The sequence below is a fragment of the Lactuca serriola genome, chromosome 1, assembly GCF_051521515.1.
Source record: "Lactuca serriola cultivar US96UC23 chromosome 1, Lser_US96UC23_V15, whole genome shotgun sequence".
NCBI lineage: Eukaryota > Viridiplantae > Streptophyta > Magnoliopsida > Asterales > Asteraceae > Lactuca > Lactuca serriola.
The window spans coordinates 252,006,815-252,078,903 of NC_136408.1; positions in this window are offsets into that span (position 1 = coordinate 252,006,815).

Below are 72,089 nucleotides of genomic sequence, written 5' to 3' on the forward strand. Positions count from 1 at the left end.
GGCTAGACAGTTCCTGCATTTCAGCAGGAGCCAACCGATATGGTGATTTAGTGAGGGGAGTTGCTCCTGGAACAAGGTCGATTCGGAACTCAACCTGTCTCTCTGGGGGTACTCCTGGAAGATCTTCGGGAAACACGTCCGGAAATTCACACGCTACTGGAATGTCTTGGATGTTAGTTTCTTCTTTGGTCTTGTCCACTATGTGAGCCAAGAACGCCAAATTGTTCTTTCGCAAGTGTTTTTGTGCTTTGATGCACGAGATGAGACGAAGATTCGTACTGGGTTTGTCTCCGTAAATTACTAGGGTTTCGTGATTTGGGAGACGAAGGCGAACAGCCTTCTCGTGGCACATAATCTCAGCATGGTGGGGGCTTAACCAATCCATGCCGATAATCACATCAAAACTCCTAATTGATACTGGCATCAGATCTATTCGTAAGACGTGTTGATTTAGGGTTAGGGTACATCCGATGTAGATCTCCCTAGTGGATTCGGTTTTCCCATTGGCCATTTCCACCGTATAGGTTTCATTTAGCTTCTGGGGTTGTTGTTTTAGTAAATGTTTAAACTTCTCACTTACGAAACTTCGCTCCGCTCCGGTATCAAATAAGATGGATGCATAAGTGTGGTTTAGGAGGAACGTACCGGTCACAACTGCGGGGTCCTGAACTGCATCACTCTGACCCATAGTCAGCATTCTTCCTGCTCCTCTGTTTCCTGAGTTGTTGTTGTTAGGGCAATCTCGACGGAAATGTCCCGTCCTTCCACACCCAAAACAGGTGTGGCTAGGCCCTGCATTGTTGCTGCCGGTATTGGTGTTGTTGTTATTGCGGTGGTTGTTGTTGTTGTTCTGGTTGTTTCCCTGACTCTGGTTCTGAGAAGGATAAGTCCTGCAGAACCTTGCATTGTGTCCCCTTCGGTTGCAACTGGTGCAATGGAACTCCTTACATTCTCCATGGTGATGGAAACTGCACTTATTACACTTGGGAGCATTACCGGAATAGGGTCTTGAAGCATTTGTAGCAGCTGAGGCTGGAGCATGTGGTGAGGCTGGAATCGGCGCAGTAACAGCGTTAACTGCCACTGTTTGCTGCTTTTTAGAGGTCTCGGGGCCCTGACGCCCCTTTCTCTTGTTGTTCCATCCTTTCTTACCATCACTCTCCTTTTTCTTCTCAGTCTCCACTGGCTTCTCGCCCTTTTTGTGGTTATGATCATATAGCCTCTTTGCCAATCTCTTTGCACTGTCAAACGTTTCAGGGTTTGCAGCTATCACATTCCCTTGAATGGGGGATGTCAGTCCCCAGATGAATCGTTCGATCTTCTTTCCTTCTGATGTGATCATACCCGGGCACAACAGAGATAGTTCGCTGAATCTCGATAGGTAAGCATCGATGTTACCATTCTGCACCGTGAGATTCCATAGTTCCTGTTCCATCTTCTGTATTTCGCCTCGGGGGCAGTACTCAGCCGTCAACATCTCTTTCATTTCTGCCCAGGGAATAGAGTTGGCAACAGGGAGTGTCATAGCTTCTACGTGACCATTCCACCAAGTGAGTGCTTGGTCCACAAAAGTGCAGGCCGCGAACTTCACCTTCATCTGCTCGGGGCACTCGCATATCTCGAATACCGATTCTACCTTCTCGATCCATCGCTTTAGGGCGATCACTCCTCCAGTGCCGTTGAAAGTTCGGGGTTTAGCATTCGCAAAATCCTTGTAGGTGCACGTTTTAGTGGTTCCTTGGTTCGTCCCATTGTTCGAACTTCCGGATCCTTGCCCGTTACCTCCTCCGTTGTTCCCCTGGTGAAGTTGTGCCATAGCTGCTGTGACCGCAGCAGACACGGCTGCCTGGAAAGCAGTGGAGTCAACTTCGGGCGGGGTTGGTTCCGGATTTCCGCGAGTAGCTGGGCGAGGCATCTTCTTGTCACGGAACGGAAAGATGTTGAGTGTACGTGGTTTCTGTGAGGTTGCGACCCTACTAACTAGGTGTATGGCACGAACTTAAGTACTTCTATCATTTAGCATACAATCATAGATTCGCAACACATAGCAAAACACGTAAGAGTTCCCTAATATCATCCTATGCCTCTCCCACTATTGCAGACTAAACAGACGTTCTCTTTTTGGTGCTAGAAGGATATAGTTTTAGGTTCCCTGGCTATCCCGATCTCATCAAGACGTGTGTTAGTTTTACCTTGGAGAGAATGTAGTTGATCAGGCTACATTCACTCCTTGGTATCACTAAGAACAGTCCCGAATTAACCGAGATACCAGTGTTATTGTGTTTGATTCAGTGTTAGGTCCTTATTCCTAATGCAAGCAAGTGTGTTTTATTTACTTGTTTTGTTCAGAGTTAAGTTAGTCCGTCTTTTTGGTTTATAGTTGCATATCAATGTCTGGCTCGACATGCTAGTTCACTATAAACAAAGCTCTGATACCAACCTGTCACACCCCCGAACCAGACGGCGGAAACGTCCGGGGGCTGTCGTGACTCAATTGAATACCATAACATTGAATATATATGAAACATAACAACATTCGTCACCATTCATTAACATAGTACAACCAGTAGTGTTTACATGTCATACATTGTTTAAACATTACATTCCCAAAAATTAATTTGTTCCATTCATACAAAATAAACTGCAACTGTCACTGAATATGATTTCCCTTGATTCACTGGTTCCCTGAGAATACAAGTATTTTGAAAAACGTCAACATATGAAATGTTGGTGAGTTCATAAGTAGTGTTTGAAATCGAATGTTTGTATTGTTTGAAAAACCACCAGAAAATCCGATATTTTCTGAAAAGAAAAGCTTTTGAAAACGTTTGTGAAGATCCATAGGTATGCTTGTTTGTTTCTATACTTGTAAAAAAAATGTTCATTGAAGATGTATGCATTTCAATTCTGTATGTATTGAAAACCCTAGGAAAACCCGATGTTCTCTTAGTTCCTTGAATTACATGAAGTTACATTGAAACCATTGCATAGCGTATAGTGTCAGTCCCAGGCGACGTTGGAAGGTTCTCGAGCAGGATTATTTACTACAAACCCGCGTTACGCAAACGCCCAGTTTATAGTTATACTAACGATTCCCGAAGGCGTCGTCAGTACTAATCGCGTTATCCAATCGCCCTGACTAGGTGTAGTCCCACATCCGAAGAGAAAAGAGGTCACGAAGACCCCGGTAACTCCATTAACCGGTTGGGGATAAAAATGTACGAGGGGTCCCCGACCCGCCTCGCATGAAATGTAGACTTTACTAGCAATACCAAAGTACCCTTGGGGACCGGTGGTATACAAGCCATTGAAAGTCTATTTACGTTGTGTCGGATCGGTAAAACCCAACACTCCGTAAAAAAGTGTCTTCGGGCCTTAAGATCAGGTCATTGGGCTAGCTAGGCTCAACGAACAAGATTTTACACTTGTGGGGCCCAAAGATGGTGCGTAGACGTCTGTGCACACTCGTATGTATGTGTATAACCAAACGTTACTTGCAGGAATTGTCACAACCGAAAATTTTGGGCCATGTAATCTATACATTCAAGTTAATGTGAATCAAAAACTTCAATCAAATACAACATGCTAGTACTACAAATAGTCATCAAACAATTGGAAACCCTAGAAGTCCTTGTTAAGTCCATTTTGGATTAGGACTCCCCTATTGGATCCAAATGGACCCATAAGCTTCCAATTAGACTATCATGGGCTTAGAACCCTAATTGGACTCTAAGTGGACCCACATTTATTTATTTCAACATTTTAGGTCGTGTTGGACCTAGAATGAAATGAATTAAAAGCCTTGATACATGAATAACCTAAACTAGTCCAATAAAAATATAAAAATCCTACTACACTCCTTTAGACTTAAAACACACCCTAATTAACACTAATATTGGGCTTAGGAGCAAAAAGCCCAAAAATCTTTTTTTCCTTCCCATTCTCGGCCCAAGGCCCAAAACCCAAGAAGGAGTTGACTTTCAAGTGACACCTCATCTTTACCCATAGGATATCCATGCATCATTCTCATTTCTCCATGCATTTCACTTCAAAGATCACTTCCATTCTTCCCTCTCCCTCCCCATTCTTGTTTTGGCCAAGAGCATCACCACACACACACAAAACACTCACAAACTCTCTCTAAAATTCACTCAAGACTTCTTCCTCTTCCCTCTCCAAAATCTCGAGTTCTAGGAAGCTTTCAAGAGGAAATCTCCACAATATTCTTCATCTAAGGTAAGATTATGCATAGATCTATGGTTTAAATTCTTTTGTTATCAAAATCCTTCCCTAATCTATACAAAAATCGTGATCTTACACCCTAGAATCATCTCAAAACTCAAGATCTTCATCAAAGGGAGCCAAGGCCAAAAACACTTCATTTTCCTTCCATTTTTCCTTGCAAAACCGAACCAACACCTCAACGTGAGCTTCATACCCCCTATTTTCTGTTTTTATGAGTTTTGTGGGGGGGGGGGGGGGGAATACAAGTGAAAGTGTAGATCTATATGTGTTTGTATGCCTTGTATGATTTCCATGCTTATATGTATGCTTTTATGTGTTTATATGTTGGATCTAGCCTTAAAACCCATCAAAACCGAGATATACCTTGTGTTAAATGATTTTAGCTTCAAATATATTTCTAAACACAAAGTGCTTCAAGAAAAATGGCTAAGTGGTTTAGTAATAATTTTCTTTGGGTTAAAAACACAAATTTTGGGCCAAAAATGTGAAAAATACAAAATTAAGGGCCCAAATTGACATTTCACAGATTCTGATGGATCAAATGTGCCAAAACAGTTTCCATAAAACTATTTCTGGAATTATATTCAATTAGAGGATTAAAAACATAAATTTCAAGCTTATTGGGCTAAAAATGAAAATTTCGGCCCAAGGAGGCCCATTATGCGAATTTTTCTGTTTTGGAGGGCCAAAACTGTGAATTTCTGTAAAACAGTGGACTATAAGTGTCCCAAATCCTTTTCAAAGGTTTAAAATGCTTTTTAAATTTAAAAAGGACCAAAGTTGCAAAAATTTTCCAATTTGGGCCAAAATTGTCAAAATTGCGAAAAGAAAGGCTAAAACCGAGAAAAACTGCATTTTCAGGGGCTTAAACTGTTTTCTATGAAAAATATGCTGGAAAATATTAATTTCAATACTTTTTGGTGTTAAAATGTCAAGAAAAATAGTTTAAGGACCAAACCGGGAAATATTACATAAAAAGGGTTGAAAATGTAAATTTTTTTACAAATAATGAGGGGCTGAAAACAGAAATATTTCAAGGCTAATTCAATATGTACAACTTGATCAAATAATGACACCGCGACTATCGACGAAATACAACTCATTACAATACCAAAAGTCGTTGTTAAACGAATTGGCTCGGTCTCGAGCCAATGGAAATCTACAACTACTAACTCTTCGATACATACAAATAACGATTGGTAATACATATACATACGAGTGTGCACAGACGTCTACGCACCATCTTCGGGCCCCAAAAGTGTAAAATCTTGCTTGTTGGGCCTAGCTAGCCCAATGACCTGATCTTAAGGCCCGAAGACACATATTTTCTACGGAGTGTTGAGTTTTACCGACTTGGCACAACGTAGAGTGACTTTCAATGGCTTGTACCACTGGTCCCCAAGGGTCCATGGTATTGCTAGAAGAGTCTGCATATTTTACGAGGCGGGTCGGGGACCCCTCGCACGCATATTTTCCCCAACCGGTTAATGGAGTCACCGGGGTCTTCGTGACCTCTTTCTCTTCGGATGTGGGACTACACTTAGTCCGGGCGATTGGATAACGTGATTAGTACGGACGACGCCTTCGGGTTCGTTAGTATAACTATAAACTGGGCGTTTGTGTAATGCGGGTTTGTAGTAAATAATCATTGCTCGAGAACCTTCCAACGTCGCCTGGGACTGACACTGCTATTTTCGTAATGGTTTCAACGCAACTTAATGGATTCCAAAAGAACTAGGGGAACATCGGGTTTCCCTAGGGTTTTTATTACATACAGATTTGAAACGCATACATCTTCAATGAACATTTTTTTAAAAAGTATAGAAACAAACAAGCATACCTATGGATCTTCACAAACGTTTTCGAAAGCTTTTCTTTTCAGAAAATATCGGATTTTCTGGTGGTTTTTCAAGTAATACAAACATTCGATTTCAAACACTACTTATGAACTCACCAACATTTCATATGTTGACGTTTTTCAAAATACTTGTATTCTCAGGGAACCAGTGAATCAAGGAAAATCATACTCAGTGACGGTTGCAGTTTATTTTTGTATGAATTGAACAAATTAATTTTTGGGGAATGTAATGTTAAAACAATGTATGATATGTAAACACTACTGGTTGTAATATGAAATGAATGGTGACGAATGTTGTTATGTTTCATATATATTCAATGTTATGGTATGCAATTGAGTCACGACAGCCCCCGGACGTTTCCGCCGTCTGGTTCGGGGGTGTGACAGGTTGGTATCAGAGCTTTGTTTATAGTGAACTAGCATGTCGAGCCATACATTGATGTGCAACTATAAACCAAAAAGAAGGACTAACATAACTCTGAACAAAACAAATAAATAAAATACACTTGCCTGCATTAGGAGTAAGGACCTAACGCTGAATCAAACACAATAAAGCTGGTATCTCGGTTCATTCGAGACTGTTCTTAGTGATGCCAAGGGGCGAATGTAGCCTGATCAACTACATTCTCTCCAAGGTAAAACTAACACACGTCTTGATGAGATCGGAATAGCCAGGGAACCTAAAACTATACCCTTTATCACCCAAAAAGAGAATGTTTGCTTAGTCTGTACAATAGTCATAGTACCCTAGGAATAATGTAGCATAATTACGTACTCGCGCAGACAGCATGGCTGGTTTTCATCACCCTGGAGACCCCTACTTCCCTAATCAGGGAAACAACGGGTGGCTGGAGGAGGAGGAGGAGCCTGAGGAGGAGCAGCCGGGTATCCAGTTTCATCAGGCCTTAGTAGCTCACGGGATGCTGGTGGATGAGCCGGGAGAGCATCCAGGAGAAGCACACGACGTCGAACCCGACGAATATATAGACACCGACTACGAATTTGGAGAGGTCGACGATGACGACGAGGAGGGTCAGGTCGGGGGCCAGGACCCCATCCCACCATGCGAGGACGAGGCACAACCAGATCACCCCGCTCCACCAGTGAACCCCCCAAGGGAGAACCGTTCCCTCGAAGCTGAGATCGCCGCACTGCGACAACAGCTGTATGTTATGGAAGCTCGGGCAGTGAGAGCAGAGCACGAGAGGGATGAAGTTATAGGAGACATGGCAGAGATGGCGCAGCTACTAGCGCAACATTTCGGCATATGACTTCGGCACCACCTCCTGACGCAGCTCATCGTGGTTAGGGATAGACCTATCGTAGTAGGATATTAGTAACTATGTTATGTACTCCGGCTCTATGTTTAAGTGACTACACTACTCATGGAGCCGTTATGCTGTCGGATTAGTGTTACTTATGTATGCTCCTACGAGCAAATTTTCTTGTACTAAACACGGATAATATTAATAAACTTTTGTGTGTTTTGCTATGATATTCTCAGTTGTTATGTGTTGAGGTGTTATGATTGTATGCTTGATGATAGTAATGCTTAGGTTCGTACCCTACACCTAGTTAGTAGGATCATAACCTCACCGAAACCACGTACACTCAACATCTTTCCGTTTCATGACAGAAAGATGCCTCGCCCAGCTACTCGCGGAAATCCCGAACCAACCCCGCCGGAAGTTGACTCCACTGCTTTCCAGGCAGCCGTGTCTGCTGCGGTCACGGCAGCTATGGCACAACTTCACCGAGGAAACAACGGAGGAGGCAATGGTCAAGGCTCCGGAAGTTCGAACAACGGGACGAACCAAGGGCTCACTAAAACGTGCACCTACAAGGATTTTGCGAACGCTAAACCCCGAACTTTCAACGGCACTGGGGGAGTGATCGCCCTAAAGCGATGGATCGAGAAGGTAGAGTCGGTGTTTGAGATATGCGAGTGCCCCGAGCAGATGAAGGTGAAGTTCGCGGCCTGCACTTTCGTGGACCAAGCACTCACTTGGTGGAATGGCCACATAGAAGCTATGACACTCCCTGTTGCCAACTCTATACCCTGGACGGAAATGAAAGAGATGTTGACGGCTGAGTACTGCCCCCGAGGTGAAATACAGAAGATGGAGCAGGAGCTTTGGAATCTCACGGTGCAGAATGGGAACATCGATGCTTACATATCGAGATTCAGCGAACTATCCCTGTTGTGCCCGGGTATGATCACATCAGAGGGAAAGAAGATTGAACGATTCATTTGGGGACTGACATCCCCCATTCAAGGGAACGTGATAGCTGCTAACCCTGAAACGTTTGACAGCGCGAAGAGATTGGCAAAGAGGCTATATGATCATAACCACAAAAAGGGCGAAAAACCAGTGGAGACCGAGAAGAAGAAGGAAGGGGATGGTAAGAAGGGATGGAACCAGAAAAGAAAGGGGCGTCAGGGCCCCGAGACCTCAAAAAGGCAACAAACAGTGGCAGTTAATGCTGTTACTGCGCCGGTTCCAGTCACCTCACATGCTCCAGCCTCAGCTGCTTCAAATGCTTCCAGGCCCTATTCTGGTAGCGCTCCCAAGTGCAATAAGTGCAGTTTCCATCATCATGGAGAATGTAAGGAGTTCCATTGCACCAGTTGCAACCGAAGGGGACACACTGCAAAGTTCTGCAGGACTTATCCTTCTCAGAACCAGAGTCAGGGAAACAACCAGAACAACAACAACAACCACCGCAACATCAACAACACCAATGCCGGCGGCAACAACGCAGGGCCTAGCCACACCTGTTTCGGGTGTGGAAGGACGGGACATTTCCGTCGAGATTTCCCTAACAACAACAACAACTCAGGAAACAGAGGAACAGGAAGAATGCTGACTATGGGTCAGAGTGATGCAGTTCAAGATCCCGCTGTTGTGACCGGTACGTTTCTCCTAAACCACACTTATGCATGCATCTTATTTGATACCGGAGCGGAGCGAAGTTTCGTAAGCGAGAAGTTTAAACATTTACTAAAACAACAACCCCAGAAGCTAAATGAAACCTATACGGTGGAAATGGCCAATGGGAAAACCGAATCCACTAGGGAGATCTACATCGGATGTACCCTAACCCTTAACCAGCACGTCTTTCGAATAGACCTAATGCCAGTATCAATTAGGAGTTTCGATGTGATTATCGGCATGGATTGGTTAAGCCCCCACCATGCTGAGATTATGTGCCACGAGAAGGCCGTTCGCCTTCGTCTCCCAAATCACGAAACCCTAGTAATTTACGGAGACAAACCCAGTACGAATCTCCGCCTCATTTCGTGCATCAAAGCGCAAAAACACTTGCGAAAGAACAGTTTGGCGTTCTTGGCCCACATAGTGGACAAGACCAAAGAAGAAACTAACATCCAAGACATTCCGGTAGCGTGTGAATTTCCGGACGTGTTTCCCGAAGATCTTCCAGGAGTACCCCCAGAGAGACAGGTTGAATTCCGAATCGACCTCGTTCCAGGAGCAACTCCCCTCGCTAAATCACCATATCGGTTGGCACCTGCTGAAATGCAGGAATTATCCAGCCAACTCAGTGAGCTTCTGGACAAGGGATTTATCCGACCTAGCTACTCGCCATGGGGAGCTCCGGTGCTCTTTGTCAAAAGAAGGACGGATCTTTCAGAATGTGCATCGATTACAGAGAGTTAAACAAACTCACTGTCAAAAACCGCTACCCACTCCCACGAATCGATGATCTATTCGACCAGCTCCAAGGAGCTAGCTATTTCTCTAAAATAGACTTACGGTCCGGATACCACCAACTCAAAGTCCGAGAAGAGGATATTCCAAAAACCGCTTTTCGAACCCGCTATGGACATTATGAATTCGTTGTAATGCCCTTCGGTCTAACAAATGCACCTGCCGCATTTATGGACCTAATGAATCGAATCTGTCGACCGTTCCTGGACAACTTCGTCATTGTGTTTATCGATGACATCCTCGTCTATTCTCGAAGCAAGGAGGAGCATGGCCGTCATCTCCGACAAATTTTAGAGACTCTGCGCACGGAAAAGCTTTACGCCAAACTCTCCAAGTGCGAGTTCTGGCTTCGGAGTGTGAATTTCTTAGGCCACGTAGTTATCCAAGATGGAATTCATGTGGATCCCTCTAAGGTCAAAGCTGTGGAAGGATGGGCAACTCCGACTACGCCCACAGAAATTCGTCAGTTCTTAGGCCTAGCAGGGTACTATAGGAGATTCATCCAAAACTTCTCTAAGATCGCCAAGCCGCTTACCTTGCTTACGCAAAAGGGCGTGCCATTCAAGTGGACAGACCGACAAGAGATTGCGTTTCGAACCTTGAAGCAAGCTCTTTGCAGCGCTCCTGTACTATCTCTACCTGAAGGAACGGAAGATTTTGTAGTTTACTGTGACGCGTCAAATCAAGGCTTAGGTTGCGTTCTCATGCAACGTGGAAGAGTGATAGCATATGCGTCCCGTCAACTAAAGACGCACGAAGTAAATTACACGACCCATGACCTAGAACTGGGAGCCGTGGTCTTCGCCCTAAAAATTTGGAGGCACTACCTGTACGGTACTAAGTGCACCATCTTCACAGACCACAAGAGCCTCCAGCACATCTTGAATCAGAAGGAGCTGAACATGAGACAACGAAGATGGGTGTAGTTGTTAAACGACTACGAATGCGAGATCAAGTACCATCCAGGCAAGGCCAACGTGGTGGCTGACGCATTAAGTCGGAAGGAATACACAAATCGCCGTACGAAAACGCACTCGATAACCATTCAGTCTCATCTGACCACTCAAATTGCATCAGTCCAGGCAGAGGCTATGAAAGCGGAAAATAGAACTAGCGAGGCATTGCGCGGAATGGAGAAGAACCTGGAAGTCAAAGAGAATGGGGTATACTACTTCATGAACCGTATCTAGGTTCCAAAAATCGGAGGATTCAGAGAGACCGTTATGCAGGAAGCCCACAAGACACGATACTCCATTCATCCTGGTTCGGACAAGATGTATTTGGATATTAAGCAGCACTATTGGTGGCCTAACATGAAGGCGGAAATCGCAACTTATGTTAGTAAGTGCCTTACGTGTGCCAAAGTAAAAGTGGAATACCAGAAACCTTCCGGATTGTTACAGCAACCGGCAATCCCTGAGTGGAAATGGGAGGGGATTTCTATGGACTTCGTGACCAAGCTACCCAAGACGTCGGAAGGATTGGACACCATATGGGTAATAATCGACCGACTGACGAAATCTGCCCATTTCCTGCCAATCAAAGAGTCCTACAAGATGGAGAGGCTGACGCGTTTGTACCTACGAGAGATTGTAAGACTTCATGGAGTGCCAAAATCTATCATCTCGGATAGGGACAGTAGGTTCACGTCACGCTTTTGGTAGTCGCTCCACAAGGCCATAGGAACTCATCTTGATATGAGCACCGCGTATCACCCACAAACGGACGGTCAAAGTGAACGAACCATTCAGACGCTTGAAGACATGCTTCGTGCATGCGTGATAGACTTCGGAAAGTCTTGGGATACCCACCTACCGTTGATCGAGTTTTCATATAACAATAGTTATCATTCGAGCATTAAGGTGGCCCCTTCCGAAGCACTGTACGGGCGTAAATGTAGATCACCGTTATGTTGGGCTGAAGTAGGTGACACCCAGCTAGCAAGAACACATACGTCGGATAGGGCAATGACAGGACCGGAGATCATTCGCGAGACCACATAAAAGATTGTCCAGATCAAAGCTCGATTACAAGCATCGCGTGACCGGCAAAAGAGCTACGCTGATAAACGGCGAAAGCCCTTAGAATTCCAGGTCGGTGGTCGAGTATTGTTGAAGGTCTCACCCTGGAAAGGAGTTATACGTTTCGGAAAACGAGGAAAGCTAAACCCGCGATACATTGGACCTTTCGAAATCGTCGCCCGAATAGGTCCAGTAGCATACAGACTACAACTACCCACGGAGCTAAACGGTGTACACCCCGTGTTTCATGTTTCTAATCTGAAAAAGTGCCTATCAGATGAAACTCTCGTCATTCCTCTTGACGAAATCGAAATCAATGAGAATCTCCTGTTCGTCGAAGAACCAATCGAAATCATGGACAGGGAGGTGAAGCGTACTAAACAAAGTCGCATCCCGATCGTGAAGGTACGGTGGAACGCAAAGCGTGGGCCAGAATTCACGTGGGAACGCGAAGATCAAATGAAGCAGAAGTACCCTCACCTATTCTAGCAATTCTCAAATCTAGCTTTCAAACAGAATTTCGGGACGAAATTCCCTCTAACGGGGGGATGATGTCACAACTGAAAATTTTGGGCCATGTAATCTATACATTCAAGTTAATGTGAATCAAAAACTTCAATCAAATACAACATGCTAGTACTACAAATAGTCATCAAACAATTGGAAACCCTAGAAGTCCTTGTTAAGTCCATTTTGGATTAGGACTCCCCTATTGGATCCAAATGGACCGATAAGCTTCCAATTAGACTATCATGGGCTTAGAACCCTAATTGGACTCTAAGTGGACCCACATTTATTTATTTCAACATTTTAGGTCGTGTTGGACCTAGAATGAAATGAATTAAAAGCCTTGATACATGAATAACCTAAACTAGTCCAATAAAAATATAAAAATCCTACTACACTCCTTTAGACTTAAAACACACCCTAATTAACACTAATATTGGGCTTAGGAGCAAAAAGCCCAAAAATCTTTTTTTCCTTCCCATTCTCGGCCCAAGGCCCAAAACCCAAGAAGGAGTTGACTTTCAAGTGACACCTCATCTTTACCCATAGGATATCCATGCATCATTCTCATTTCTCCATGCATTTCACTTCAAAGATCACTTCCATTCTTCCCTCTCCCTCCCCATTCTTGTTTTGGCCGAGAGCATCACCACACACACACAAAACACTCACAAACTCTCTCTAAAATTCACTCAAGACTTCTTCCTCTTCCCTCTCCAAAATCTCGAGTTCTAGGAAGCTTTCAAGAGGAAATCTCCACAATATTCTTCATCTAAGGTAAGATTATGCATAGATCTATGGTTTAAATTCTTTTGTTATCAAAATCCTTCCCTAATCTATACAAAAATCGTGATCTTACACCCTAGAATCATCTCAAAACTCAAGATCTTCATCAAAGGGAGCCAAGGCCAAAAACACTTCATTTTCCTTCCATTTTTCCTTGCAAAACCGAACCAACACCTCAAGGTGAGCTTCATACCCCCTATTTTCTGTTTTTATGAGTTTTGTGGGGGGGGGGGGAATACAAGTGAAAGTGTAGATCTATATGTGTTTGTATGCCTTGTATGATTTCCATGCTTATATGTATGCTTTTATGTGTTTATATGTTGGATCTAGCCTTAAAACCCATCAAAACCGAGATATACCTTGTGTTAAATGATTTTAGCTTCAAATATATTTCTAAACACAAAGTGCTTCAAGAAAAATGGCTAAGTGGTTTAGTAATAATTTTCTTTGGGTTAAAAACACAAATTTTGGGCCAAAAATGTGAAAAATACAAAATTAAGGGCCCAAATTGACATTTCACAGATTCTGATGGATCAAATGTGCCAAAACAGTTTCCATAAAACTATTTCTGGAATTATATTCAATTAGAGGATTAAAAACATAAATTTCAAGCTTATTGGGCTAAAAATGAAAATTTCGGCCCAAGGAGGCCCATTATGCGAATTTTTCAGTTTTGGAGGGCCAAAACTGTGAATTTCTGTAAAACAGTGGACTATAAGTGTCCCAAATCCTTTTCAAAGGTTTAAAATGCTTTTTAAATTTAAAAAGGACCAAAGTTGCAAAAATTTTCCAATTTGGGCCAAAATTGTCAAAATTGCGAAAAGAAAGGCTAAAACCGAGAAAAACTGCATTTTCAGGGGCTTAAACTGTTTTCTATGAAAAATATGCTGGAAAATATTAATTTCAATACTTTTTGGTGTTAAAATGTCAAGAAAAATAGTTTAAGGACCAAACCGGGAAATATTACATAAAAAGGGTTGAAAATGTAAATTTTTTTACAAATAATGAGGGGCTGAAAACAGAAATATTTCAAGGCTAATTCAATATGTACAACTTGATCAAATAATGACACCGCGACTATCGACGAAATACAACTCATTACAATACCAAAAGTCGTTGTTAAACGAATTGGCTCGGTCTCGAGCCAATGGAAATCTACAACTACTAACTCTTCGATACATACAAATAACGATTGGTAATACATATACATACGAGTGTGCACAGACGTCTACGCACCATCTTCGGGCCCCAAAAGTGTAAAATCTTGCTTGTTGGGCCTAGCTAGCCCAATGACCTGATCTTAAGGCCCGAAGACACATATTTTCTACGGAGTGTTGAGTTTTACCGACTTGGCACAACGTAGAGTGACTTTCAATGGCTTGTACCACTGGTCCCCAAGGGTCCATGGTATTGCTAGAAGAGTCTGCATATTTTACGAGGCGGGTCGGGGACCCCTCGCACGCATATTTTCCCCAACCGGTTAATGGAGTCACCGGGTTCTTCGTGACCTCTTTCTCTTCGGATGTGGGACTACACTTAGTCCGGGCGATTGGATAACGTGATTAGTACGGACGACGCCTTCGGGTTCGTTAGTATAACTATAAACTGGGCGTTTGTGTAATGCGGGTTTGTAGTAAATAATCATTGCTCGAGAACCTTCCAACGTCGCCTGGGACTGACACTGCTATTTTCGTAATGGTTTCAACGCAACTTAATGGATTCCAAAAGAACTAGGGGAACATCGGGTTTCCCTAGGGTTTTTATTACATACAGATTTGAAACGCATACATCTTCAATGAACATTTTTTTAAAAAGTATAGAAACAAACAAGCATACCTATGGATCTTCACAAACGTTTTCGAAAGCTTTTCTTTTCAGAAAATATCGGATTTTCTGGTGGTTTTTCAAGCAATACAAACATTCGATTTCAAACACTACTTATGAACTCATCAACATTTCATATGTTGACGTTTTTCAAAATACTTGTATTCTCAGGGAACCAGTGAATCAAGGAAAATCATACTCAGTGACGGTTGCAGTTTATTTTTGTATGAATTGAACAAATTAATTTTTGGGGAATGTAATGTTAAAACAATGTATGATATGTAAACACTACTGGTTGTAATATGAAATGAATGGTGACGAATGTTGTTATGTTTCATATATATTCAATGTTATGGTATGCAATTGAGTCACGACAGCCCCCGGACGTTTCCGCCGTCTGGTTCGGGGGTGTGACAGGAATCGTAGTGTCGTAGTGTTAGTAGTTGTAGGTTTCTATTGGCTCGAGACCGAGCCAATTCGTTTAACAACGACTTTTGGTATTGTAATGTATTGTATTTCGTCGATAGCCGCGGTGCCATTATTTGATCAAATTGTATATATTGAATTAGCCTTGAAATATTTCTGTTTTCAGCCCCTCATTGTTTGTAAAATTTACATTTTCAACCCTTTTATTAAATACTTCCCGGTTTGGTCCTTAAATTTATTTTCTTGACATTTTAACACCAAAAATTATTGAAATTATTATTTTTCAGCATATTTTTCATAGAAAACAGTTTAAGTCCCTGAAAATGCAGTTTTCTCGGTTTTAATCCCTTCTTTTCGCAACTTTGACAATTTTGGCCCAATTTTGAAATTTTTTGCAACTTTGGTCCTTTTTAATGTAAAAAGCATTTTAAACCTTTGAAAAGGGTTTGGAACACTTATAGTCCACTGTTTTACAGAAAATCACAGTTTTAGCCCTCCAAAACAGAAAAATTCGCATAATGGGCCTCATTGGGCCGAAATTTTCATTTTTAGCCCATTAAGCTTGAAATTCATGTTTTTATTCCTCTAATTAAGTGTATTTCCAGAAATTGATTTATGGAAACTGTTTTGGCACACTTCATCCATCAGAATCTGTGAAATGTCAATTTGGGCCCTTAATTTTGTATTTTTCACATTTTTGGCCCAAAATTTGTGTTTTTAACCCAAAGAAAATTATTACTAAACCACTTAGCCATTTTTCTTGAAACACTTTGTATGTAGAAATATATTTGAAGCTAAAATCATAAAACATAAGTCATATCTCGGTTTTGAGGGGTTTTATGGCTAGATCCAACACTAAAACACATAAAAGCATACATATAAGCATGGAAATCATACAAGGCATACAAACACATATAGATCTACACTTTCACTTGTATCCCCCCCCCCCCCCCCACAAAACTCATAAAAACAGAAAATAGGGGGTATGAAGCTCACCTTAGGGGGTAGTTTCGGTTCTTGAAGAAAGATTGGAAGAAATGAAGTGATTTTTGGCCTTTGCACTCCTTGATGAACTTTTCGAGATTATGGGGTTTCTAGAGTGCAAGATCATGATTTTTGCATGGATTAGGAAAGGATTTTGATAACAAAAGAATTTAAATCATAGATCTATGCATAATCTTACCTTAGATGATGATTAACTTGCAAGATCCTCTTGAAAGCTTCCTAAAACTCGAGATTTTTGGAGAGGGAAGAAGAGAGTGTTCTTGAGTGAATCTAGAGAGAGTTGAGATATTTTTGGGGTGTGTATGTGTATGGCCGAGAGTGAGAGAGAGAAGGGAAGAAGAGGTGATATTTGAGGTGATGTGCATGGAGAAATGAGATTAATGCATGGATATCCTATGGGTAAAGATGAGGTGTCATTTGAAAGTCAACTCTTTCTTGGATTTGGGCCTTGGGCCGAGAATGTGAAGGGAGAAAGGAAAAATTTGGGCTTTTGCCCCTAAGCCCACTATTAGAGTTAATCTTGGGTATGTTTTAAGCTTAAAAGAATGTTGTAGGATTTTTATATTTTTATTGGACTAGTTTAGGTTATTCATGGCTCAAAGCTTTCAATTCATTTCATTCTAGGCCCAATATGGCCCAAAATGTTAAAATAAATAAGTGTGGGTCCAATTAGAGCCCAATTAGGGTTCTAAGCCCATGATAGTCTAATTGGAAGCTTATTGGTCCATTTGGATCCAATAAGGAAGTTCTAGTCCAAGGTGTACCTAAATAAAAACTTTTAGGGTTTCCAATTGTTTGATGACTATTTGTAGTACTTGTATGATGTATTTGATTGAAGTTTTTGATTCACCTAACTTGAATGTATAGATAACATGACACAAAATTTCCAGTTGTGACATCATCCCCCCGTTAGAGGGAATTTCGTCCCGAAATTCTGTTTGAAAGTTAGATTTGAGAATGCTAGAATAGGTGAGGGTACTTCTGCTTCATTTGATCTTCGCGTTCCCACGTGAATTCGGGCCCACGCTTCTCGTTCCACCGTACCTTCACGATCGGGATGCGACTCTGCTTAGTACGCTTCACCTCCCTGTCCATGATTTCGATTGGTTCTTCGACGAACAGGAGATTCTCATTGATTTCGATTTCGTCAAGAGGGATGACAAGGGTTTCATCTGATAGGCACTTTTTTAGATTAGAGACATGAAACACGGGGTGTACACCGTTTAGCTCCGTGGGTAGTTGTAGTCTGTAGGCTACCGGGCCTATTCGGGCGACAATTTCGAAAGGTCCAATGTATCGCGGGTTCAGCTTTCCCCGTTTTCCGAAACGTATAACCCCTTTCCAGGGTGAGACCTTCAACAATACTCGATCACCGACCTGGAATTCTAAGGGCTTTCGCCGTTTATCAGCGTAGCTCTTTTGCCGGTCACGCGATGCTTGTAATCGAGCTTTGATCTGGACAATCTTTTCTGTGGTCTCGCGAATGATTTTCGGTCCTGTTATTGCCCTATCCGACGTATGCGTTCTTGCTAGCTGGGTGTCACCTACTTCAGCCCAACATAACGGTGATCTACATTTACGCCCGTACAGTGCTTCGAAAGGGGCCACCTTGATGCTCGAATGATAACTATTGTTATATGAGAATTCGATCAACGGTAGGTGGGTATCCCAAGACTTTCCGAAGTCTATCACACAAGCACGAAGCATGTCTTCAAGCGTTTGAATGGTTCGCTCACTTTGACCGTCCGTTTGTGGGTGATACGCGGTGCTCATATCGAGATGAGTTCCCATTGCCTTGTGGAGTGATTGCCAAAACCGCGACGTGAATCTACTGTCCCTATCCGAGATGATAGATTTTGGCACTCCATGGAGTCTTACGATTTCTCGTAGGTACAAACGCGTCAGTCTCTCCATCTTGTAGGATTCTTTGATTGGCAGGAAATGGGCAGATTTCGTCAGTCGATCTATTATTACCCATATGGTGTCCAATCCGTCCGACGTCTTGGGCAGTTTGGTCACGAAGTCCATAGAAATCCCTTCCCATTTCCACTCAGGGATTGTCGGTTGCTGTAACAATCCGGAAGGTTTCTGGTACTCCACTTTTACTTTGGCGCACGTAAGGCACTTACCAACATAGGTTGCGATTTCCGCCTTCATGTTAGGCCACCAGTAGTGTTGCTTAATGTCCAAATACATCTTGTCCGAACCGGGATGAATGGAGTATCATGTCTCGTGGGCTTCCTTCATAACGATCTCCCTAAATCCTCCGATTTTTGGGACGCAAATACGGTTCATGAAGTAGTATACCCCATTCTCATTGACTTCCAGGTTCTTCTCCATTCCGCGTAATGCCTCGCTAGTTCTATTTTCCGCTTTCATAGCCTCTGCCTGGACTGATGCAATTTGAGTGGCCAGATGAGACTGAATGGTTATCGAGTGCGTTTTCGTACGACAATTAGAGTACTCCTTCCGACTTAATGCATCGGCTACCACATTGGCCTTGCCTGGATGGTACTTGATCTCGCATTCATAGTCGTTTAGCAATTCCACCCATCTTCGTTGTCTCATGTTCAGCTCCTTCTGATTCAAGATGTGCTGGAGGCTCTTGTGGTCCGTGAAGATGGTGCACTTTGTACCGTACAGGTAGTGCCTCCAAATTTTTAGAGCGAAGACCACGGCTCCCAGTTCTAGGTCATGGGTCGTGTAATTTACTTCGTGCGTCTTTAGTTGGTGGGACGCATATGCTATCACTCTTCCACGTTGCATGAGAACGCAACCTAGGCCTTGATTCGACGCGTCACAGTAGACTACAAAATCTTCTGTTCCTTCAGGTAGTGATAGCACAGGAGCGCTACATAGGGCTTGCTTCAAGGTTCGAAACGCAATCTCTTGTCGGTCTGTCCACTTGAATGGCACGCTCTTTTGCGTAAGCAAGGTAAGTGGCTTGGCGATTTTAGAGAAGTTTTGGATGAATCTCCTATAGTAGCCTGCTAGGCCTAAAAACTGACGAATTTCTGTGGGCGTAGTCGGAGTTGCCCATCCTTCCACAGCTTTGACCTTAGAGGGATCCACATGAATTCCATCTTGGCTAACTACGTGACCTAGAAAATTCACGCTCCGAAGCCAGAACTCACACTTGGAGAGTTTGGCGTAAAGCTTTTCCGATCGCAGAGTGTCTAGAATTTGTCGTAGATGCTGGCCGTGCTCCTCCTTGCTTCGTGAATAAACGAGAATGTCATCTATAAACACAATGACGAAGTTGTCAAGGAACGGTCGACAGATTCGATTCATTAGGTCCATGAATGCGGCGGGTGCATTTGTTAGACCGAAGGGCATTACGACGAATTCATAATGTCCGTAGCGGGTTCGAAAAGCGGTTTTAGGAATATCTTCTTCTCGGACTTTGAGTTGGTGGTATCCGGATCGTAGATCTATTTTAGAAAAATAGCTAGCTCCTTGGAGCTGGTCGAATAGATCATCGATTCGCGGGAGTGGGTAGCGGTTTTTAACAGTGAGTTTATTCAACTCTCTGTAATCGATGCACATTCTGAAAGATCCGTCCTTCTTTTTGACAAAGAGCACTGGGGCTCCCCACGACGAGTAGCTAGGTCGGATAAATCCCTTGTCCAGAAGCTCACTTAGTTGGCTAGACAGTTCCTGCATTTCAGCAGGAGCCAACCGATATGGTGATTTAGCGAGGGGAGTTGCTCCTGGAACAAGGTCGATTCGGAACTCAACCTGTCTCTCTGGGGGTACTCCTGGAAGATCTTCGGGAAACACGTCCGGAAATTCACACGCTACTGGAATGTCTTGGATGTTAGTTTCTTCTTTGGTCTTGTCCACTATGTGAGCCAAGAACGCCAAATTGTTCTTTCGCAAGTGTATTTGTGCTTTGATGCACGAGATGAGACGAAGATTCGTACTGGGTTTGTCTCCGTAAATTACTAGGGTTTCGTGATTTGGGAGACGAAGGCGAACGGCCTTCTCGTGGCACATAATCTCAGCATGGTGGGGGTTTAACGAATCCATGCCGATAATCACATCAAAACTCCTAATTGATACTGGCATCAGATCTATTCGTAAGACGTGTTGATTTAGGGTTAGGGTACATCCGATGTAGATCTCCCTAGTGGATTCGGTTTTCCCATTGGCCATTTCCACCGTATAGGTTTCATTTAGCTTCTGGGGTTGTTGTTTTAGTAAATGTTTAAACTTCTCACTTACGAAACTTCGCTCCGCTCCGGTATCAAATAAGATGCATGCATAAGTGTGGTTTAGGAGGAACGTACCGGTCACAACTGCGGGGTCCTGAACTGCATCACTCTGACCCATAAGTTAATAATATTTATATATATGTATAAGAGCAAGTCCTCTTACCATTAGTAGGTCTCATTCACGAAGCCGGTCTATAAGAGGGGTATAAGGTTACTGCCTATAAAGTGGCAGTTTAATGGGTGTCCACTCTCACCCACTGCTTCCTTGATCGGTGGAGGGTCGTTAGCCGAACGGGTAGGGCAAGGACTAGAATTTGATGGGTTTTGGCCATATGAACATTCCTATGTGCACATGCAAACCCTAATGCTTGGATCTAGGTTTCTCTAATTAAACATGCATTGAATCCAAGACTTCTAATGGCTATTTGAGTATAAGAAGAATACAAAATCAGAGTTAGAAGCTTACCTTGAAACACTTGTTTGATCTTCTTGTTCTTGGAGCTTTAGAGTCACAAATGTCACTCCTCTAATGGCTTACAAACACCAACTAGCAAGAGGATGATTTGAGAGAGAGGAGAGGGATTAGAAATCGGCCAGGGTTTCTTTGCTTTAGCAGAGGTGCCGATTTCCCTTGCCCTAGGGGTCTATTTATACTTGTAAGGCTCCTAGGGTTTCACCCTTAAACCCTAGTTGGATAATCTTTCCTTAAAGCAATCCAAATCCTTTCCATGATAACTCCTTGGACGATTTGTGGCTTATCCCAAGCCCTAGAAATCGTCCAACCCTATCCAAGAAGGATTTACAGCCCAAAGTGTAACTATCAAACAATTGACAATTTATACCCGCTTATTTAATTAATCTCTTTAAGTCACCAAATTAATTCTATTTAATTTATGACTTATATTAATCAAATAACAATATTATTATTCATTATATTATTCTCATAATATATCAATAATATTTATTCTCTCATAATAAATCATCCTGTCAAGTTGCTATGGTGAAGGCAACCCAAAAGGACCATGCAAAATCGGGTCAAATACTTGCCTAATATAGTTGCAGCCTTAGACACTATTCCAACAGTCTCCCACTTGGATAAGTCTAGTAACTATATGCACAAGTACAATTCGATTTGCAATCGTAGCTCTCAAAGACGCTGTCAAACTCTGATCTAGTCAATCTTGTCCTTTAGATAAGGGATCGTACAGTCCCTTCGTAAGCGGATCTGCTGGGTTATCTTCCGATGATATCCTCTTCACTACGAGTTGTCCTTCTTCTACACGATGTCTAATAAAGTGATATTTTCTGTCGATGTGTCGAGTTCTACCACGATCCCTTGGTTCCTTGGTCAAGGCAACCGCTCCTTCATTATCACAGAAAATCTCCATGGGCTCCTTTATGGCAAGTACAACTCCAAGATCACCAATGAAGTTCTTCAACCATATCGCCTCCTTCGACGCGTCGCTCGCTGCAATGTACTATGATTCGCACGTTGAATCAGCTACGGTTTCCTGCTTGGAACTTTTCTAAGTCACTGCTCCTCCATTCAGGGTAAAGACCCAACCCGACTACGAACGGTAATTGTCCCTGTCGGTCTGAAAGCTGGCGTCACTATACCCTCGCACCTTCAAGTCATCACTCCATCTGAGGACTAAGAACCATTCCTTCGTCCTCCGAAGGTACTTAAGGATATTCTTAACCGCAACCCAATGAGCTCTGCCAGGATTCCCTTGATATCTACTAACCATGCTCAAGGCAAACGCTACATCAGGGCGACTACAAGTCATAGCATACATGATTGAGTCAACTGGGGAAGCGTATGGTACTCGGCTCATTTCTTCTATTTCAGCTTCGGTACTCAGACTTTGAGTCTTACTCAACTTGGCATTACTTTGTATCGGTAATTCTCCCTTCTTTGAGTTTTCCATACTAAAATGTTTTAGTACCTTCTCTAAGTAAGTGTTCTGACTAAGTCCTATTAGTCTCTTACTTCTCTCTCTTACTATCCTTATTCCCAAAATATAGGAAGCCTCTCCGAGGTCCTTCATAGCGAAGCACTTCCCGAGCCAAGACTTAACCTCCTGCAGAGTCGGGATGTCATTTCCTATGAGTAGTATGTCATCGACATACAAAACGTGAAAGCTAACTATGCTCCCACTAGCTTTCACATATACACACGATTCATCTTTGCTTCGTACAAATCCAAACTCTTTGACTTTCTCATCGAAGTAAAGATTCCATCTACGAGATTCTTGCTTAAGTCCATAAATAGACTTCTCAAGCTTACACACTCTATTCAGATGCTTCGGATCCACAAACCCCTCTGGCTGAGCCATGTAAACATCCTCAGCCAACTTTCCGTTAAGGATAGCGGTGTTGACATCCATTTGCCAAATCTCATAATCATAAAATGTGGCAATAGCTAGCATCACTCTAATAGATTTTATCTTCGCAACTGGTGAGAAGGTCTCGTCATAGTCAACTCCGGGAGTTTGAGTAAAGCCCTTCGCGACCAATCGCGCTTTATATGTGTGTACGTTTCCATCCACATCGGTCTTCTTCTTGAAGATCCATTTGCACCCAACGGTCTTACGTCCGGGCACATTATCAACCAAATTCCAAACTTGGTTATCATACATGGATTGGATCTCGCTATCCATTGCCTCTTTCCATTTTGCAGACTCCGGGCCTGCCATGGCTTCCTTATAGATATTAGGTTCATCAAGGTTTATTAGTGTACCATCACTAATATACGTGTCCCCTTCGGTAGTAATATGAAAACCATAAAACTGGGGTTGAACTCTAACTCTTTCGGAACGTCTAAGAGGTAAGGATTCGTCAATCGGTTCAACCGGAGTTTCCTCCTTGGGTTGAGTGCCAGCGGTAGAGGTTCCTTCATTTATCGACTCTTGAATCTCTTCAAGCTCAATTTGCCTCCCACTGTCTCCTTGGCTTATGAGTTCTCGATCTCGGAAAACTCCTCTCCTCGCGACGAAGACAACATTGTCCTTCGGTCTATAGAAGAGATATCCAAACGATTTCTGCGGGTAGCCGATGAAAATACATCGCTCACTATGAGGTTCGAGCTTGTCGTGAGTATCTCCTCTTACGAAAGCCTCGCAACCCCAAACCTTGATATGTGCCAACGAGGGAGCTTTCCATGTCCATATCTCGTGAGGTGTTTTGGCAACCTTCTTAGTAGGGACTCGGTTAAGGATATGGGCGGCAGTCTCTAAGGCATACCCCCAAAAAGAGATAGGTAGTGAAGCACGAATCATCATAGAGCGAACCATGTCCAACAAGGTTCGATTACGCCTTTCGGCCACACCATTCAATTGTGGTGTCCTAGGTGGCGTCAATTGTGAAACTATTCCACACTCCTTGAGATAATCATGGAATTCAAGACATAGGTACTCTCCTCCTCGATCAAATCGAAGCATCTTGATTTTCCTGCCCAATTGATTCTCCACTTCATTCTTGAACTCTTTGAACTTTTCAAAAGTTTCTGACTTTTGCTTGATTAATTAGATATGCCCATATCTACTATAGTCATCGGTAAAAGTCACATAGAAGCGGTTCCCATCCTTCGTGGTTGATCTAAACGGTCCACATGCATCGGTATGTATTAGGTCCAATAGACCCTCACCCCTTTCACATGTACTTGTGAAGGGTGAATTAGTCATCTTTCCAAGTAAACAAGATTCGCATGTGTCATCTTCCCTAAGGTCGAATGACTCCAACACTCCATCCTTTTGGAGTTGGGCTATGCGTTTCTTGTTGACATGTCCAAGACGATAATGCCACAAGGATGCTCTATCCATACTATTGGAAGAATCCATGCATAAAACATCATTTCCTAAGTTATCTACAATCATAACGGTTTCATAAATTCCATTACATGGTATAGCTTCAAAATAAAAGACACCATTTAGATAAGCCAAAATAGAACCATTCTCATTATTAAAAGAAAATCTAAAACCTTGTCTAAACAAACCATGAAATGAAATCATGTTTCTAGCCATTTCTGGCGAATAGCAACAATTGTTCAAATCTAAAGATAAACCATTCCTAAGCACTAAAGAATACACTCCAATCTTGGTCACAGGCGACGATCTTTTGTTCCCCATGATTAGATTTATTCTTCCATGCTCCACATCTCTATTTCTTCTTAGTCCCTACACATTAGAACAAATGTGGTAACCACAGCCGGTATCAAGAACCCAAGAAATATCATGAGATGAATCGTTAGATTTAATTGTGTATATACCTACGAAAGATGGCTTGATCTTTCCTTCCTTGATGGCTTGCAGGTACTCTGGGCAGCTTCTCTTCCAATGTCCTATCTTGTGGCAGTGGTGGCACTCTGCCTCCTTTGGGTTAGGGCAGGGTTTAGCAGGATCAACTTTGGTCCCACTAGAAGAGGCACCATCTCGGAGCTTAACCTTGCGATGGTTCTTAGAAAAAGCCTTCCTCTTCTTTCCCCTTCCTTGTCCAATAGCCAACACAGGAGCAGCGGGTGGATTGGGAGTTGGTGCAACAGACTTATCCTTGAAGTTGCTCTCAACAACCCTCAAGAGGCCTTGGAGTTTGCTTAGGGTGACCTCTTCTTTGTTCATGTGATAGGTCATCCTAAATTGATTGTAACTTGGAGGCAAAGAGTGAAGCACCATGTCGATCGCCAAGTCTTCCCCAAAGTCAACATTCAACTTGCGAAGACGGTAGACATACCTTTGCATCTTTTTCAGGTGCACGGTAAGAGACTCTCCATGACCCATTTTAGCGGAAATCATGTTAGTGAAAATCTCATAACGCTCTTGTCTCGCATTTTGGTGATATCTCTCCAATAAGTCTTGGTGCATCTCGTACGAGTACATGTCCTCATAGGATTTTTGGAATTCAGAGTTCATAGTGGCTATCATGATGCAATGAACCTTCGTTGCATCACGCTCGTGAGTTTCAAAAGCGGTCATTTCAGCCGGAGTAGCGATTTCTGGGTTGATTTTCTCAAGCTTCTCATCGAGGACATAGCGAGCAATAGTGCGAATGTATCTTATCCATTCACTAATGTTCGTCCCATCGAAGGTGACCTTTTGACAAAGGCTCATCAATGTGAATGAACTAGCAGCAGCGTTGTTTGCGTTCGACATCTACAAATAGAAAGGACAAAGATAGATTAGAATATGAATCCTTAATTATCACCCAATAAGAAAAATTAGGGCTAGGATCCAACAACAATATTTACATATTAGAAAAGGGATGTCGTAATCTAACATGCAAACAATTTGAAGGTAAGTGAATGACGATTCACTAATTCTCCAACACAAAACATAACTTTAAGTTCTAAATGTATTTGAGAATTCTTAGGTTTAGATGAGATTCATTGAAACTTTTCAATGACATGTTTAAATCTCGATATGCCCCTCTTGTTTGTGACTGGGATACCGAGGATCACAAAGCGGGTGTGAATTACCATGCAAATTCACATGGTGCCTTCATTGTAACGATCACCTATTCGATGTGCCGGTAAACCACACACGCTCCATCGAACTATGATAAACGATGAATCACCCTTTGCCACCTTCGCTTAGAACCAATTAGTGTTCCGGTAAACCACACACGCTCCACTAACTTCTTAGCAAGGTGTAGAGTGTAATTTCATGGGATTGCATCAATTCACTTTTCCTAAAGTAACTAAGATTGGGAAATTTTTGAAAAACATGTAGTTACTTTGTATTTCATATTATACTTTTAATGAGAGGATGAGGTTGCCCTATCCTACCCGTTCGGCTAACGACCCTCCACCGATCAAGCAAGCGGTAGGTGTGAGTGTACACCCATTAAGTGCCATTTTATAGGCCGCAACCTTATACCCACCTTATAGATCGGCTTCGTGAATGAGGCCTACTAACGGTAAGACTAGCATTTTAGTTATACATATATATATATATATATATATATATATATATATATATATATATATATATATGTATGTATATATATATATATATATATATATATATATATATATATATATATATATATATATATATATATTAATCTTGTAATATTATATTACTATAGGGTTGTATTTTAAACTTGTAAAATTCTAGTGTTTGAAATTTAAATTGTCTAAATTAAACTTTTAATCACAAAACATAAATTTCAAAACTTGAGGGCAAGTTTTAAACATTTAAAAAACATGGAGGATCAAATAACAAATAATTTTAGTTAACGATTAATTCCATAATTATCCATATTTGATTTATTTAAAGATTTCTTGCAAAATAATTTACCAATTTAATCAAAATAATTAATTAATTATCACATAAGGAAATTAAATATTTTATTAATCGATAAATATATTTAATTAGGTCAAGATTATAGTCATATATATCAAAAAATCGGATTAGGGTTGATCTAATATGATAAAGGCAAGTTTCCATAAGATAAATATCAAAAAATCCCGAATTTGGCCCTTCCTGACGCTCGGACTCGCCGCGTGCCCAACTGGACTCGCCGAGTCAGGCCAACTCGCCGAGTCCATGACTCAGAAACACAAAATTCGAATTTTGCAAGAAAGAAACAAACAATCATGCATCAATTGAATAGAAACCAATCTAGGCTCTGATACCACTGATGGGTTTTGGCCATATGAACATTCCTATGTGCACATGCAAACCCTAATGCTTGGATCTAGGTTTCTCTAATTAAACATGCATTGAATCCAAGACTTCTAATGGCTATTTGATGCAGCGCAAAAAAACAACACAAAGATAACCAAGAATGAACCTGTTGATTCTAAAAGAATAGCCAGGACAATCTCTTCAAAACCACGTTGATTCTACGAATACCATGGGATTGGCTTCAAAATCTGGGTTAACATACAGAATTTGGGAGAAAATCGAAAGTTCATAAAATTGATGATTGACCATCCAAATTACATCAAAAACAGTTAAATAAGAAGCAGAAATTAAAATGAAACCCTAAAAGTCCATGGGCCAAATACAAACCCAAAAACAAAACCCAAAAATTAAGGAAAAATAACAAAAATTGCTCATAACTCCATTTAGAAAGCGATTTATGGACTCAAAAGTGGGTAAGTCCCCTTCGGGGACTTATCTACACGTGCTCCTTGCTCCAAGCTTCGATTTGACTGGTCGTAGGCCCAAAACGGAGATTCGTAGCCAAAGTTATGGCCATTTTCGTGAAGCCCCTTTAGTCACACGATCGTGGGCCTCTAGGAACGCAAGGGCCCGATCCTCCACACTAGGGCCCGCATCATCCCCTCCCGGGTAGACAAAATTCGACCTCGAATGTGCACCATGGTCATCATCAGAAGAATCCCCATAATAAGGAAGCAAATGCTTTACATTGAATACATCGGAACAACGAATGTGGCTTGGCAACTGTAGACGGTAAGCATTGGAATTAATCTTCTCCACAATCTCCACTGGTCCAATCTTCTTAGCTGATAGCTTGTTGTACTCACCAACCGAAAAACGATCTTTAGTCAAAACAGCCCAAACAAAATCACCTACTTCAAAATCAACTTGTCTGCGTTTTTTATCTGCATCTTGCTTGTACTTGGAGTTAGCTCGGACCAAGTTGTCATGAACAACCCTATGAACATCATGTAGTCCTCCAACAAAATCCTGCACTTTCTTTGGAACTACCCTAGAAACAGGCAGTGACATCAAATCTAGTGGTCCCCGTGGCTGAACAGAATAGACCACCTGGAATGGACTATATCCAGTACTTCGGTTGATAGCATGATTATGAGCAAACTCAGCTTGACAAAGCTTCTGATCCTAGGTCTTCACATGATCACCCACTAAACACCGCAAAATATTACCAAGGGATCGATTGACAACCTCTGTTTGGCCATCCGTTTGAGGATGATATGCACTACTAAAATTGAGCTGAGTGTTCACCATTTTCCATAGGCTACGCCAAAAATGACTCAAAAACCTAGTGTCTCGATCTGATACAATAGAAGACGGTAATCCATGCAAACGGTAGACGTCTCGAAAGAATAACTGGGCTACATTAACTGCATCTGTCGTCTTTTTGCATGGAATAAAGTGCACCATCTTAGAAAAACGATCAACAACCACAAATATTGAATCATTTCCCCGTTGAGTATGTGGTAAACCCAACACAAAATCCATACTGATGTCTACCCAAGGTTGTGATGGAACAGGCAAAGGCATATAGAGTCCTGCATTGGTAGATGTGCCCTTTGACACCTGACAGATTCGACACCGTTTAACATATCTATCCACCTCCTTGTGCATTGTAGGCCAAAAATAAGATGATTGTACCAACTGTAAAGTGCGATCTCGGCCGACATGCCCTTCACCATGCAGCTCCCTAATGATTTGAATGCGGAGACTTGAATCAGGGATGCATAATTGATTGCCTTTGAAAAGGAAACCTTCATGCAGTAGAAAATCAGACATCTGTCCAGATTGTATACCCTGCAGAACAACAGAAAAATAAGGATCAACCGTTAGCTGCTCCATGAGGACATCCATCCCCGGCACACCAACCCTCATGGAAACTAGCAAATTACTCCTCCGACTCAATGCATCAGCCACCCGATTTGACATCCCAGACTTGTGTTTAACCACGAAAGTGAATTTTTCCAAGAACGACATCCACCTCCCATGTTTGTGTGACACCTTATCTTGACTGCGAATATGTCTTAATGAATCATGATCTGTGAACAAAACAAATTCCTTATGAAATAGATAATGGCGCCAATGCTTTACAGCTTGGACCACTGCATAGAACTCAACATCATAAGTGCTATAACGCAGCTTTGGCCCCGTCAACTTCTCACTAAAATAGGCAACCGGTCGTCCTCCTTGACTTAGAACTGCTCCAATCCCAACCTTGGAAGCATCCGTGTGTAATTCAAACACTTGAGAAAAGTCTGGCAATACAAGAATCGGTGATGTAGTAAGCTTCTCTTTTACTAATTGGAAAGCTGATTCTGCTGCTTCGGTCCAACTAAAGGTCTTCCCTTTCATACAATCAGTCACCGGTGCCATAATAGAACTAAAGTTTGGAATAAACCTCCTATAGAATGAAGCAAGGCCATGAAAGCTTCGAACTTCAGTGATGGTAGTTGGACTTGGCCATTGTCTGACAGCTGCTACTTTAGACTCGTCCACCTGTATTCCTTCCCCAGAAACAACGTACCCCAAGAACAAGACTTTAGGAACCATAAACACACATTTCTTCATAGCTGCATACAAACTATCCCGTCGAAGTACAGTCAAAACCTGCCTCACATGGTTGACATGCTCACCAAAAGTAGCACTGTAAATAAGTATGTCATCAAAATAAACGACTACAAATTTACCAATAAAGGGCCTGAACAACTGGTTCATCACACGCATAAATGTACTAGGAGCGTTTGATAAACCGAAAGGCATCACCAACCACTCATACAATCCTTCACGAGTCTTGAAGGCAGTCTTCCACTCATCCCCAGGCCTAAGTCGAATCTGATAGTACCCGCTCTTCAAGTCCAGTTTCGTAAAGATAGAGGCACCACTAATCTGGTCAAGTAGGTCATCAAGTCGAGGAATTGGAAATCTATACCTCACCGTGATCTTGTTGATGGCGCGACTATCAACACACATACGCCAAGTACCATCCTTTTTAGGAGTCAACAAAGCAGGAACAGCACACGGGCTCATGCTCTCTCGAACATGACCTTTTGAAATCAAATCCTCCACCTGTCGTCGCAACTCCTCATGCTCTCCGGGACTCATTCTGTAATGTGGCCTATTAGGCAACTGAGCTCCTGGTTGTAAATCAATATGATGTTGGATATCACGTAAAGGTGGCAAACCATCAGGTAATTCATTAGGGAAAACATCAGCGAATTCCTTGAGCAGAGGGACCATAGCCTCAGGAATTTCAACCTCCTTAGCGACTTCCTTCCCGAGCAATACAAAAATTTCACCTTCCGCCTCCAACTCGTCTTCAAACTGATTAAGGGTTAGTAGAGTACCCGAAGTTCTCGGAACTGGCTCATTTGGCTTACTGGGAACCAATGTTATCTTCACACCACCAAACAAGAAACTGTAAGTGTTAGTCCGCCCGTTATGATCTATGTTACGATCATACTCCCAAGGTCTGCCCAACAACAAATGACATGCATCCATAGCAACCACATCACACCACACATCATCTTTATACGTGGTACCAACTGAAAAATGAACAAGGGCTCGTTTAGATACAGTGACCTCGCCACCCTTCTTAAGCCACTGTAGCTTGTAAGGCTTAGGGCGATTTTCTGTTTTCAAAGCCAACTTTTGAACTGCTTCTTCAGATATAAGGTTATCACAACTTCCTGAATCAATAACAAAAGTACAAAACTTTCCCAAAATAGTACATGTCGACTGAAAGATGTTGTGTTTGAGCCAATCATCACCAACAACTTTTGGTGTAAAACAAGACCGCCTTACCACCAAATTTACCCCCACATCTCCAGTTACAACTTCCTCCTCGCATTGATGCTCTTCGTCATACACAGGGGGATCTTCGTAATTTTCACCGGCATCATCATTTTGCCAATCATCTTGCTCAGCGAACAAATGACGTTTTCCGACCTTCTTGCACTCTGATTGTCGGTGACCTGTCTCCCCACAACTAAAACACTTCAAGCTGCTACTAACAGTTGTCCTAGGGTTTGGTCCAACACTGTTAGATGTCGGTCTTTGTTGATTAGGAACAACACGGGGTACCATACCACCCGTCCCGGGACATCCTCCAATATTGGCAGTTGAAGACGAACCGCCCACCCGACGACTTTGTTTCTCAAAAGCCAACGCCCGTTGGTGCGCTTCAGAAATAGATACCGGGTCAAACATATTTACAGAGTCCATGATTTGGACCCGTAGACCCCCAATATATCGAGCAACGAGTTGTTCCTCTGTCTCCTGGATATCGTTTCGGGCAATCAATTGGTAGAACTCAGTTGTGTAATCGTCAACTGATTTGGCACCCTGCTTCAGATTTTGCAACCGTTGGTACATCAACCTTTGAAAATTATGGGGTAGGAAGTTGGATCGTAAACACTTCTTCATCTTCCTCCAAGTCACGACCTTTGACTTTCCGAGCCTGTCTCGTGTCAGTTTCAGTTGTTGCCACCATGCAGATGCCCTACCACGTAGCCTGGTAGCAATCAATGACACTCTTTTGTTTTCAGGGACTTCTTTGAACTCAAAAACTTCCTCAACAGTAGCCAACCAGTCGATGAACCCCTCTGGATTCAAACTGACCCCGTCGAATTCTGGGATATCAATTCTCATTCCGGCCTCCCAACGCCTATTGTCACCTCTATGATCACGCCTTGGCCGCCTTTCTAGATCATCTTCAGAATATGAACCGTCACTGCCGCCGAACGGGTTCCCAAATTCACCATCTTCCACTTGAGAATGTGTTCGAGACCTTTGCCCTCCTCGATTCATCAGTTCGACCATCCTATCAGTCAGTTGGTCAACCATTTGATCCATCCTCTCCTCCATTCGTGCCATAATACGTTCTTCTAGTTCTTGCTCATGAACATTAGCGGGCGTCCTGTTTCTCCTCGGAGGCATTTTGAACCAGGAATTCAGCTCTGATACCAACTGATGCAGCGCAAAAAAACAACACAAAGATAACCAAGAATGAACCTGTTGATTCTAAAAGAATAGCCAGGACAATCTCTTCAAAACCACGTTGATTCTACGAATACCGTGGGATTGGCTTCAAAATCTGGGTTAACACACAGAATTTGGGAGAAAATCGAAAGTTCATGAAATTGATGATTGACCATCCAAATTACATCAAAAACAGTTAAATAAGAAGCAGAAATTAAAATGAAACCCTAAAAGTCCATGGGCCAAATACAAACCCAAAAACAAAACCCAAAAATTAAGGAAAAATAACAAAAATTGCTCATAACTCCATTTAGAAAGCGATTTATGGACTCAAAAGTGGGTAAGTCCCCTTCGGGGACTTATCTACACGTGCTCCTTGCTCCAAGCTTCGATTTGACTGGTCGTAGGCCCAAAACGGAGATTCGTAGCCAAAGTTATGGCCATTTTCGTGAAGCCCCTTTAGTCACACGATCGTGGGCCTCTAGGAACGCAAGGGCCCGATCCTCCACACTAGGGCCCGCATCACTATTTGAGTATAAGAACAATACAAAATCAGAGTTAGAAGCTTACCTTGAAACACTTGTTTGATCTTCTTGTTCTTGGAGCTTTAGAGTCACAAATGTCACTCCTCTAATGGCTTACAAACACCAACTAGCAAGAGGAGATTTGAGAGAGAGGAGAGGGATTACAAATTGGCCAGGGTTTCTTTGCGTTAGCAGAGGTGCCGATTTCCCTTGCCCTAGGGGTCCATTTATACTTGTAAGGCTCCTAGGGTTTCACCCTTAAACCCTAGTTGGATAATCTTTCCTTAAAGCAATCCAAATCCTTTCCATGATAACTCCTTGGACAATTTGTGGCTTATCCCAAGCCCTAGAAATCGTCCAACCCTATCCAAGAAGGATTTACAGCCCAAAGTGTTGATGGGTTTTGGTCATAAGAACATCCTATGTGCTCATACAAACCCTAATGCTTGGATCTAGGTTTCTCTATTGTACATGCAAGTTATCCAAGACTATAAACCCTAATTCTAGCATAAAAGTAATCATATTAACATAAGAATGGGTTTAAGATATTACATTGTTTGTTATGTAGCAATAACAATCCTAAATCCTTCTTCTATTGACTTTAGAAAGCTTAGAGTCACAAATGTCACTCCTCTAATGGTTCAGAAACACCAAGAGCAAGAGGATGAAGAGGAGAGAGGATGGAGGCTGCCCTAAAACATGTGAAACCCTAGAAGGATGCTTAGCCACGTTTTTAGGTCATAAGGGATCTATATATATACGAGGCTATTAGGGTTATCTAACAAGGAAACCCTAATTTGGATGCTTAAGCCCTAAGCAACCCATGGACTCCTTTAATTAAGGCCTTGGACGATTTCCTTATGGGTTTCCCCATAGAATTCGTCCACTCCTTATTATAAGGCAATCCATGGCCCAAATTGCAATTATCTTATAATTACAATTCCAGTCCCTTAAGTTTAATTAATCTCTTTTAGTCACAAAACTAATTACTAATTAATTATTGACTATTATTAATTAAACAATATGATTTCTCCTTTAATATATTATTCTCATAATATATTAATAAATCATATTTAATCCTTTATCTCTGTAATTCATCCTATCAAGTTGCTTTGGTGAAGGCAACCCAAAAGGACCATGCACCATCGGGTCAAGTACATACCAAAATAGTTATGGACTTAGACACTAATCCAACAGTCTCCCACTTGGATAAGTCTAATAACTATTATGCGTATGACTTCAGATCCTGATCTGCAATCGTAGCTTTCCAAAGCCGCTGTCAACTCTGATCCTATCAGATACGCATGTCCTTAAGATAAAGGATCATATATTCCTCCATTCTAGATATCATATGAGACATGATTTCTAATCATTCTCTTTGTACTACGTCTCAACTTCCGATTTATGACGACTGACTAATTGAACAAATCAAATTAGCCCTAGCCCGGCCGAGCATTTACGTTTGTCATCACTAAATCAACGAGGAGCCCAAAGATATCGCTTTTATCCTTCTTTGGATAAAAGGAACGGATAAACTTTGACTCAATGCTCGCTTGCACTTACTCACCGTATCACACACAACAATATGTTTTATGACACCAAGTTACTAGTGCGTTTACATATTATCAATGTGCAACCGATTTGCAAGATACAACTCACACATCTCGGTTTCAAGAATATAAGATGTTATCGTCTCACCAATCAGTCGTGATACAATCCATGGAGTGATCCTAGTGAGCGTGGGTTTGATCCAATGCTCAAATAATATTCATAAGCACTCATGAATGTTGCAGCAAACATTTGCTTATGTCTAATACTCTTTTAGACATTCCACACACCAATTCATGACAGTCTTCATTCATACCTACTTCCAACATATGAACGACTGTGGCCTGTTCGAATAATTTGACTGTTCTTAACCAATTAAATTATTTAGGAAGTCAAAACATGCAAAGTGAAACACAAGAATAATACTAATCCCATATGGCCTCAACCCTTTGAGCATAAATAAAACACCTTTTATTTATTACCATATCGATTACTCATTATATGTCATTTCGGTTAATTAACTTCTTACTTGAATTAGAACACTTGTCCCATGATCCTAGCATGCACACAATGTTTGCCTATGGTTCTTACTTTGTGAAATAGATCACATTGAACACATTTCCAATCATACTCATTTCACAACTCCAAATCCTTTTTCATAAGTGAAAGAATATCAAATTCTTTCCACTTATAGAATATGCTAGATTCTAACATTTTATGCAACGACCCTTTCGTAATGTCATAGCACAAAAGTCACAATGACTATTGCCAATGAAATTACAAAGTCCTCTATCGGAGATTGTTACAAGACAATTCCTTAGATATGATGTCTCTCACTCAAAGTACATTCCTTTGAACATCCTTATGCATAAAAGTTTCTAATCTAGACATAGATTTTCAATATTCAATTCCCAATATAGACACATTTCCATATTTTCCATATGACAACTCATTCTTAATAGAATCTTATCTATTCATAATAATGTCGATATGGTCCATCCAATATGGAAACATTTCCATATCTTCCAATACTATACTTCTAACCAATCACAAGCGACCAATCCTCGGTGAACTTTGGATTGTCCTTTGATAGTTGTTTAATTATTTTAGTCAAAACCGATTCTAGTCCCTTTTCCCTGTAAATGCGCTAGACATTTGGAAAATTTTAGAATGGTCAAATATTATAGCCTATGCAATCGATCCTATACCCGAAGCGTATGGGACACAATGCATAATCTCTTACATAAAGATTTGATACCTTATCAATCTTCCGCCATAATATTTCATTTGCTGTGTTCTCAAAATTCGAATTGTGAAGAGGAATGCCGTAATCATAATGGAATTTTTAAGAACACACTATGTTTCTTTGACTAAGTTATTAACATTCCACAACCTAAGCCTTTAGATTTGAAATGAAGCATAATATTCTCTCTCTTAATTATAGCAAAACAACTTTACAACCCTTACGACTTTGCAAGGTATAACTCTTGTTTTATATAATTAATATAGCCAACTTGCAATACGTGCCTTAATAATCATACCATCATAACATTTATTCTCCCACTATCATGATGATTATTATAAACATAACACTTATGCTCCCACTAGCTTCGACATGTATTCATAAACATCTCAACTTTCAAAAAAACAATACCTATTGAACTTCTTAAGTCCATGTTTCTAATACTTAATGCTTTGATAACCTTTTATCAAGGCTTTTTTGAACTTATACACCTTTGCCTTAGATAGTTCATATGTATGTCTAAACAATTAAGACTAATTGCCAAACCTCACAATTCAAATCATGGAAAGGGATACCGTAACTATGATCGAATTCGAGAATGCAATTTTACAATCACTATCTTCTTAAAATCTTTCTTAGTGAAAGCATTTCCTCACAATCATTTTCATGAAGGAGGAAATCTTATGACACTTAGATTTAAACGGTGTATGTGTTCCTATCCATGTGAATTTCTTAAAACCAAAGTTTACGACAAATTCAAACTCATATGGATCGAACTTTCTTAATCTCGATTTCTTGCCTTATAGCAGCACAGTTGCCCACCATGTCTTCCAAGTAGTTAAGCAGCTCACCTTTTCTTATCAATGTACTTTCCATTGATCAAGGTCCTTGCCTTTTATGCATTCAAATGAGAAATCATAGGACTCACATGCATAATTGACTCGATTGGATTGGCACAAAAACAAAATAATGTCAACACGATAGGTTGTAAACCTCAACCGTGTGCTAGTGATGATCGATAAGGTTTATTTGATTTGTTCTTGAAACCTTTCAAGACCATTAAGACTCCCACTTACTCCTTGACATATAAGATTCTCTTGTCAATAACCATTTCTTGACAAACAAATATTCAAGAGTTAGCGTAGTTTTTATCAAAACATTTCATAAATTGGTCCTAGTTGGTCTTTGTCTTATCCAAGACATCACAACTTTTCCACATTTGATGAATGCTTTAAACCTTCTTAATACTTATCACTCAATGTCGCAATCTTAACTCTAAGATTTGTTTTGGAACAAAGTATGATTGACCTCTTGATTTAACCATTTCTCCAATCCTTGATTCCTCTTTTTAAGCATACAATTGTACTAAGACTCACTTAGAGGATCAATTGAGATATGGTTCTTAATCATTAAGACCTATCATAAAGCATAAAAGCTACTCTCCCTTCTTCTTACAATGGAGAAACATTTATCTTTCTGCCTACTTGATTCTTCTTATTCATTTTGCTATTGATTTAAACCTTTTTAATCAATTCCAAATTACACTTAATCTTATAAGTATAATCATATTTACTAAATTTTTAGGAAAACATGACGAATATCTTTGTTACTCTTATGGTGGACTTGATCAACACGCAACTTTGTGCGCTCGATCTCCTAGTCCTTCACTTGACACTTTGTCAATGAATTAGTCTAATTTCCAAATATGAAATTTCTCATTCATCGTGCAACCAAGTTGCATGATTCCAAGTTTCTGTCCAATCGAAACTTGGGTGATGAGAAACTTTCCTTATTCGGTAAATTCTTCGACATTTCCACAAATAACATAATAAGAACCAAATCCATTATTGCTAATAATAGAAACATTCAAACGTCAATTTTTTTCATATACACCATTGCAAGGATATATAAATAATATAAAATCAAAATTTATTTTATTGCGGAAAAATTTGTCCTTACAATGCAATTCATTGAAAAACTATGCTAATACTTCTTTCTTAGCAATCTAATTCTAACTCTAAGTAGTAGCTCAAGAATCTAATCTTCGAGAAATGCGATCGAAATCCATTCCTTCACGGTTAGATTCTGCTCACTTCTTCCCTTAAGCTTCCTTTCTTTTTTCTTCGATCCTACAAAACATTAATTGTAATCTTATCACATTATGTATTAAGAATCTAGAATAGAATCTTAAAAGAGTTAGTTAACGGATTTTACCTATATTAGAACCATACGTTTCGACTCTCCCATCTCTTAGATCTCTTAGGTAAATGGGGCAGCTTCGTCTCCAATGCCCTTTCTCTTGGAAATAAAAGCAAATTGACTCTTTTGGAACATGACATGGAACTACTTCAGACATTGCCTTTCTCTTATGATCAAACTTTTCGATCATAGCATGTCTTTCGTTGCCATTGTCTATATCCATAGAGTTCTTGAAGGCAGATTCACCAATCAACTTTGCTTTTCTATTGCACCAAACCATTGCTGATTCAGCAACAATAAGCATATAGGTGAGTTAGGAAGTGACTGAAGAACCCAATCAATAGCCATCTCCCCACAGACAACGGATCCCAACATTCTTAACCTATCAATGTGTGACTTCATCCCTAGGACGTGTGCAGACACCGACTTTCCTTCTTCATGTTTACTTGCCAAAAGGGCTTGAGTGAACTTGAACTTTTCATGCCTTTGAACTTGTGGGTTAAGGAGAATAATTGGAGGAGGTGGAGGAAGTGAAGCATGATTTCTTGTTCCTCGATCGAATCGTGGAATATCATCTTCATGTGGAAAGCTTGTTCCATGGGATTCGGGAAGACCATAGTTGTCGAACTTTGACATCTACAAAACGGGAGAAAACGAATTCAAGTTAGTTGATTGATTGAGTCCTTAGTAAATCACCCAAATGAGATACTAAGGCTAGGACCCAACACAATATTCTACAACTCGGGAGAGGGATGCCGTAACCCTAATTGTAGAATATTTGAAGGTAAGTGAATGACGATCCACTAATTTCCACCACGAAAAACGAAAAAGAAATTTAAGTTTTAAATCTATGAAAAATCCTAGATCCTTTGAGATTCATTGAATCATTCCAATGGCATGTTTAAATCTCGATATGCCCCTCTAGTTTGTGACTGGGATGCCGAGGATCACAAAGCGGGTGTGAATAACCATGCAAACTTACATGGTGCCCGCACATGTTACAGTCACCTATTCGATGTGCCGGTAAACCACACACGCTCCACCGAACTATGACAAACATTGAGTCACCCTTTGCTACCTTTGCTTAGAACCATTTAGTGTGCCGGTAAACCACACACGCTCCACTAACGTCTTCGCAAGGGTACAAAGTGTAATTTCATGGAATTGCATCAATTCACTTTGCCTAAGTAACTAAGATTGGGAATTTGAAAAACATTTAGTTACTTTAGTAATTCATTATACTTATAATGGAAGGTTTCTTCCTATCCTACCCGTTCGGCTAACGACCCTCCACTAGTCAAGAGTGCGGTGGGTAAGAGTGGATACCCATTCAATTGCCATTTTATAGGCAATTTCCTTAAACACCCCTTATAGACCAGCTTCGTGAATGAGGCCTACTAATGGTAAGACTGACTTTTACTCATACATATATATATATATATATATATATATATATATATATATATATATATATATATATATATATATATATATATATATATATATATATATATATATATATATAGGGCGTATTTTACACTTTTAAAATATTAGGTGGTCAAATTTAACAATTATACTTTTAATTCAATTAAATGTTAAACCAAAAACTTTATGGATTTATTAAACCTCTTTTAATTATACACCTTAATTAATTAATAAAACCTAAGGGTGTGATTTGAACTTTTTCAAAACAATACTAGGATTTTAGAATTTAACATTCCTAAATTAAACTTTAAATCAACTTTTTAAATTCCAAAACTTGAGGGCAAGTTTTGAAACATTTCAAAACATTAGGGTTTAGAATTTAAATATACGTCAAAATTAAATTATTAATCAAAATTTAAATTCCAAAACTTGAGGGCATGTTTTGAAACCTTTTTCAAAACAATAGGATTTCTACTATTTAAATTTCAAAACAACAAAACTTTTGAGGTCAAATTTAAACTATAAAACCTAAAGGGGAAAATGTGAAGCTTTTCATAACACAAGGATCAAATAACAAATAATCTTAATTAACAATTAATCAAATAATTATCCATATTTGATTTATTTAATGATTTCTTACAAAACAATTTACCAATTTAATCAAAATAATTAATCAATTATCACATAAGGAAACAAATATTTTATTAATTGATAAATATCTTCAATTAGATCAAGAATATAGTCATATATATCAAAAAATCGGACTTATATTGATCTAATATGACAAGGAAAGTATCCTCAAGCAAAAACAGCCGACTCGTCGAGTCAGCCATGGACTCGTCGAGTTAGCATGGACTCGTCGAGTTCATCTAAAAAACTCGGCGAGTTCAGCCCCCAGAAACACAAAAATCGAATTTTTTCAACATACAAAGCATCAATACAATAGAAACCAATCTAGGCTCTGATAGCATTGATGGGTTTTGGTCATAAGAACATCCTATGTGCTCATACAAACCCTAATGCTTGGATCTAGGTTTCTCTATTGTACATGCAAGTTATCCAAGACTATAAACCCTAATTCTAGCATACAAGTAATCATATTAACATAAGAATGGGTTTAAGATATTACCTTGATTGTTATGTAGCAATAACAATCCCAAATCCTTCTTCTATTGACTTTAGAAAGCTTAGAGTCACAAACGTCACTCCTCTAATGGTTCACAAACACCAAGAGCAAGAGGATGAAGAGGAGAGAGGATGGAGGCTGCCCTAAAACGTGTGAAACCCTAGAAGGATGCTTAGCCACGTGTTTAGGTCATAAGGGATCTATATATATAGGAGGCTATTAGGGTTATCTAACAAGGAAACCCTAATTTGGATGCTTAAGCCCTAAGCAACCCATGAACTCCTTTAATTAAGGCCTCGGACGATTTCCTTATGGGTTTCCCCATAGAATTCGTCCACTCCTTATTATAAGGCAATCCATGGCCAAAATTGCAATTATCTTATAATTACAATTCCAGTCCCTTAAGTTTAATTAATCTCTTTTAGTCACAAAACTAATTACTAATTAATTGTTGACTAATATTAATTAAACAATATGATTTCTCCTTTAATATATTATTCTCATAATATATTAATAAATCATATTTAATCCTTTCTCTCCATAATTCATCCTATCAAGTTGCTTTGGTGAAGGTAACCCAAAAGGACCATGCACCATCGGGTCAAGTACATACCAAAATAGTTATGGACTTAGACACTAATCCAACAAGTGTAACTATCAAACAATTGACAGTTTAAACCCTCTTATTTAATTAATCTCTTTAAGTCACCAAATTAATTCTAATTAATTTATGACTTATATTAATCAAATAACAATATTATTATTCATTATATTATTCTCATAATATATCAATAATATTTATTCTCTCATAATAAATCATCCTGTCAAGTTGCTATGGTGAAGGCAACACAAAAGGACCATGCACAATCGGGTCAAATACTTGCCTAATATAGTTGCAGCCTTAGACACTATTCCAGCAGAATTCTCCCTTCATTAAAAGTATTAATGATAAATACTAAGTAACTAAACCATTTATAAATACCCAATCTTAGTTACTTAGGAAAATGTGAACAAGGTGCTAATCCATGAAATTACACTTTGCACTTTGTTTAAGTCGGTTAGTGGAGCGTGTGTGGTTAACCGACACACTAACTCGTATTTAAGAAGGCAGGAAAAGGGTAACTTAATGTTTATCATAGTATCGATGGAGTGTGTGTGGTTAACCGGCACATCGATTGAGGGGTAAACACTTAAGGGTACCAAGTATATTTGCATGGTTATTCACACCTTGTTTTGTGATCCTCGGCATCCCGGTCACAAAACCTGAAGGGCACACTCGAGATTGAAACACGCCATTGAATAGTTCAATGAATCTCAAAAGAATCCAAGAGTTTCAAAACCAATTAAAACCTAATAATACATTTCTTTTATCTTGGTGGAAATTGGTGAATCGTCATTCACCTACCTTCAAATATTTTATAGCTTGGATTACGCATCCCTCTTCCGAGTTATAAAATAGTTTGTAGGGTCCTAGCCTTAATATCTCATATTGGGTGTTATATTAAGGACTTTTAATCAAATATCTTGAATATCTCCCAAAATATGTCTAGTTCAGACATCTATGATCCTCCCAAATCTCTTGGAACTTCACTTCCTCCACCTCCTCCAATTATTCTCCCTATCCCACAAGTTTAAGGTCACTCAAGCCCTATTGGCAAAGAAAGGTCTAGGTGTGCTCACATCTTGGAGATGAAGTCACATACTGACAAGACGGGAGAGTTGGGTGTCAAAGACTTGAGAAAGTTGGTGGTTCAATCACTTTCTAAGTCACATAGTGAGCTCCTTTGGGACTCCTATGAAACTGACTAACTACTTGTTCACATGGATGTGTGATTCAAGTGAAGGACTAAGGGATCAAGTACACTTTCTTGTGCACTTATCAAAGTCCACCACAAAAGATGGATAAGACTATTCGTCATGATTTACTAAGGTTTAGTAAATATGATTATACTTACAAGCTTAAGTATAATTCTGAAACATTGGAAAATTTTCAATGTATGACAGAGCGAATAAAAAGAATCAAATTAGCCAAAAGGATAAAAGTTTCTCAAATCTGAAAAGATGGGAGAGTACTTTAGTAATCATGTATATATGATCATCTTAATGATTAAGAGACCTTATCGCAATTCATTCTCTAAGTGCATTCTGATAGCTAAGAAGAGGAGCTATGAATTGTTAAAGTGGTTAAATCAAGAAGATGAGTCATATTTCATTCCATAACAATTCTTAGAGTCATACTCCAAGATTGTAACTTGAGAGACATGTCTTAAAAAAGGTTTAAAAAAAACACTTGTCAAATGTAAGAGTAAGAGTTTTCTACTCTTGTACATTTGAAATTGGTAAGTTGTGATGTTTTGGATAAAACAAAGACCAACTAAGGTTAATTCTGTTAAGTGTCTATCTTGATTAGAATCCACACTATCTATTGAATATTTGGCAAGATAGTCTTATATGTCAAGAGGACAGTGGGAGTCTTAAAGATCCTGAAAAAAAGTTCAAGATCTAATCAAGAATAAAAACCTGTAGTTTAACACTAACACACGACGTGAGGTTTATAACCTATCGTGTTGACATTTCTGTGCACATTCCAGTTAAGTTGGCTATACATTTGAGTTCTACATGTTCTCAATTGTTTGCATAGCTACTTGGAAGAAATGGATGGGCCTTGAGCTGCCAGGTGGTAAGAAATCAAGATTGAGTTCAGTCCATATGAGTTTGGATTTGTCATTATCCTTGTCTTGTGACTATGGTTTTGACAATTCACATGGATAAGAACACTTACACCATTCAATCTAAGTGTTATAAGGTTTCTCTCTGATTCATGAAAATGATGGTGAGGAAACACTTTCACTAAGTAGATTTTAGCTAGATAGAAATTGTGTTATTTGCATTCTCAAAGACGTTAGTGGAGCATGTGTGATTTACCGGCACACTAACATGGACTTGTGAGAAGTGGCAAAGGTCTAAACAATCAAGACTATGATTATGCATCCCTTTTCATATTTCTTAAAATTGTTTAGACACACCTGTGAACTATCTAAGATAAGGTGTCTGATTTTGATAAAGTTTTATCAAAGCAATCTAGTATCAAAAATCTGAACTTTGGTAAGAAAGTCAATAAAGTATTGATTTCTAGAAGTCCAGCTGATTTCTCAGTACATGTCAAAGCTAGTGGGAGTCTAAGTGTTATTCTAATAATCATCGTGTTAGTGGGAGCATGATAATTATGATAAAGGTTGGAAGTTAGCAATGTTAATTATAGAAAACAAAAGTTTCAATTCGTGAGGCTGCAGTGGTTGACAAAGTTGTTTTGCTATAATTAAGGGAGAGGAAATTATACTTCATTTCAATTCTAAAAGCTTAGATTGAGATTTTAATCAAATTTAGTCAAGAATATATATGAATTTCATGTTGGAATGGCTCAACATAAGGAAATTTTATATCTGGGTTCATTATTTGCGTTCTAAAATCCGATTATGATTACGACATCCCTTTTCATAATCTGAATTATGAGAACTTGGCAAATAGAAATGAAAATATTATAGCAAAAGACTTGTTTAGTCATTATGTGAGACATCATGAATCGTGTCTCATATGCTTCGGATATAGGATCGATTACATGTGCTATATTCATCCTGTCTAAAATTTTCCAGATGCCTGGGGTATTAAGAAGGGAAAAGGTCTAGAACTGCATATGACTAAAACAATTTAGCAATTGTCGAGGACAATCTAAGGCTTACCAAAGATTGGTTGCTCAGGGACAGTTGGAAGGACCATATTGACATATTCTGAAAAGAGGCAACTCTTGTTCAGAAGTGATAGTCAAAAAGGGAATATGGAAATGATCTCATTGGTGGAAGTTGTTCAATAAGTCTGTATAAGATTAGGAAACTTAATGCAAGAAGGATGTTTCCAAGGAGTTGATCTTCTTTGGAATGCTCTGTAATGTTTGTTGTCAAATCTTTGTGACTTTGTGCATAATCATTACAAGAGAATCATTGCATATAAGTTGAGATTCTAACAGATTTAGGTAAAATAGCATGAATTTGGAATTCCTGCATTTGCCATAAGAATTTGGGAGTGTGAAATTAGAATCATTGAAAGTTTAATCAATTGGTTTATTTCACAAAGTAAGGGTCATAGAAAAACATAGTATGCATACTTGGTGTATGGCATGACTAGTGTTTAGATAAACATGGTATACATGCTCGGAGCATGGGACAACTATTGCTTTAATTCAAGAATAAAGTTGATAGCTGAAACAGTATGCAATGAATAATGTGTAATCATATGGTGATAAATAAAAGGTGTTTTATTTATGTTCATAGGTTTTGATACCATATTAGATTCAATTATTCTTGTGTTTCATTTTGCATGTGTTGACATCCAGAATAAACTAGGTTATTCTTACGGAATGACTAAGTTATTCAAACCATCCACAGTCGGTCATATGTTGGAAGTAGATATGAATCAAGACTGTCATGGGTTGGCTTGTAGAGGTCCAAGTTGGTGGACAAAGTGTTGGGTTTTGAGCATTCTAACACTCCTAAGTGTACATGCAACCCTAAATACCTTGGATCTATGTTTTCTCTATTATACATGCAAATAAGAACTTCCAAGGTATTATCCTAATCTAGCATACAAAAACAATGAATGTAACAAGATAGAATACATACCTCTTTGATGTAGAAAGTCTTCATGAAGCTTGAGTGCCTAGCCCCAATAGTGTGGAAGCCTTAAATGGAATCACAATCACCAAAACACTTAGAATAACTTGAGAGAATTCTACAACTCATGAAATCGGCTAGCCCTTTTACTTCACACACTAGTGGCCGATTTTGGTCAAGAATAAGATGCTTATATAGTTAGGGTTACACCATGTAAACCCTAATTGACATGGCCTTTCATTTCCATGATCCATGGGTACAAATACACCATGGAGCATCCATGGACCATCCTATGGGTTTTAACCCAACTTGATTATCCATGGAGCATTAGCCCACTATACAAGTATGGATGATTTACACAATCAACCCATATATTTAATTAGTCTTCTTTTGATCACTTAATTAATCCTAGATTAATTCTTGATCAATACTAATTAAATAATCTTATTATTCTTACTATTAATATACTAGAACTTATAATATATTAATAACCATAAGTGTCTTATTTCTCTCATTATAGTCTATCCAAGTGCATGATGGTATGCAACCCAAATGGACCATGCCGGGTCGGGTCAAGTCTTACCAATTATAGTTATGGACTTAGACATTAATCCAACAGTCTCCCACTTGGATAAGTCTAAAACTATTATTGCGTATGACTTCAGGAACCAACTGGCAATCGTAGCTCTCAAAAGCTTCTGTCGAACTCTGACCTTGTAGATGAACTCTGACCTTTGTCTGTGACTTGTCCATTACATAAGGGATCATATATTCCTCCATTCTAGATATCGTATGGACTGAGACATGGATTATAATCATTCTCTCTGTCCATTTGTTGTTTCCCGATTTTCGATTCATGACGACTGACTAATTGAACAAATCAAATCAGTCCTGGCCCGGCCGAGCACTTCCATTTGTCATCATCAAATCATCGAGGGGCCCACAGATATCGCTTTTATCCCGAAGGTAAAAGGAACGGATAAACTTCGACTCATATGGCTTGTTCTACTACTTGTTGAATCATACACAAAGGCACGTTTTATAGCACCGATTTACCAAATGCGTTTTCGTGCAATCAATGTACTATCAACTCATAGTAACAACTCATATCTCTAGGTTTGAAGAATATAAGATATTATCGTCTCATGATCACTCGTGATAAAATCCATGAAGTGATTCCAATGAGCGCGGGTTGAATCCAATACTCAGAACTTATGAACACTCATGAGTGTTGTAGCCCTTTGTCCAACACCTTAGACCTCTACAAGCCAACCCATGACAGTCTTCATTCATATCTACTTCCAACATATGACTGACTGTGGATGGTTTGAATAACTTAGTCATTTCGGAAGAATAACCTAGTTTATTCGGGAAGTCAAAACATGCAAAATGAAACACAATAATAATTGAATCCAATATGGTATCAACCCTTTGAACATAAATAAAACACCTTTTATTTATCACCATATGATTACACATTATTCATTGTATACTATTTCAGCTATCAACTTTATTCTTGAATTTAAGACAATAGTTGTCCCATGCTTCAAGCATGTACACTATGTTTTCTAAACACTAGTCATGCCATACACTAAGTATGCATACTATGTTTATCTATGATCTTTACTTTGTGAACTAGATCAATTGAACATAACTTCAATGATTCTCTTTTCACACTCCCAAACCCTTACCGCAAATGCAAGAATTCCAAATTCATGCCATTTACTGAAATCTGTTAGATTCTAAACTTATATGCATTGATCCTCTTGTAATGATTATGCACAAAGTCATAAAGACTTGACAACAAACATTACAGAGCATTCCAAAGGAGATCAGTTCCTTGGAAACATCCTTCTTGCATTAAGTTTCCTTAATCTTACACAGATTGAAAATTCTAACTTTGAAACATGTCCAGATTCCATTTTTGACTATCTCTTCTAAACAAGAGTTGCCTCCTTACAGACTATGTCAATATGGTCCTTCCAGAATTATCACTATACTTCCAACTGTCCTTGAGCAACCAATCTTTGGTAAACCTTAGATTGTCCTCGACAATTGTTTAATCCTTTTAGTCATATCCAGTTCTAAACCTTTTCCCTTCTTAATGCCCTAGGCATTTTGGAAAATTTTAGAAAGGATGAATATAGCACATGTAATCGATCCTATATCCGAAGCATATGGGACATGATTCATGATGTCTCACATAAAGACTAAACCAGTCTTTTGCTATAACATTTCCATTTCTATTTGCCAAGTTCTCATAATTCAGATTATGAAAAGGGATGCCGTAATCATAATTGAATTTTAGAACGCAAATAATGGACTCATATACAGAATTTCCTTATGTTGAGCCATTCCAACATGAAATTCATATATATATCCTTGACTAAATGATTAAAACCTCACGATCTAAGCTTTTAGATTTGAGATAAAGTATAATTTCCTCTCCCTTAATTAGAGCAAAACAACTCTTTCCCAATTGAAACTTTTGTTTTCTATAATTAACATTGTTAACTTGCAATACTTATCATAATTATCATGCTCCCACTAACATGATGATTATTAGCATAACACTTATGCTCCCACTAGCTTTGACATGTACTCAGAAATCAGCTGGACTTCTAGAAATCAATACTTCATTGACTTTCTTACCAAAGTTCAGATTTCTGATACTAGATTGTTTTGATAAGACTTTATCAAAATCATACACCTTCCCTTAGATAGCACACTTGTGTGTCTAAACAATTATGAAGAGGGATGTCGTAATCATAATGGTTAGACCTTTTTACTACTTCTCACAAGTCCAGGTTAGTGTGCCAGTTAACCACACACGCTCCACTAACGACTTTGAGAATGAAAATATCACAATTGCTATCTAGCTAAAATCTACTTAGTGAAAGTGTTTCCTCACCATCATTTTCATGAATCGGAGAGAAACCTTATGACACTTAGATTTAATGGTGTATGGGTTCTTATCCATGTGAATTATCAAAACCATAATCACAAGACAAAGATAATGACAAATCCAAAACCATATGGATTGGACTCAATCTTAATTTCTTGCCACCTGGCAGCTCAAGGCCTACCATTGCTTCCAAGTTGTTGTGCAACAAATTGAGAACTCTAAGAACTCATATGCAAAGCCAACTTTAACTGGAATGGGCACAGAATATGTCAACACGATAGGTTGTAAACCTCAAGTCGTGTGCTAGTGAAGAACTTCAAGTTTTATTCTTGATTAGTTCTTGAGACTTTCAAGACCTTTAAGACTCCCACTTTCCTCTTGACATATAAGACTCCCTTGTCAAATATCCAAGAGATAGTGTGGATTCTAATCAAGACAAACACTTCACAAAATTGGCCTAAGTTGGTCTTTGTTTTATCCAAAACATCACAACTTACCAATTTCAAATGTACAAGAGTAGAAAGCTTTTACTCTTACATTTGACAAGTGTTTTAAACCTTCTTTAAGACATGTCACTCACGTTACAATCTTGGAGTATGACTCTAAGACTTGTATTGGAACGAAGTATGACTCATCTTCTTGATTTAACCACTTCAACAATTCAAGTTCCTCTTCTTAGTCATAAGAATGCACTAAGATTTTCCTTAGAGAACTAATTTTGATATCGTTTCTTAATCATTAAGATGATCACAAAACTGCTACTAAAGTACTCTCCCATTTTTTCAGATTTGAGAAACTTTTATCCTTCTGCCTAATTTGATTCTTCTTATTCGCTCTGCCATACATTGGAACCTTTTCCAATGTCTCAGAGTTACACTTAAGCTTGTAAGTATAATCATATTTACTGAGCTTTAGTAAACTATGACAAATAATCTTATCGATCTTTTGTGGTGGACTTAATCAGTGCACAAGACTGTGTACTCGATCCCTTAGTCCTTCACTTGACTCACACATCCATGTGAACAAGTAATTAGTCTTAATTTTCCAATACTTGAAAGTTCTCATTCATCATGCTATACAACTTGCATGATTCCAAGTTCCGGTCCAATTGAAACTAGGGTGATGAGAATCTTTCCTTATTTGGTAAATTTAGACATTACCACAAATGAAAGAATCAATTTCATATTTCCACTCTTGCTATTAATGGAATCATATAAGCAACAATTTTTCCTCAAATGCCATTGTAAGGATATTTTAAAATAAATAAAATCAAAAATTTTCCCTTTTATTTTAAACTTTGCAGAAAAACTTATCCTGACAGTGCAAAAGCACATGAAAACTTTGTTGTTATCTATTCCTAAGCAATATCTCATAACTCCTAAGAAGTAGCTCAAGAATCCGATCTTCAAACTATGCGATAGAAATCCATCTACGCGATCAGATTCAGCATATTCTTTCTTTAAGTTTCTTCACTTTTCTTTGATTCTTAAAACATCACCATGTGACCCAGTCACATCATGTATCAAGAATCTCAAAATCGAAACTTAGCAGAGTTAGATAGTGGACTTTACCTGAAGTAGAGTCACACTCATTGACTTTAACTTCCTTAGGTAAATTTGGCAGCTTCGCAACCAATGCCCCTTCCTTTGGCAATATCAACATATGGACCCTTTGATAATGGTACACGAGACTATCACAGACTTAGCTTTTCTCTTTGCCATTTGGTCAACCGAGTTGACTATGGCCGATCCCTTTCCATTGGGAAGAGAATGCTTTCCTGGATTTCCTGTGTCACTATTGTCAATGTCCATCAAGTTTTAAGGAAGTTGATCTTAACAAATAGATAAGATCATTAAGGGTCTTGTCATAGTCTGTTCCATAGGTGTCCCAAAGGAACTCACTATGTGACTTAGAAAGTGATTGAACCACCAACTTTCTCAGGACTTTGACACCCAACTCTCCCGGCTTGTCAATATGTGACTACATCTCCAAGATGTGAACACACTTAGACCTTGCCTTGCCAATTGGGCTTGAGTAACCTTAAACTTTTCAAGAACTTGTGGGTTAGGGAGAATAATTGGAGGAGATGAATGAAGTATGATTTCCATGAACATCATCTTCATTTAGGAAAGCTTGTTTCAAGAGATTTGGGAGGATCATAAATGTCTAAACCAGACATCTTTTGGGAGACATTCAAGATAGTTGATCTTAAGTCCTTAATATGACACCGAATATGAAATATTAAGGCTAGGACCCAACAAACTATTTTATAACTTAGAAGAGGTATGCTGTAATCCAAGCTATAAAATATTTGAAGGTAGGTGAATGACGATTCACCAATTTCCACCAAGATAAACGAAATGTATTATTAGGTTTTAATTGGTTTTGAAAGTCCTAGATCTTTGAGATTCATTGAACTATTCAAAGGCATGTTTCAATCTCGAGTGTGGCCTTCATGTTTTGTGACTGGGATGCCGAGGATCACAAAACAAGGTGTGAATTAACCATGCAAATTACTTGGTACCCTTAAGTGTTTACCCCTCAATCGATGTGCCGGTTAACCACACACGCTCCATCGATACTATGATAAATATTAAGTCACCCTTTACCTACCTTGTTAAGTCCAAGTTAGTGTGCCGGTTAACCACACACGCTCCACTAACGACTTAGACAAAGTGTAAAGTGTAATTTCATGGATTAGCACCTTATTCACATTTTCCTAAGTAACTAAGATTGGGTATTATTAAGAGTTTAGTTACTTAGTATTTATCATTAATACTTTTAATGAAGGGAGAATTATAGTCTTGTCAAACCCGTTCGGCTAACGACCCTCCACCGGTCAAGCAAGCGGTGGGTGAGAGTGGACACCCATTAAGTTGCCATTTTATAGGCAACAACCTTATACCCACCTTATAGACCGGCTTCGTGAATGAGGCGTACTAGCGGTAAGACTGACTTTACTCTTATACATATATATATTATTAACTTATAATATTATAAAGTATAAGGGTTGAATTTTAACTCTTTAAAATTCTAAGGGCTAACTTGGAATTAAAGTATTCATAAGTGAAACTTTTCAAATTCCAAAACTTGAGGGGAAGTTTTGAAACTATTCAAAACTAATTAATTCCATAACTTATGTGTTTAAAGTAGTTTTAATCCAAAAACTCTTCAAGTTCCATAACTTGAGGACAAGTTATGGAAGACTTTAAACAAATAAAAGAATTAACTTTTCTTTATTTTATAACTTATGAAATTAATTAAGGTTACACTTTATTTATTTATTTATTAATGAAGTGACTCTTGAACCTCCATAACTTAAGGACAAGACTCTTCATCTTTTGTAACCATTGCCAACTTTTATGAGTTTTATGAAACTTAAATGTGACTTTTCATATAACTTGAGGACAAGTTACAAAAACACATTTTAGAATCAACTCCTAGATTAATTTGGATTGAAAACAACTATTTCACTCAACTTTTCTATTAATCTAAGCAACTCATAAGAACAAGATAATTCAAATCAAATTTTTTCATGTAATTAGCCTAATCACTAAACTAATTCAAAACATGAATCTATTGAAAATTATCTTTGAAAATGGATTAGCATGAACATTACCACATCTAAAACAAGTTTATAAGTCCAAAAACAACTTAGAGTAATGTTCCTAGTCCATTTCCAGCAAAAAACCTCGAAAATATGTTGTCTGGGGCTCCTACTCGGCGAGTGCATGAACCTACTCGGCGAGTAGGATGATTTTACTCATGGACTCGGCGAGTTCATCAGTGGACTCGGCGAGTCCAGTGCCCAGAAAGCCAGAAAATCGAGTTTTTCAGCATTTTTCAGCAATTTGCATCAAGTATAAGAGAAAGCAAACCTGGCTCTGATACCACTGTTGGGTTTTGAGCATTCTAACACTCCTAAGTGTACATGCAACCCTAAATACCTTGGATCTATGTTTTCTCTATTATACATGCAAATAAGAACTTCCAAGGTATTATCCTAATCTAGCATACAAAAACAATGAATGTAACAAGATAGAATACATACCTCTTTGATTTAGAAAGTCTTCATGAAGCTTGAGTGCCTAGCCCCAATAGTGTGGAAGCCTCAAATGGAATCACAATCATTAAAACACTTAGAATAACTTGAGAGAATTCTACAACTCATGAAATCGGCTAGCCCTTTTACTTCACACACTAGTGGCCGATTTTGGTCAAGAATAAGATGCTTATATAGTTAGGGTTACACCATGTAAACCCTAATTGACATGGCCTTTCATTTCCATGATCCATGGGTACAAATACACCATGGAGCATCCATGGACCATCCTATGGGTTTTAACCCAACTTGATTATCCATGGAGCATTAGCCCACTATACAAGTATGGATGATTTACACAATAAACCCATATATTTAATTAGTCTTCTTTTGATCACTTAATACATCCTAGATTAATTCTTGATCAATACTAATTAAATAATCATATTATTCTTATTATTAATATACTAGAACTTATAATATATTAATAACCATAAGTGTCTTATTTCTCTCATTATAGTCTATCCAAGTGCATGATGGTATGCAACCCAAATGGACCATGCCGGGTCGGGTCAAGTCTTACCAATTATAGTTATGGACTTAGACATTAATCCAACACAAAGTTGTGCTACAACACTCATGAGTGCTCATAAGTTCTGAGTATTGGATTCAACCCGCGCTCATTTGAATCACTTCATGGATTTTATCATGAGTGATCATGAAACGATAATATCTTATATTCTTCAAACCTAGAGATATGAGTTGTTACTATGAGTTGATATTTCATTGATTGCACGAAAACGCATTGGTAACTCGGTGTTATAAAACGTGCCTTTGTGTATGATTCAACAAGTAGCAGAACAAGCCATATGAGTCGAAGTTTATCCATTCCTTTTACCTTCGGGATAAAAGCGATATTTGTGGGCCCTGCGATGATTTAATGATGACACATGTGAGTGCTTGGCCAAGCCAAGACTGATTTGATTTGTTCAATTAGTCAGTCATCATTAATCAGAAATCGGGAAACAACAAATGGACAGAGAGAATGATTGATAATCCTGTTGGATAAGGTGTCTAAGTCCATAACTTATTTGTTATATACTTGACCCGACCCGGTATGGTCCATTTGGGTTGCATCTCATCCAAACTATTTATGGATAATTTTATGAGAGTTATACACATATGTTTATTAATATATTATAAGTTATAATATATAATATGAGGTTATGTTATTTAATTAGTTTTAGTCTTAAATTAATTATGAATTAATTTAGAGATTAAAAGGAAGACTAATTAAATTGTGGGCTATTGTTTTATATGGTGTGGGCTAATACTCATTAGTTAATGGGCTAGGCTTATATGGAAGTCCATGGATGATCCATGGAGCTTTTAACCCATGGATCCTTGGAAAGGAAAAGTCATGGGTTATTAGGGTTTCACCCTAATCATGTACACTATATAAGCATGCTTATGTTGCATGAAATGGCCCCTAAGGGGTAACTAGTGAACTAGTGTGTGTGTGTGCTTGTGTGTGGCCAAAAATACAAGTGTGTATACTCTCTCAAAATTTTCCAAGAGTTTGTGGTGTTTTGTGATTCCATTTGAGTCATTCACACTATTGGTGCTTGGCCCTCAAACTCCTTAGGAATTAAACTCATCATCAAAAGGTATGTAATCTCATCTAATTCTTTTATGTTTAAAAGTACTCCATGCCATGTTAGATAGGTTATGAACCTTGGAAAAATTATTATTTTGCATGTATTTAGACAAACATAGATCGAAGGTTTATTAGGGTTGCATGCACACTTAGGAAGTGTTAGATTGCTCAAAACCCAACAGTGGTATCAGAGCCTAGGCTTGCTTGTTTGATACTTGATGCAAAATAGTAAAAAAAAAGTTGAAATTGTTGTTGTCTGGCTGATGGACTCGCCGAGTCCAAGGCAAAATTCATCCTACTCGGCGAGTAGGTGCGTGCACTTGGCGAGTAGAATGATCAGAATGCAGAATTTCGACTTTTGCTGCTGGAAATGGACTAGAAACATTGCCCTAAACTGTTTTGGTGTTTTAAAACTTGTTTTAGTTGGTGTAATGGTTGTTCTAATCCATTTACAATAACATATATCAAAATTCAATGATTTTTATGTGTTCATATAATTCTTGAAATTTTGATGATCATGTGCATGTTCTTATGAATTTAGAAGATGATAGGAATTATTTGCTGAATTGTTTAGAATTAATTCTTGATCATTTATGTGTTTTAATGGAGTCCATAATTTGTCCTTAAGTTATGGATATCCAAAGGTCACTTTTATTTAACACACACTTAAAACACATAAGTTACATGAAAATGAAGAGTCTTCATTTTTATGAACCTTTAATTCATAAGTTATGAAATGAAAAGTCTTGGATGGTTACAAAAGATGAAGAGTCTTGTCCTTAAGTTATGGAGGTTCAAGAGTCACCTCGTTAATAAATATATAAATAAAGTGTAACCTTAATTAATTCCATAAGTTATAAAATAAAGAAAAGTAATTCTTTTATTAGTTTAAAGTCTTCCATAACTTGTCCTCAAGTTATGGAACTTTAAGAGTTTTTGGATTAAAACTACTTTAAACACATAAATCATGGAATTAATTAGTTTTGAATAGTTTCAAAACTTGCCCTCAAGTTTTGGAATTTGGAAAAGTTTCACACACTTTAATAAACTTTAATTCCAACACTTAGAATTTTAAAAGTTAAAATTCAACACTTATACTATTTATAACATTAATGGTTAATTATTATATATATGTATAAGAACAAATCGTTTTACCGTTAGTAGGCCTCATTCACGAAGCCGGTCTATAAGGTGGGTATAAGGTTGTTGCCTATAAAATGGCGACCTAATGGGTGTCCACTCTCACCCACCGCTTGCTTGACTGGTGGATGGTCGTTAGCCGAACGGGTAGGACAATGACTTTAAATTCTCGTTAAAAGTATAATGATTATTATAAAGTAACTAAATTTTTTATTTAATTCCCAATCTTATTTACTTTAGGAAAAATGTGAATTTGGTGCTAGCCCATGAAATTCACACTTTGTACCTTACCAAGTCGTAGGTGGAGCGTGTGTGGTTAACCGGCACACTAAGTTGGACTAGTAAGGACCACGAAGGGTGACTTAATGTTTGTCATAGATCAATGGAGCGTGTGTGGTTAACCAACACATTGATTAGGTGATAATATTAAGGGTACCAAGTGAATTGGTATGGTTATTCACACCTTGTTTTGTGATCCTCGGCATCCCAGTCACAAAATTTGAGAGGGCACACTCGAGATTGAAACATGCCATTGAAAAGTTCAATGAATCTCAAAAGATCTAGGAATTTCAAATCCAATTAAAACCTAATAAATTATTTCGTTTTTCATGGTGGAAATTGGTGAATCGTTATTCGCCTACCTTCAAATATTTTATAGCTTGGATTACGGCATCCCTCTTCAAAATTATAAAATATTGTGTTGGGTCCTAGCCTTAATATTTCATATTGGGTGTTATATTAAGGACTTTGAATCAACTAACTTAATGTCTGGTTCAGACAACTATGATCTTCCCAAATCTCTTGAAGATGGTATCCCTCAACATCATGCTTCACTTCCTCCACCTCCTCCAATTATTCTCCCTTACCTACAAGTTCTTGAAAAGTTTAAAGTCACTCAATCCCTATTCGCAAGCATAGTCTATGTGTGCTCACATCTTGAAGATAAAGTCACATATTGACAAGCCGGGAGAGTTGGGTGTCAAAGTCCCGTGAAAGTTGGATGTTCAATCACTTTCTTAGTAACATAGTGAGTCTCTTTGGGACTACTATGAGACGGACTATGACATGACCCTTAATGATGTTATCTATTTGCTTGGTGTTGTGGAATCAGCAATGATTTGGAACACCAGTAAAGCAAATTTGATTAAAAGAACAACTTCCCAAGTCTTAAATGGACATTGACAATGGTAGCATTGGATATCTAGAAAAAGATTTCTCTTCCCAATGGAAAGGGATCGGCCATAGTTAACTCGGTTGACCAAATGGTAAAGAGAAAGGCAAATTATGAGATAGTCTCATGTGCCATTACCAAAGGGTCCATGTGTTTTGTTGCCAAAAGAAGGGGCATTGGTTGCGAAGCTGCCCTGTTCACCTAAAAGGTCATAAGGTTGATCAAGTCAAGAGGTTTGACTCTACTTCAGGTAATGTCCACTGTCTAACTATATTAAGTTCCTATTTGGAGATTCTTATTACATAATGTGAATGGGTAACATGTTGATGTTTTAAGAATCAAAGAAAAGATAGGAAGCTTAAAGTAAGTATATGTTGATTCTGATTGCGAAGGTGGGTTTCGATCGCATGGTTCGGTAATCAGAATTTTGAGTTGTTGCTTAAGAGTTATAATATATTGCTTATGAATAGATAACAACAAGGTTTTCATGTGGATTGTAAGGATAAGTTTTTCCACAAAGTTTTAAAATAAAAGAAAAAAAAGGTTTTAATTTTATTTATTTTAAAAATATCCTTACAATGGCATCTGTGGAAAATTGTTGCTTATATGTTTCTAGTAATAGCAATATTAGAAAGTGGATTTGATTCCTTCATTTGTGGTAGTGTCTAAATTTACCGAATGAAGAAAGTTTTTCATCACCCAAGTTTCAATTGGACAGAAACTTGGAATCATACAAGTTGTATTGTATGATGAATGAGAATTTTCATCTTTGAAAATTAAGACTAATTCTTTGATCACATGTATATGTGAGTCAATTGAAGGACTAAGGAATTAGGTACACTAGGTGTGCGCTGGTCAAGGTCCACCACAAAGATTGATTTGTCATGATTTACTAAAGATTGGTAAATATGATTATACTTATGAGGTTAAGTATAATTCTGTAACATTGGAAAGGTTACAATGTATGACAAAACAAATGAGAAGAATCAAATTAGGCAGAAAGATAAAAGTTTCTTAAATCTGAAAGGATGGGAGAGTACTTTAGTGTCATATTTCATGATCATCTTAATGATTATGAAACCATATCACAAATTCATACTCTAAGGACGTCTTAGTGCATTGTTATGGCTAAGAAGAGAGGTCATGAATTGTTGGATTGGTTAAAATCAAGAAGATGAGTCATACTTCGTTCCAAAACAATTCTTAGAGTCATACTCCAAGATTGTAACTTTGAGTGACATAAAGGAAGATTTATTAACACTAGTCAAATGTAAGAGTAAAATGTTTTCTACTCTTGTACATTTGAGATTGGTAAGTTGTGATGTCTTCAATGAGAAAAAGACCAACTAAGACCAATTGTGTGAAGTGTTAGTCTTGATAAGAATCCGCACTATCCCTTGAATATTTGTTTTGTCAAGGAATGGTTCTTGACTGGGGAAACTTATTGGTCAAGGGGACAGTGGGAGCCTTAACGATCCTGAAAGAGTTTCAAGATTTAATCAAGAGTAAAACCTGTAATTTATCACTAGCGCGCGACTTAAGGTTTGCAACCTATCGTGTTGACATAATTCTTATTTCTGTGCCTACATCAAATAAGTTGGATTTGCATGTGAGTTATCAGAGTTCAACTTGGAAGCATTGGTGGGCCTTGTGCTACCATGATGAATAGAAACTAAGATTGAACAAGTTTAATCCATATAAGACTGAATTTGTCACTAACCTTATCTTGTGATTATGGTTTTGACAAATTCACATGGATAGGAACTCATACACTATAAAATCTAAGTCTCATAAGGTTTCTCTCCGATTCATGAAAATGATGGTGAGGAAACGCTTTCACTAAGTAGATTTTACATAGATATCAATTGTGTTATTTGCATTTTCAAAAGTCGTTAGTGCAGCATGTGTTGTTAACCGGCACACTAACATGGACTTGTGAGAAATGGAAAATGCCTAAGCAATTGAGACTATAATTACGGTATCCCTTTTCATAGTTCTGAAAATTGTTTAGACACACATGTGAGCTATCTAAGAAAGGGTGTATGAATCTAAATTTCAGAAGTCCAGCAGATTTCTGGAAATATGTCAGAGCTAGTGGGAGCATAAGTGTTATGCTGATAATCATCATGTTAGTGGGAGCATGATTATTACGTTTAGTATTGCAAGTTAGCAATGTTAATTATAGAAAACAAAGTTTCAATTCGTGAAGTTGCAGGGGTTGAAAAGTTGTTTTGCTATAATTAAGGGAGAGGAAATTATACTTCGTTTAAATTCTAAAGTTTAGATTGAGATTTTAATCATCTTTAGTCAAGAATATATATATATATATATATATATATATATATATATATATATATATATATATATATATATATATATATATATATATATATATGGATTTTATGTTGGAATGGTTCAACTTGAAAAAATTCTATATATATTGCGTTTTCAAAATTTGATTATGATTACGGCATCCCTCTTCATAGTTAAATTTTGAAAATATGGCAAATAAAAAATATTGTAGCAAAAGACTTGTCTAGTATCATGTCTTTATGTCAAACATCATGAATCGTGTCCCATATGCTTCGGATATAAGATCGATTGCATGTGCTATAATATTCATCTTTTCTAAATTTTCCAAATGCTTAAGGCATTGAGAAGGGAAAAGTCTAGAACTAGATATGAATAAAGTGATTAAGCAATTGTTGAGGACAAATCCGAGGTTCGCCAAAGATTAGTTGCTCAGGGACAGTTGGAAGTAAGTTGTCGGAAAGGATCGTATTGACATATTCTGAAAAGAAGTAACTCTTGTTCGGAAGTGATAGTCAGATTAGAAAACCTTAATGCAAGAAGGATGTTCAAAGCAATGTACTTTGAATATGAGACTTCCGTTCCGTAGAAGTTGACCTTCTTTGGAATACTCTGTAATGACTGGTGACAAGGTTTTGGTGACTTTGCGCATAATCATTACAAAAGGAACATTGCACAAAAGTTTAAAATGTTGGTAAATGATAGGAAATGGGGATTCTCACATTTACAATAGGGATTTGGGATTGTGAATTGAGTATCATTGGAATCATGTTCAATTGATCTACATCACAATGTAAGGATCATAGACAAACATAGTGTTCATACTTGGAGTATGACATAACTATTGTTTAGAAAAACAAAGTGTACATGCTAGGAGCATGGAACGACTGTTGTTTTTTATTCAAGTCTTAAGTTGATTGTTTGAAACATTATACAATGAATAATGAATAATCAATATGGTGATAAATAAAAGGTGGTTTTATTTATATTCAAAAGGGTTCTGAGACCATATTGGATTCGATTATTATTGTGTTTCACTTTGCATGTTTTGACTTCCTAAATAGCTAGGTTATTCTTTCCAAATGACTAAGTTATTTAAACACTCCACAGTCGTTCATATGTTGGAAGTAGGTATGAATCAAGACTGTCATGAATTGAGTTTGTAGATGGCTAAATGGGTTTAGTCATAGCAATGGTTGCTACAACATTCATGAGTGCTCATAAGTTATGAGTATTGGAATAAACCCACGCTCACTTGTATCACTTCATGGAATTTATCTCGAGTGATCGTGAGACGGTAATATCATATAAATCTTCAAACCTAGAGATATGAGTTGTTACCTATGAGTTGGTTGTGCATTGATTGCACGTAAACGCATCAGTAACTTGATGTTACAAAACGTGCCTTTGTGTATAATTCAACAAGTAGTAGAACAAGCATATGAGTCGATGTTTATCTGTTCCTTCTAGAAATAGAAGCGATATATGGGCCCCTCGATGATTTTGTTGTGACCTATGTACCGGCCGGTCAGAACTAAAATTGATGTGTTCGATTAAGTTCTTTGTCAAACAAATCAGAAAATCGGGAAACAAACTGCTGGACAGTAAGTACGACGTTGTTCCATGTATTTGTCCAGCTGATATCATGAGAACAGAGGATTATATGCTCACTTATCTAAAATGGCGCTTCATAGTTCAACAGAGTTTTCTTCATAGTTCAATGGAGTTTTCGAGAGCTACGATTGCTGGTTGGTTCCTGAAGTTATATAGGCAAATACAGTTATTAGACTTATCCAAGTGGGGGTCTGTTGGATAAGGTGTCTAAGTCCATAACTTATTTAGTATATACTTGACCCGACCCGGCATGGTCCACTTGGGTTGCATCTCATCCAAACTATTTATGGATAATTTTATGAGAGTTATACACATATGTTTATTAATATATTATAAGTTATAATATATTAATATGAGGTTATGTTATTTAATTAGTTTTAGTCTTAAATTAATTATGAATTAATTTAGAGATTAAAAGGAAGACTAATTAAATTGTGGGCTATTGTTTTATATGGTGTGGGCTAATATTCATTAGTTAATGGGCTAGGCTTATATGGAAGTCCATGGATGATCCATGGAGCTTTTAACCCATGGATCCTTGGAAAGGAAAAGTCATGGGTTATTAGGGTTTCACCCTAATCATGTACACTATATAAGCATGCTTATGTTGCATGAAATGGCCCCTAAGGGGTAACTAGTGAACTAGTGTGTGTGTGCTTGTGTGTGGCCGAAAATACAAGTGTGTATACTCTCTCAAAGTTTTCCAAGAGTTTGTGGTGTTTTGTGATTCCATTTGAGGCATTCACACTATTGGTGCTTGGCCCTCAAACTCCTTAGGAATTGAACTCATCATCAAAAGGTATGTAATCTCATCTAATTTTTTTATGTTTAAAAGTACTCTCATGCCATGTTAGATAGGTTATGAACCTTGGAAAAATTATTATTTTGCATGTATTTAGACAAACATAGATCCAAGGTTTATTAGGGTTGCATGTACACTTAGGAAGTGTTAGATTGCTCAAAACCCAACAAATCCATGTCTCAGTCCATACAATATCCAGAATGGAGGATTATATGATCACTTATCTAGTGGACAAGTCATTGGCAAAGGTCAGAGTTCATCGGCAAGGTCAGAGTTCGACGGAATCTTTTGAGACCTACGATTGCTAGTGGGTTCTTGAATTCATGCTTGCAATAATAGTTTTAGACTTATCCAAGTGGGAGACTGTTGGATTAATGTCTAAGTCCATAACTAGAGTTGGTAAGACTTGACCCAACCCGGCATGGTCCATTTGAGTTGCATGGCATCATGCACTTGGATAGACAATAATGAGAGAAATAACACTTAAGGTTGATTAATATATTATAAGTTCTAATATATTAATAAGATTATTTAATTAGTATTGATCAAGAATTAATCTAGAATTAATTAACTGAACAAAAGTAGACTAATTAAATATATGGGTTGAATGTGTAAATCATCCATACTTGTATAGTGGGCTAATGCTCCATGGATAATCAAGTTGGGCTAAAACCCATAGGATGGTCCATGCATGCTCCATGGTGTATTTGAACCCATGGATCCAAGGAAATGGAAGGCCATGACAATTAGGGTTTATCCTAATTGTAACTACTATATAAGATCATATTCTTTGGGAAAAATCGGCCACTATGAATAATAAAAAAGGGCTAGCCGATTTTAGGAGTGTTAGAATGCTCAAAACCCAACCATTGCTAGCTACAATCCTGGAAGGATACCTTGCATATAAGTTACAATTCGACGTCCATTGAAGCATTGTGATCAGCGGTACATTTACGGTCGTAGCGCCAATTATAAGGGCTCACGTTAGTATATTAAAATTTCCCTTACAGCTTAGATTGTCATTAGGGACGCCTGGTATGTTAATTAAAATATGTTAGGATCGTTAGAAATCCTTGAAATATAGTAAATTAGGATTAACAAAAGGCAATCCTAATTAAAAAACGTTAGGATCGTTAGAAATCCTTGAAAGATAGCAAATTAGGATTAACAAAAGACAATCCTAATTATAATACGTTAGGATCGTTAAATATCCTGAAAAGATAGTCGTTTAAGTTTAATAAAAGATCTCTTAAAAGATAGAAGACTATATAAATAAATAAGAAAGGTTTTCACTAAAAGAAAACTATTCTTATAAGGAATTCAAGAATTTGATATAAAATTCATGTACTCACCAACATTATGTTGACTTTCAAAATGCATGTATCATCAAGTTAATAGGATTAACAATCTTTCTACCGTGACACTACTCAATGTTTTCGCCAAAGGCTAGGCAGGGGGTGTGACAGAGATGGCATCAGAGCATAGGTTTAGCTATAGTGAATTAGAATCTCCTTAAGAATAGCGACTTAGTATTTCTTTACGAATTACGACTATTTCTTACGTCAAATACTCCGATCAGGTTTGTCCTCAAGCCTATAACTAAAAATTGTATAGCATAAAATTCAATAATAACAGATTATGTATTGGAGAGGTGACAAGGCTGGAACTATCGGTTGGGTTCCTGGATTTCAAAACAGCTATATGCCAAAATGGTCCTGCCCACCGACTTTTCTACCTAGCTGATCCATACATAGTTTAGAAATGTAAAACAAATAATGAACCGCTAGTCACAATTAAACGCAAGACATAAAGATAAATATCCAACAAATTCAATATGTAAAAGTTGAGTCACTCCTAAGCATAGCCTGATCAACTATGTTTAGTCTTGACTGAACCAATACAACATTTGAATTGGGATAGACAAATGAATCATAAAAACCATAAATATATAAATCCCAAACCAAATAGAATCAGAATACAAAAATAAAACTCACAAATCTACTCCTCACCGCCCTCCGACTTTGGCTCAGTTTTGTCATTGTCGTCGTCATCATCATCTTCATCGTTGTCATCATCATCAGTGTCTCCAGGATGCGTGCCTGAAGGACCGGAACCATCATAACTAGTATTGCATGGATGAGAAGGAGGTGGTACAACGAGATCCACACTAGTAAAGGGTCGATGGTCCATCCCCATAAGACGCATCACGACATCAAGAGTACGCTCTAGATAATTAAGATCTATGTACCTAGGTTTCTGACACCTCACAAAGGCAAATTCAACCTCCGGCTCTACCTACTAAATCAGCTCGATGATGTAATCCTTCGGTATCCTTCAAGACTTCCCCGCCTCCCTAGTCAAAACCCGCAGGTTTCCGAGAGCGGTAGTACTCAGCTCCAGGATAGGTATAGGAACCATCCCATTGGTTTCAAACCCATAGGATAGGCTAAACTAGTAACTGAGTGACCCTCACAAATCCTGCTTGAGGATGTGGTACCTAGAGCCATACCATACATGTAAAGAGCAAGGGCGAAGGGAAGGTGACGACGAACCTCCGTCTATGTGAGGCACCACATGTATAAAAAGTCACTAAAAGGAACCTTGTCACACTCCTGTCTGTGAAAAATGGTGGATGCGACCAGTTCGGGAAGCAACCAATATATATGAGAACGGAAGGCGCTCTCCTTGGCCACCTGAGAGACATAGGTCCCCCAAGCATGAGCCAAAACCTACATAAAGTCGTACTCCTGCGAAAGAGCAGTGATGCAACTATCCAAAAATGCATAAAAATGAGGACTCAGAGTCTCCTTTGTAGTGTAAATCCCAAGATGCCTCCTGGTGTAGCGTAAAATATACCTACTCTAGTTTTAACCAATTATTTAACTAACTAACTATTATGCCTAAGGAACTGGACCTTCTCGCTAATAATATAGCACAAACAATCGGTTATCGAACTCAGGGAACATATTTTGTAAGCTAAAATAACTACTAGAAGATTAATCTAAACAATCAATAATTAAAAATGGTTTTTTTCTGATTTTTCAAGTTCAGAAAAACTTAGCACTTAACTAAATGGTTTTACTCAATCTATTAAAAACAATTTTGTTTAGTTTTGAATCCACCTTCTTCCTTTGGTTATTTACTATTTATGGAATAATTATGTTGGTTATCAATTATTATGTAATTATCAATTTTGGTCCAATATACTAATATTTTCAACAATTCATGTACTGCTAATTATGATCATACACAAGCAAACATGGAAATAGCTATTAATTGTATTTGAGCTATGTAAGATTCAACAAACAAAATTATAGTCACAATGATATTCTCCAACACAATTAAGTTTGTTACTTTTATCATTTATCTAGATGTGGTCACTCCGAGCTATAGCAATTTAGTTATCACTAAACTACTAAGTAACAAGTTCATGTAATTTAATGGTCGCTAAGCTACATAATACTTGAATTCAAGCAACAAAGTCACAAACATTAACATGCTAGGAAATAAAAACCAAAACACAAGCATAGATCCAGCTTAATAAAATCCAATAAATAGTAGACTAAACCATAGTTCTAAAGTTTCATCTAGCTAAACGAATATAAACGAGTTTAGCTACTCATAACTGGAATTAAACACAAATATTATGTAATAGTTCACATGATTCAAGTAAATCAAACTGAATGTGATGATTTGATCTTCAATTTCTACTTCTTCCAACGATTCCTCCTCTAAAAGTATGATTTTCGCAGGTTTCTGCCCTCCAATCTGAATAGCTTAGAGTAACTCTCCTCCCAAAAGCGCTCTAATTTGTAAGTGCAAAAGAGTATTTGTAATTTTCCAAAATACGTGGCTCATGTCGTGAGATAGGGGTCTCACGTCGTGAGTTGGGTGTTTATCTGTATCGAGCAAGGATTCTGACTTCCGTGTAGTTATCTTCTAGAAGCATGATCCTTATGTTGTGATATTTGTGTGTCATGCCGTGAGCTTGGTTTTTACAGCTAGATTCTTCTTCTTTTAAGATTCAATCCTCCAAAGTTCCAATGCTTTTCATTTTTAGTCCTTAATCTTCAAGAGTGTTCCATTTGGCTGCAAAATGTAAATAATTATCACATATATTTGCAAACAACCAAAATATCACTTAAACTGTATTAAAATGTCCCTTAAAATGGGTATAAATATGGCAGTATTAAAATGCCCCAATCTTATCTTTTGCTTGCCCTCAAGCAAAATTAATTTTTAAATTAAACTTTCATCACCAATATCTGTAAGAGCTCAATTTTTCAAACATTTTTTTTTCATTTTTAAATTCTCCAAAACATGATTCATAGGATCTTTTGGATTAGTGTCTATGTCCATAACTATTTTGGTATGTACTTGACCCGATTATGAGCATGGTCCTTTTGGGTTGCCTTCACCATAGCAATATGTAGGATGAATTAAGGAGAGAAAGGTTTAATTATGATATTATAAGAATAATATATTAAAGGAGAAATCATAATTAGTCAAGAATTAATTTTGTGGCTAAAAGAGATTAATTAAACTTAAGGGACTGGAATTGTAATTATAAGATAATTGCAAGAGTGGGCTAATGGACTCCATATAGTGGAGTGGACAAAATTTATGGGGAAGCCCATAAGATTTTGTCCATGACTCTAAAGAAAGGGATCCATGGGCTACTTAGGGCCTAGGCATTCAAATTAGGGTTTCCTAGTTGAAAACCTAATAGCCTACATGTATATAAAGGACCCTTAAGCCCCAAAAACGTGGACAAGACTTCCTCTAGGGTTTCTAGACGTTTTGGGTAGCCTCCACTCTTCTCCTATTCATCCAAGTTGCTTAGTGGTGTTTGTGACTCCATTAGAGGTGCAACAATTGAGGCACTAAGCTTTTGAAGCCAATCAAAGCAAGGAATTGATTGTTATTGCAATATAACAATCAAAGCTAATTACTAAACCCTAATTCAGTTTATTATATGTTAGATCTAGGGTTTATAGCTTTGGATATTCAATTGCATGTTCATTAGACAAACTAGATCCAAAAGCTATTAGGGTTTGCATGTACACCATAGGATTGATGTTTTACTTAAAACCCATCAGTGGTATCAGAGCTTAGGGCTATTTGTTTGATGTATTTGATGCAATTATAATTTATTCTTGCTTTAAAATCGAAATTTAGGGTTTTTGGGGGCTGGAATCGCCGAGTCCATGGCTGAACTCGCCGAGTCGATGTGAACTCGACGAGTCCGTGCCTGAGTCGATGAGTTAGCTGGTCAGAAAGAGCTAATTTCAGGATTTTGTGCTTCTTTGGCTGTGGGATAGTTACCAAAACATATTTTATTGATATAAATCAGATTTTTATGATATTGGGTGATTATCTTTGCCATATTTAAAGATATCTTCATATTAATTGAATAATTACTTCCTTATATGATTAAATTTAATTATTTGAATTATTTGGTGAATTATCTTGCAAGAATTTGGACTAGGTCAAATTATATAACTACCAATTAATTGTTAATTGCCTTATTTGAATTTTGTGATCTAGAATATTCTTGATAAAGTTTGGAAAAGTTTCAAATTACTCCCTTTAGGTTTTATAGTTTAAATTTGAATTTCAAAGTTTTGTTTTTGAAATTTAAATAAGTTAAACCCTAATGTTTTGAAATGTTTACAAACTTGCCCCCAAGTTTTGGAATTTAAAAGTTGATTAAAAGTTTAATTTTGAAATGTTAAATTCTTAAAACCCTAGTAATTTGAAAACTTCAAATCACACCCTTATGGTTTTATTAACTAATTAAAGTATATAATTAAAAGAGATTTAACAAAACCCATAAAGTTTCGGTTTACATTTAATTAAATTAAAAGTATAATTACTAAATTGAACCACCTAGTATTTTAAAAGTGTAAAATACACTCTATACTATATATATCACATTAAAACTCTAATATTGTATATATATGAGTAAAAGTCAGTCTTACCGTTAGTAGTCCTCATTCACGAAGCTGGTCTATAAGGGGTGTTTAAGGAAATTGTCTATAAAATGGCGATTGAATGGGTATCCACTCTTATCCACCACACTCTTGACTAGTGGAGGGTCGTTAGCCGAACAGGTAGGATAGGACAGAAACCTTCCATTATAAGTATAATGAAGTACAAAGTAACTAAATGCTTATACAAATTCCCAAATCATAGTTACTTTAGGCAAAATGTGAAATTGTATGCTAACCTATGGAATTACACTTCGTACCCTTGTCAAACGTTAGCGGACAGTGTGTGGTTAACCAGCACACTAATTTGGGAATGAAATTGGTGGTGAAGGGTGGCTCGATGCTTATCATAGATCAATGGAGCATGTGTGGCTAACCGGCACATTGATTAGGTGATAGTAGCATTGGGTGCACCACATGATTCGAATGGTTATTCACACCTTGTTTGTGATCCTCGGCATCCCAGTCACAAATGGTAGGGCATAATCGAGATTAAACATGCCATCGAAAAGTTCAATGAATCTCAAATGATCTAGGAGAGTCAATTCATGTAAAACTTAAACTTCCGTTTTGTTTTTGACGATGGAAATTAGTAAATCGTCATTTACCTACCTTCAAATATTCTGCGACTAGATTATGACATCCCTCTTCTAGGTTGTATAGTATTGTGTTGGATCCTAGCTTGATGTTTCATTTGGGTGTTACATCAAGAATTTTAATCAACTTAACTTGAATTTTCTCCCATTTTGTAGATGTCTAGTTATGACAATCATGGTCTTCCCAAATCCCTTAGAACAAGTCTTCCAAATGAAGATGATGTTGCACGACATGATTAGGGAACAAGAGATCATGCTTCACTTCCTCCACCTCCTCCTATTGTTCTCTCTAACCCACAAGCTCAAAGGCTTGAAAAGTTCAAGCTCACTCAAGCCCTTTTTGTTACACCCCAAAACCAAGAATGGCGGAAACGTTCTAGGGCGGAGGACGACTTGTAAAGTATCACAACACAGTAAATGTAAATAAGCAAACAACATCATCCATTGCATTAAATATATAATTTTAATACAAGTGTGTTCTGTACAGTTTTTGACACCAAAAATATAAGTTAAATCAAAATAATCATATGATGAGTCTTGAATGCGCTCCATCTTCTCAAAAGCTGGCATCGGTACCTGTCTACTGGTGACCTGAGAATACAAGTTATTTTAAAAGAGTTTATCAGCATTAAACTGGTGAGTTCATAAGTATTTTAGTGTCGATGTTTGTTATCAAAACGTTTGAACCTGTCGTAAGTATAAGTTGTAAAATGTATGTAAGTGTTTGTAAAAGTTTGAATCTCTCAGAAAAACCTATATTTTCTATTAAAGTAGCCTTCTACCAAGGCTTAACTATTTTGTACGCTCGTTTGTTGTGAAAGTGTGTAATATCTCAAGTGTAACTATCATTTAACAAAATATAGTTTGTACATTAATGTTTAAGTGAGGTTATCACTAAAATATGTAATGGGTAAATCATTGTAGTACTGTAGTTTTGTATTATAGGAACTACTGCTGTACTAACTACCTTAAACCGGATTTATATTAAGGCATTATGTGATAAATTGCACCATACTATCGACTACTAACAACGACATAATGAATGGTCGTAATAAAGAAATGATGTTTGGCACCCGCAGACCTGCAGGTCGGGCTGTAGCTAGCAGCAAGGTGTAGGATTGTCAATCCAGCATAGATCTATACGCAAACTCACGCTCCCCCTCCAAGAGACTCTGGCCACAACTCGAGTCATGACAGTTAAGTCATGCGTCGATTTAAATCATAGTAATTTAAGTATTCTTGTATATGTAATGTAATGTTTCTCGTTCTAGTATAGTTGTATATGTTCTCCTCCTAGTATAGTTGTATGTGTTCTCGTATTATAGTTGTATGTGTTCTCGTAGTATAGTTGTATGTGTTCTCGTAGTATAGTTGTATGTGTTCTCGTAGTATAGTTGTATGTGTTCTCATAGTATAGTTGTATATGTTCTCTTAGTATAGCTGTATGTGTATGATCCTGTGTTACCCCGATGGTAACTTACTAATGATGTGTCTAGTACGTATGAATATGGAAGTACTTTTATGTCTATATATGTATATTTGATATATAATTAATATTGAAACGACCTTCGGATGGTCACCCGAAATCCCACCAGACCACATCCAAATCGAGGAAAAGGAAATAGGGCGGATGGCCTTCCTAAGCCCTTTAAACATTATTTATACATCTATACATATATGGGCATGCAATTTATAAGAAGTAAAAGCATATATAAGATTTTATAAGACATTTGAACCATAAATATTATTTCAAGGAAAGATCGACTTGATGTCAACCTATAAAACAATTTGAAGGCATAAGTTTGATAAAACAGTTTAAGTATAAGGAAAATTTGTTTGAATCATAGTTGTAAATGAGTTTGAAAAGTAAAAGAGTTTGTAAAACATTTCAAAGTAAAGCAGTTTGATAAACAGTTTGAATAGTGATAAAATCATTGGTTTCCTAGTTATTAATCACATGTGATTAAATGCAATCACATGTGATTGAAGCAATAACTATAAGTGTTTGACTTGTATTCCCCCCCATAAAGTATTTAAAACATTTAAAATCATTTCAAAGGTTGATTAAAGGGGTATGAACTCACTTGTGGTGAGCTGTTTGAATTGCAGTGTCGGATACCGTGCTAGGTGGCAAACGGAGACTTGTTTACACGCACGAGCCTAGTTATCATATAATAAGCATATATATAACTAATTAGCCAAATAATAACTTAATAAAATAAGTTGGGACACTTAGGAACATAAAAACACTTTGTATAAATGTTATAGGCCGTAAAGGTTGCATCTAAGTCGATACGGGACAAGGCAAAAGGGTTTTAATGTACCATAGACCTTGTATAAGAGTTCACCACCCAACAACCCCACCTTTTGGAGTTTACGGCCGTGAACCCATGAGTTTACAGCCGTGAACTCCTCACTTGGTGGTTTTGGGTGTTTTAAGGTGCTATATTGATCCTAGAATAAGCCTAGCTTTGTTGGAATAATCCTTGAATTAGTTTAAGGCCCTAGAATGCTCCATAGAGGAGTTTACGGCCTAAAGACCATATCCCCTAGAGTTTACGGCCGTAAAATCCTATGGGGTGTTGGTTTTTAATTCTTTTAAGTCGCTTGCACATGTAGGATAGCTTCTATGTTTTTATCTAAGGCTAAAGGGGACATTAGGCACACATTTGTGCCTTTTCTTGGAGTTTACGGCCCAAGTGATGTTCCTTGGCCGTAAACTCTGTTTAAGGGATGGTTTTGATGTCATTTACTCCCCATTCAAGTCCTATGTATTCAAGGGTAATTGTCTCAAAGCCTTAGGGGTGATTTAGGGCACCTATAGCCCTTAAAAAGGGGTTTACGGCCCAAGAGATATCCTTGGCCGTAAACTCCTAAAACCTTACGATTTGGAGGTGTTTTGGTGTCCAAATTAGCTACAAGCATTAGAGGGTAAATGCCTTAACCCTTAGGTTGAGATTTAGGCTCACTTTGGCCCTTGGAAATGGTGTTTACGGTCCAAGAACTCTTCGGCGTAAACTCCAAAAGCCTTATGATCTTGGATGTTTTCTAGCCTCTAATGTTTATAGATTAAGTCATTAACTAGTTGTCTAACAAGGAAACGGGACTAGGTAGCCTTAAAGCTCCATTTTGGAGTTTACTCCCCAAGAACGTTCTTGGGCGGTAAACTCCCGGATCTTGCATTTTAGACATGTAATCTATGTTATAAAGCATAAAACAAGTAATAAAACACATCTAGGAAAGTAGACTCACAATCTGGGATGAAAACCCGAAGATCCGTCAGAGAGAAAATGGCTTTTCTCTAGTTGGAATTGTGAATAATGAATTAATTAAATTCAGAAAACTATTTATAGTTCTGAAATATTTTGGCAGAAAATATTTTTATTCTAGAAGTTGGACTATAACATTATGAAACTTGGAATGTTCAAATTTCACAAACCCAGGAGTATCCACTCTCCTGATATCTCCTTAAACATAAACCCTAATGTACACAAACTCTTTCAGAAAAGTCTGAAAATCACTGGAACTGGACTGGCTTCTATTAAATAGATATTGTTCGTACAAATGGAAATTTCAGGTTGTCACATCATCCCCCCGTTAGAAGGAATTTCGTCCCGAAATTAGAATTTAAGCAAATAAGGAGTTACAAATAATTAAGCGAAAAGATGAGGGTATTTCAGTTTCATCTGATCCTCACGTTCCCAAGTGAATTCCGGTCCTCGCTTGGCATTCCAGCGAACCTTCACGATAGGGATATGGATTTGCTTTGTCTGCTTGACCTCACGGTTCATGATCTCTACAGGTTCTTCCACGAAGTTGAGGCTCTCGTTGATCTCGATCTCGTCGAGTGGGATTACAAGAGTCTCGTTGGACAGACACTTTTTCAAGTTAGATACGTGGAATGTAGAACGTACGTTACGAAGTGTGTCGGGTAGGTCGAGTTTGTATGATACGGGGCCGACTCTTGCAAGAATCTCGAATGGCCCTATGTACCTCGGATTTAGCTTCCCACGCTTGCCGAAGCGTATCAAGCCCTTCCAGGGTGAGACTTTGAGAAGGACTCGGTCTCCCACCTGAAATTCCAAAGGTTTTCTTCTTTTATCGGCGTAGCTCTTCTGTCGGTCTCTAGAGGCTTTCAATCATTCACGGATCTGAACGATTTTCTCTGTCGTTCCCTGAATGATCTCCGGACCGGTGAGAGTACTGTCGGAAGCTTGCCCTCTGGCTAATTGGGTATCACCCACCTCAGCCCAGCACAGAGAGGATCTGCACTTTCGGCCGTAGAGAGCTTCAAATGGAGCAGCCTTGATGCTCGTGTGATAACTGTTATTATAGGAAAACTCGACAAGGGGTAAATGAGTATCCCATGCCTTCCCAAAGTCAATGACGCAGGCTCGCAACATATCTTCCACTGTTTGGATGGTCCTCTCACTCTGTCCGTCGGTTTGAGGATGGTAGGTTGTGCTCATGTCCAGCCTTGTTCCTAGGGAATGTTGTAGTGATTGCCAAAATCTTGAGGTGAACCTACTATCTCTATCGGAGATGATGGACGTAGGTACACCATGTAGCCATACGATTTCCCTAATGTATGTTCTCGTAAGTTTCTCCATCTTGTCAGTTTCTTTGATAGGCAGGAAGTGTGCAGACTTGGTCAATCTATCGACGATGACCCATATGGTGTGAAGTCCACCCGTTGTCTTGGGCAACTTGGTTATGAAATCCATAGTGATCCGCTCCCACTTCCATTTCGGGATCTCTGGTTGTCGCAATAAACCAGAGGGCTTCTGGTACTCGACCTTAACCTTTGCGCAAGTAAGGCATTTACTTACGAAGGTAGCAATCTCTGCTTTCATATT